The sequence below is a fragment of the Lissotriton helveticus genome, chromosome 11 (assembly GCF_964261635.1).
Source record: "Lissotriton helveticus chromosome 11, aLisHel1.1, whole genome shotgun sequence".
NCBI lineage: Eukaryota > Metazoa > Chordata > Amphibia > Caudata > Salamandridae > Lissotriton > Lissotriton helveticus.
Genome location: NC_136072.1, coordinates 510,039,954 through 510,111,240, shown reverse-complemented (window position 1 = coordinate 510,111,240; position 71,287 = coordinate 510,039,954). Strand labels below are relative to the sequence as shown.

Genomic DNA, 71,287 nt, shown 5'->3' with positions numbered 1-71,287 from the left:
TGGTCTACTACAGTCCATGAGGGTTGTGAGAGAAAACAGTCCTTCATGGGAAAGCAAGCAAGAAGGAATAAATGTCCCCTGTCTACATTTTCAACCACCACTGAGTCTCATCTTCATCATAGGATGCATCCAAACTTCCAGATAAAAAAATGCATTTGAATATTAAACATCACGAGCATTCTTTGAAATCTCGCCTCTCACGGACACAGTTCTCAGGACAGACATATCTCACAACATTCTCTCCAAGGCAGAGCTCAGACACAACCTGCAGTCTCCCTGTCCAATCAAAGACTTGTCTTGTGCCCACCTACAGCTAGGGCCATGCTCACTCAGTCAATCAAACTGCCCCTTGCTGATTGAAAGTGCAAGCAGATATCACACAACCTCTAAGCTGTGTCTGACAGTAACAACTGTTGGGGCCAGAAAGAACATGCACTAAGGCCCATCATCCTCTTAATGGTGACATCCACTTCTGCGACCCTTGTAAACTTTGTACAATCCTTTACTGCAGTGTATACAAACTATATGCTTCTGCCTATGTGCTATAATAGTAATGCATTCAACCTCTGTAAGATCCTATTCTGATTCCTATCGTAGGTAGCTAAAAAGTGTGCCAAAACTATCCTATCGGCACTACCTTCAATTTTAGCTCGGTTGCAATGTGGACATGTGCTTTACTATACAGACTTACTATGAGATGGTTTCCACCACCAAAGGTCTGGTGGTAAATAAATACCAATAAATATGGAAAAGTAGTACTGGCAACGACACAGCATCTTGTTCAACCAATCACTGGAGGAAAATGCAAAATCTGGAGGTACTGACAAGTAATATAATAAGTATTACTAGTTTTAACAACCTTCTTGTTTTACATGGCATATGAATGAGAGGGTTTCCAGGATTTGGTTTTCATAGTGTATTTGCTCTACATGAATTATAGTTTATTAACGGTGGGCAAGCCACAAAATTCACAGGGAGAGTTGAGACAAGCAGGGGTTAAGGCTAGGCCCAAAAGTGAATTTAGAAGTCGATCCATCAAAACCGAGATGCCATGTAACTCATGCAACAGCTAATGTGAAAATGTGATGACTCTTTAACATTCAAAAATAATTCATTATTTTTTGACATTTGCAAGTTTTACATTTTAATACATTAGATCACATTATTGCATTAAATGACATTTATTAAAATTCAAAATATCTAAAAATAAACTTAGAACGATTTAAAAACAGTGCCCTGATGACGTTGCTAAGAGTAAGCCAAATGACAATGACATATGCATGTGCACTATACAAATGCTCAATATTATTAATATTCATTAAATGGTTAGTTTTTGTGAGCACTGCTTGCTGTTTTGGCTTCATCAGAGCACTTTACAAAGGCGAGGGAAATTATGATTGATTCAGAGCACTTTGGGTGTGACTGGAAGAATTGTCTTGATATGTGTTATTTGGGTAATACTTGACTTCAACACTTGATCATTTAGACAATCACCATGTTAAAAATTGACGATGTAAACGCCATTAAATTGGAGTGCCACTCAAGTTTCATTGTACATAATCAGGACGGAGAGTTGCAAACCGAACACAGACATTTCACTAGTAAAAGGTGGCAAAACAGATGTAAGTGGCAGGGCCCCGAATGTTAACTATCAGTGAGAGGACTGGAAGAGCAAGCATTTAGGGCCAGATGTAGGTAGGACTTATTTACCGATTTTTAATTACCGAATTTTACCGATTCGGTAATTAAAAATCGGTAAATAAGAAGGGGGGACATGTAGGAACATCCAGATGTTCCTTTTACCGAATCGGTAAAAATCTGTATTTACCGATTCGGTAAATACCGACCGGTAATGGCCATTCATTCCTATGGGCTTTGCAGCCCATAGGAATGAATGGGCATTACCGATTCGGTATTTACCGAATCGGTAAATACAGATTTCCAAAAGGGTGCAGAGGGTGTCACTTTGACACCCTCTGGCACCCCCAAAAGAGGCTCAGGTGCCATGTGGCAGGCATACCTGCCCTAAGGGTAGGTCTGCCTGTCATATGGCACGGGTGTGCATGCACACATGTGCATGCACACCGGAATCGGTATTTTACCATCAAATATATTTGATGGTAAAATACAGATTCGGTAAGGGTTGTGGGACTCAGAAGAGTCCCACCTACATATCAAAATTATCGAATAGGTAAAAATACCGATTCGGTATTTTACAGATTTGGTAAATTTACTGATCGGTAAATTTACCGAATCTGTAAAATATGTGGCCCTACATACCATTTCGTTAATACCGGTCGGTAACGGCCGAAAATACTGATTTTCGGCCGTTACCGACTGACCTACATCCGGCCCTTAGTTATGCGGAAAATAAAGTAGTCTGAGATAGACTATTTGTACATAAGTTTCACATGTAGAGACCTAACACTTGTCAACTTAGATGGGGAATACGTTCTAAAAGTCTAATCCTTTGCCCCTGTGTGGCTGAGTGATGAGGCTGGAAGAGTATACAGAAATGAATGAAGCAATGATTACTTTCATGAGGCTCACACTCCTCGTGAAAGTGTCTCTTGGTGCCCATTACTGGGGGAAGGCTCATGCTGTGCCTTGTGGGCTGATTCAAGGTTTTGAATTTGGATCTCTCAAATACTAGGGGCCCGTGGAAGACCTCCAGTACTGGAGAAATGTGGTACTGGTACAACAAGCTCTCCTTCAGACAGGGTCAGATGGCTGGTCGCCTAATACATCTGTTATCAATCAGAAATATGCCGGGAGAATGAACCATAAAGGTTTCAATGCCAGTGTCTCAGAAATGTTGTGTCGGAGACCCTCAACCACATGTTCACAATCTGCAGCATATATAATCTCCGCTTAATGTGCTTTGGTGAATAGTATCATTATAGGGCCTGTCACTTGAGTGTCCTGTTTTCCAAGTAACATCATAACCTCCACCAAGAGGAAGTCTATCTGGATGTTGACAGTGGTAAGTGAGTTTAAATGTATCTCTTATCCTGTAGGCAAATCTTTATTGAGGGAAAAATAATAGGATTGGGATGAGATTAAAAACAAAATGGTGTGTTATTGGATGAGTCACTGATCCACAAAACCTAGTCATAAGGTTGACACATTTCGGCATGGAACAGTCCCTACGGGTCTATGGCCTTCATCAGGCAAGGTGGCACTCTTTCCATATCTGGGTATTACTTTTGATTCCTCTAGCTTATCAGCACAGTCCCCTTCTGCCAGGTGTGTGAAATATTTTCAGGCTGTATATGGCATATCTAGTTGAAGATTGGTAACAAACCGATCCTCTGTCATTTAGAAATATATACTTGTGAATGTATTTCAGTGCTGACCTATTTGGTGGACACCTGAGGATAATGCCTTAAACAGTATTTGCAGGCAGAAGAAAAATCATTTTTGTAGGCAGCAATTGAGGCTCCACCCGACGGCCTAAATATTTTTCTGCATTAGCATTGGGTTATGTAGAGGTCGCTGTTAAATATCACTCTTTTTTATTATGGCTGTCGGTTTGGAGTAATAAGTTCGCTTCATAGAACCGCTCTGTCATTGAAGACTGTCTAGCCTGTGACTGTGGGCTTCCAACACCTTGAAACCAGCACATTAAAAAGGTTGCCATCCTGCTTGGAAGGTGAGAAATATTCATTAACCTGATAGGTATAACATGAGCAGATGTCATTGGGAGCTGATGAAGTCATCTGTATGGGAAGATGCAACAATTCAAACTACACTGGACTGGAAGAATACCAGAACCTTGTTATCAATCAATGGGAAATGTCTTTGCTTACCAGACTTCATTTAGACTCCATCTGCAGCTCTTTAGGTCAATACAACCTGCCAGTAATCTTACTTTGCCCATGTGATGAATCCTATCCCCAAACACTCTTGCACTTTGTCTTCTTTTGTAAATGCTATACCCATTTTAGCAGATTCTTTTGACACCTGTACTTAAAGACAAGGTTTTTTTAAAATGCAAATGAGTTTGGTTTTATTTAAAAACACTAGACCACCAAGTGTTTGTAAAGCTATTGGGAGATATCTAAGATTATATATAAGACATCACTGATGGGGAATGGTTTGACCACTTCAGGAGGCTATATGAAGGGCCAGGGGCTCCAGATAACAGTAAGCCGTCTGCATATTGCACTCCCCCCCTGACTGCCACTGCGACCCCCATCGATCCCATAGGGCAAAGAGAGGTTGAGGTAGCCATTAACAACAAAAAGAAAAAAAATCTTTTCACGGATAGAAGGTAGTTGGCAGGGTCCTCCTGGAAAGGATCCTCTCTTGGGCGGAGGAGAATAACATCATCTCCCAATTTCAGGCAGGCTTTAGGTCATGTACAAGCACTGTTGACCAAGCATTTAGGCTGTTGCTACTCCATTGGAAGACAGTATCCATTGGCAAGGGTGGTTTGTACCTGGCCTTTATTGATCTGAAAACCGCATTCGATCTGATTCCCCGGGAGGGGATGTGGGCGGTTTTGCAGGAGATGGGGTTCCCCTTGCCCATTTTGAACTTGCTGGCCCGCATGCACGATGGAACATATGCATGTATTCGGTGGGGTTCCCAGGAGCAGAGAACTGCTAAAATCCCGGTAAACAGAGGTGTCCGCCAAGGATGCGTCCTGGCGCCAACCCTTTTTTCTCTATTTGTAAATGGGGTTGTTTCTTTTTTATCGAATATTGATGCTGATGCCCCTAGTCTGGCTGGTGTTAAAGTCCCTGCCCTGCTTTTGGCGGACGACACGTTACTGGTCTCTAAAACGCCCATGGGGCTCCAAAAGCTTTTGGATCGGTTTTCTGTTTTTTGCAACTCTAGGGGCTTGGTCATCAATACTTCGAAAACCAAGCTCCTCTATTTTAACCCTAGCAGGAAAGCCAATCGTACGCTCATACTTAATGAGGAGCCACTAGAGCGCTTCAAAACTTTTGACTATCTAGGGATCGGGATATCGGACCAACTTAATTGGAACCCACACATTGAGAAAATGGCCCTAAACCACAAACGTGTAGTGGGTGTTATTGGTAGGGAGCACAGAGCCTCATTATCAAGACCCATAGCCCCTGCACTGGAGATATATTCCGCAAAAGCTATAAATAGTGCACTCTATGGAGCGGAGCTCTGGGGTTTCAATAATGTCGACTCCCTTGTTATGGCCGAAAATAAGTTCTTTAGGGAGCTTCTGTCTTTACCTAGGGGCACCCCGAACAAACCCCTTCAATACGACCTTGGTCGCAGATCCATCAAAGATCTTATCATCTTGCAACCGCTTCTCTATTGGGCTCGCCTGTGGCGTACACCTGAGCTAGCTAGCTACGCAGACGCTTTAGGGAAGTTATGAATATGCAGGGATCGCATAAAATTGTTTGGTTAACAAAGGTAAAGAAGTGGCTAATGGCTATTGGTTTGAATGTTGTGTGGGAGACCGGTGTATCGGTTTCCAAACAGGAGGTAAAGCGAGCCTATTGGTCTTTGGTCAATGCCCAAGAATCTAGAGCTGCAAACTTGGGTAGACTCACAGATGAGTTCCGTCTCCATAAGTCAGTACAATCCTTTGAACCTTATATGGATTTTATTAGAAAACCCAAAGACAGGGCTTTATACATTCAGTTTAGATTGGGAACTTTACCGGTACGGGGACGTACCTCCAAGTGGAAACCTCCCAATCAAACATCCGCCATCTGCCCGTCTTGTAATGATGCACTTGAAACCATTCCACACCTCTTTTTTGTGTGTAGTGTCTACAATAAACCAAGATCTAAATGGTTAAAACCCGTCTGTCGGCAGCTCAAGACTAGGAGTCATGCCTTTTCCCTAAGAATCCTTCAGACAGATCCTAGCACTACACTGGTTTGTGGAGTAGCCAAATTCCTTAGCTGGGCATGGGTGATTAGACTCAAAGAGTTAAGATAAAAATTTTACAAGGCTGTTAGGTTTTTAAATCACGATCAAAGCTGTCAAATGGTTTAATGTCTTTTTTATTCCTGTTTTTTAACTATTTATTATTGGTTCTTAAAAAATATGTACTGTATTTTACTTGTGTCTTGCTTTTATGATATTTTTATATCGAAATAAAGCTTTGAATATAAGACATCACAATTTAGCCTTCGCGGGCAAGTGCTTTGATATAATGCAATCTCTCAAAAGCTTCATTCATCTTCTGCCTGTTTTGGCTGAGAAGTCAGTGATCCAGGGGTTAGTGGGCTCTCGGCTAGACTACTGTAACATCTTATATTTGGGAACTTCTCAGGCTAGGATCACAAGACTTCAGCATGTTCAAAATTTAGTAGCTCGGCTTCTGCTTAACCTCCCTAAGCATGGCACTTCAGAAACTGCACTGTCCCCTGCTGGAGAACCGTCTCTCTTTTAAAGCCCTTTGCTTCTGTTATAGGATTCATAGGAAGATTGAGGCAGCCTATCTACATGCTCTTCTCATTTCCTATTCTCCTAGGAGGTGCCTCTGGTCGTCAGAGGCACTGTTAATGCAGGTGCCCAGAGTCAGGAAAACTTGCTAGGGTGAAAGATCCTTTGGCTTTCTGGCATTTAAACTTTGGAATTCTCTACCTACACACATGAGGCATTCTTCGTCAGAATCTGAATTTCTGAAAGAAAATTCTTTACCTTCTACTGGTTGAGTTGCTTTTGACCTCTTAGTGCTGGGACACTCCATATTGGAGTGATCGAGCGGGCTACCAACCTGCGTACATCTATCACTATATATTATCTGGGCCCATATACACACTCACTCATATAGGCTAGTCACCAATTTTTATTAAGTGCTTAAAATAGATTATTTACCTTATCATTTCTCTAATCTATCACTGATCATAAAACCCTCACTTCAGTCAATGGATCAATTTAGTTGAGTATTAATTGATGATATGACTTTAGATTTGTTTACCTTTATCTTATTAAATAACCACAGACTCTGGAAAGTTGTAAATGTGTATGTAATCATAGCATATAAGCAGAACAAATTATAGTGTTAATTCCATCTTTCTGAGGAAGTAAGATCGGTTTATCCAAACGTAGTATGCTATTAAATGAGATTTCAAAATAACAAGTACCTCAGGAAAACGAGGATAGATAGAGAAGTACATTTACACAATACACAGAGATAAATTTACCTAGGATGGTGTGAAAATCAGACCCCTCTAGCCAAGAGTTATTGGGCTTCCTGGAAAGATCAGGTGACAAGGACTTCAGGACAGGATTCAGGTCATGATAGATGACCTCTTCTGGATTCGACGCCTGCGCCTCACCCCTCTCTGACACTAACTTCCTCCTCGATTCTTCCACTATCTTCTTCTAATTCTCTTTCCTCCTCCATTCTTCCGCGATCTTCTTCTAATTCTATCACCTCCTCGAGTCTTCCGCAATCTTCTTCTAATTATTTAAATTACAATTCTAAGTCTGCTTCTCCAAATATTCGATCAGCATTCAGACAGCATCCCAGTCTCGCAGCATTTGTCTTGCTGCGACTGCCTTCTAATCTAACTAACCACCTCAATTATACACTTCTAATGGCATGTACCACCCCTAAATGTTTCAAATTTATGAAACTCCTATTTCTGATTGGACAAGCTAAGGGGATGATCATCACACCATGCTAAGTTTTAATAATTTTCTTTACTACATTATTTGAAGTTCCGGCCCATTAATTTGTTCTCCCAAGCTTTATTTCCTTCTCGCATTTTAAACATTATCAACAACAATGTTTACATTTCCATTCCATTCCAAAAATCTTTATTTCGATCACAGATCATAAAAGATACATAACATTTATACACAATTAAAAACGAATTAAACACAATGTGATCCAATATAAAACATTTTAAAACAAGGGGTGCTGCGAAAACAGTATATAACTTTCAAGGAGTCTTTTTATACAAGTCTTTTGACCCATCGGCTTCGAGTGAACCACATAGAGGTTAAAAATTTCGAGAGGGCAAAGACTACAGTGGGGGAGAGGTCTGTCTTTAAAACTCTGTAAGCAGGTTGAAAAGATCTAAAACCCAAGTTCCTGAGTAGTGGGACTAACCAGTATTTCCTGCTCCTCTCATAGCCCTTGCAGAAGAAGACAACGTGAACGTCATCCTCCTTCGGATGAGCACACACTGGGCAAGTTTCTGTGGTGGAGCGGCATGACCAGGACACTGTAAATGAAGCTAAAGGGAGGCTTCCATATCTCCATTGTAAGAATAATTTCCTCGTTAATACAGGAGACATAGCGTCTAGAGTACTTTCGAGACAATAGGAGTCTTTCACTTTTAGGAACAAATGTGTCAAGGATCCCTCACGAGTGGCGCCAATAGCTTTTATGAGCATCAGTTCTTGGTATGCTCTCACAAGTGCCTTTTTTGGAATCTTTAGGCAGGTGTTTGAAGGATCCGTCCAAAGTTCCGGGTAGCCCATCTCCTCTAGCATTCCCTTCACATAAATCAACCACGGGATCCTCTTGGCATTCCGTAGCTCCAGGAATTCCTGCAGCTCCTCTCTATAGTTTATAAGATCTGGGCTACACCACAGACGCCTCCAAAATGTTAGGGATTTAAGTCCTAGCTCCTCCGTTATTGGTCGAATTCCCTAGTCTAATTTAAGGGGAAGCAATGGAGTACTCTGAGGGAGGGCAACGACCTGTCTCAGAAATTTATTTTCAGTTGACTGTAATTTAGGGAGTTGAGAGTGTCCCCACAGCTCACCCCCATATGTGACACCTGCACGGGCTTGAATTTTGTAGATATGAATGATTGGGGTTAGTGGGCGATAGGAGGATTTATTCGCCAGACGCATAGTGCCACCCGCCAACTGAGACAATTTGATGTTCACTTTAGTCTGGTGAGTCGTCCACGTTAAATGTTCATTTAAAGTAATCCCCAAGTATTCAATATTGTGCACACGTTCTAGTTGGACTGTGCCTAGCCTAGGTGGGGCTCGATTATGGGGGTTAGGATTCAAAATCATAAATTTAGTTTTCTGTGGGTTGATTTCCAATCCTCGTTCAGAGCAGAACTCTAAAAAACCGTCCAAGATGCGTTGAATCCCCATAGGGGATTTAGACAGCAGCAGGCTGTCATCTGCAAACATAATTGCTGGCACCCTGCTGCCTGTCAACTTTGGGGCATCAGTGTTGGCAATCCTGTTTAGGTGGGCAACAACCCCGTTCACAAAGAGGCAAAACAGGGTCGGTGCGAGCACACAACCCTGTCTAACCCCTCTGCGAACGGGGAACCTTTTGGTTAACTTGCCACCTTTGCCACACCTTCCGCGAGCGTAGTTGTTATAGTGTAGTCTCATCAGAATTGCCAGAATATCACCAGGGACGTTCAGCTCTTCCATAACTCTCCACAGTCTCGCTCTGGGTACCAAATCGAAGGCGGCACGTAAGTCTACAAAAATAGTATACAGAGTGCCGCCCTCGATTACCGCTGTTCTCCAGTAAAGGAGATTCAGCCTGAAAATTTGGTCTATGGTCGATACACCCTGCCTAAATCCTGCCTGATAGGGGGACAGGATGTCCATCTCTTCAATCCAGGCCTGGAGCCGATTCAGGATCAGTCTTCCGAAAAGTTTTTGGGATATATCGATAAGACTGATGGGGCGATAGTTGGCAGGAAGCAGAGGGGATCCCTTTTTGTAAATTGGGACCACCTCTGCTCCCAACCAAGTATCGGGTACCTCCATTCCCCCCAGAATGGCATTGAATATCAATGTGAAATAAGGTGCCCATATCCCTGGTTCTTGCTTGAACAAGTCCCCGGGCACCCCATCAAGTCCCGGGGCTTTTCCAGCAGCTAGGCCTTTAATGGCCTCCCTCACCTCTTTTTCAGTAAAAGGAACCCCTGTGGGGCTAGATGTCTTTGTGATACCAGCTCTATTTTGGCCCCCCCCTCCCTCCGCATACAACGCCTCGAAGTGGCTTTGCCATACCGTAGGGGCTATGTTAGGCTCTATTGCGGAGGATAAGTCCTCCGTGCCATTAGCCACTACGCGCCAAAATTTGCGGGAATCTCTGTTTGTTAGTGCTCCAACTAGATTTTCCCAGTAATCGTGGTCCCATTTCGCCCGCGCATTCTCCAGGAGGTTTTTATACTTTCTTCTCCTGGCACGGATTTCTTCCTTGCTAAGACGTCCCTTTATAGCAAGTAACAAATGGGCCTTGGCTTCCCTGCAAGCTGCGTTATACCAAGACGTCTTGGACGGGGGGCCTTTCCTTTTCCCTGAGGATGTGAACAGATCCTGCTCTAAGGTTTTGCCTCACCCCTCTCTGACACTAACTTCCTCCTCGATTCTTCCACTATCTTCTTCTAATTCTCTTTCCTCCTCCATTCTTCCGCGATCTTCTTCTAATTCTATCACCTCCTCGAGTCTTCCGCAATCTTCTTCTAATTATTTAAATTAAAATTCTAAGTCTGCTTCTCCAAATATTCGATCAGCATTCAGACAGCATCCCAGTCTCGCAGCATTTGTCTTGCTGCGACTGCCTTCTAATCTAACTAACCACCTCAATTATACACTTCTAATGGCATGTACCACCCCTAAATGTTTCAAATTTATGAAACTCCTATTTCTGATTGGACAAGCTAAGGGGATGATCATCACACCATGCTAAGTTTTAATAATTTTCTTTACTACATTATTTGAAGTTCCGGCCCATTAAGTTGTTCTCCCAAGCTTTATTTCCTTCTCGCATTTTAAACATTATCAACAACAATGTTTACATTTCACAGTTGTCCATTGATTCTTCAGGATGTTTAGCTGGTTCCCAAGGACATGTACTGAGAACGTCCATGGATGAGATTCAAGGCTTGACATCACCGTTTCTGACTTGTCATCTTTGAGCATGAGTGAGGAATCACGTGGGTGGCAGACTTTGGCATCATTCAGAGGCCCAAATATGAACTAATAGAGAGGTCAAAAGAAAAAGTATTAATTCCAAAATAAAATGATTTCACTGTATACCACCTATCTCTACTCTAATCCCATTTACTTAGAAATACTATTCATGCATTAGCATTTAGTATACAACTCTGTTTAGTTTAAGCAAAGCAGATGCTTAGCAAGTGAGTATCCAAGCGGCCATTTTAGATGCATTTGCGCAGAAGCATAAATTCCCTCCAAAGCGTAAAGACGTCATTCTGCGTAGATGCAGCTGACGCATGCGCAGTACAGTTTCCCGGGTTAGCAGCCATCTTTAATCACACTCAGTTTACTTGTTAGTAAAACACATACGCAAGCTTCGCCTTACTAAAAATATATGAAATGGAGTGCATATTAGTATTACAATACATTATTAATATTACGTTATGGGTATATATGAGAGGATTACGTTTGAGCAAGTCTCATTTATATGAGTCTTTGCTCTATCAGGAGTAGCTATGTGCTTTATAAGACTCAAACTCATTCATTCGCTTAATCCTTGCTTTTTTAATTCAGTTTTATTACCTTTTAATACATTTCTGGAATTTGTATTGTTGACCATTCACTTTTTATTTGTTTATCATAATCTAGAGCGGCAGTGTTACTGTTGTAATTTTATGATTATTTTTAATAATCAAATAAAGATTTTGGACCTGTTTTATTTGTGAATGGACAACCACTTGTTCCACCATGGGAATGAAGTAAATTATTCCATCCTCCTGATGGAGGTGGTCATTTATAATTCATCGGCAGGAACCAACGTCACAACAGTTCCTGCTAATTTATTTTGCTGTTTGCTGCATGGCTGCTTCATGCTTATGCAGCCCTGTCCCAAACAGGTTTCTTTTTTATTTCCAAAAAGAAAATCTGAAAATAAAAAATGTGGGGGCATATTACCAACAACTAGCGATAATTGTCGCTATGTTCGTTTAGCGGCGATATTTTTATCGCCGAGCTGTGGCGATTTTTATCACTTAGGAACCTTGCTATTATCAAGGTATATCTCCTAAGCGATAATAATCGGCTGAAATGCATGAATATCGCTGAAAAGCCTGCGATATTCATGCATTACCGAGCTAATGCTCTTAGCCATGTTATCCACCTACCATTGGATAACATGGCTAAGAACTGCTCAGGGGCAGGTGTTAGCTTTTGGAGATATTCGCGCTTAGCACGAATATCTCCAAAAGTTGGTAATAGGAGATAGCGATGTTAGCGACTGTTTCCAGTCGCTAACATCTTGGCACGCCCACTTTGCATGTCATTAGTGATAAATATCACTGACATGCAAAGCGGGGCCCAAGATGGTCGCTATCTCCTACTAGCTGTCGCTAACTGGTGTTAGCGACAGCTAGGTAATAGGGAGATAATTTTATCTCCGCTTTCTTGGCTTTTATAGCCAAAAAAGCGGAGATAAACCCCCTTGATAATATGCCCCGTAATGCTCCAGAGGCAGGCATTATTACCATTTTGCGTTCTCACCATTAGGGTATGCCTGGTGGTGACGGAGAGTAAAAAAACAAGTATGTGACTACCCATACTAATTGGGTGGGCAGAGGGATAGCTATTTCTCTGATGGCCCTTACTCCATCAGGCCATCAGAGAGGTTTAGCTATGGCAGTGGCGGAGTGGTCACCGTCTTTGCAAAACCTATGCTCTGCCCGCATCTAAATCTGGTAGGCGGACTATTAAGTTGGCAGTATCCGTTGCTGTTACAAGTTAGACCTCTTGTCTTTCTGGTTGCCAGTGCACACATATACTGTAAGGATCTCTTATACAATTTTCACAAGTGCAGATTTCATCACATGCTGTGGTCAAACCAATAATTAAAAGTAGCATGTTACTGTATTTCAGGTGAGTGGTTAATTGTGTGACCAATTATCCACTTACCGGGAAGATAATACCCTAATTAAAGCAGTGACATTGATTTAGGCTACAACCCGATGTCTGCATGGTTGATTTTATTTCATGACACGGAGGCCAACATTATGCAAATTTACTTTATTGCCACAGCTCAGCAGTAACAATGAATGAAGAGAATGTAGAACTTCAGGAACATTCCATTACAGAATAAAGTCTGTGAACATGCAGCCATCTTCCTTCTTTGTTGCTGCAGCTCCTCACAGAGATAAGTACCCTCATTTAATTTGTGTGTACTATTTCATGTATATATGGAAATGTATACTTGTTTTGCACAATAATGCTTGTATTTATATATATCTCACATGACTGGGTCCTATTCACCCTACCATGTGTTTATTTCTCATCCATAGATCTTTCCTATGAGCTTTTGTCTCTCCTTAACCATATCGCTTTGAAGACCTTCTTAAATTTACTTATTCTAATTCCCCTGTGAATCTCCATTTGCCTTTGAGCCGCACCAATGTATTCTAGTGAGCCCTACTGCTCACTTTTCACCTATGCATGTTTTGAAAAATTGGACGCGAGCACTAGACTTTGCCTAGCAGCACTCTGAATGAGAGCCAGGCCTGCCATTTCATCTGTGACCCTGCCTCTTTCACCCCGAGCCCTGCCACACACCGCACTGACTTTCCTGTGACTGCGGTCTTACTTTGTCTTCCCGGTGTCCTCCCGAGTACTTCCCCGGTTCCTCACACATGCCGGCAGTCTTTCTTCCCCACCGTCATGCCCGTTTTCAATCATGCATTGTGAGGAGGGGAAAATTAGGGGAATAGCCATAAGAAACAACCACACATGTAAGAAACGTGCGTGGTTGTCATAGTTTCAGCAAAGCAACACTTGGCAGTTGCTCTTACACTCAATCGACTGCAACTGTTCACACGCATTTCTTCACCGGCCTTCCCTCGAATACAATTACTAAATTAACCCTTTCAAATTAGAAAATTTAACCCTTTCCACTTATATCTCAGCCCTAAAAAAAAAGAAAAAAAAAAGAAAAGGGGACTGATAACATATTACCCCTGTGGAAAGGAAGCGGCCCTTAACTCTGCGGGGTGGCGTCCGAGCCTGAGGTCCCTGATCTCCGAGCCCGGCCATAACGTGTCCCTGTCAACAAGGACTCCTCCCCTCTCTCTCCCCCTACAAGAACCAGTGGCGACGCGCGGAGAACCGGAAGCGTTCCCCCCCTGACACCGGAAGTACCCGGAACACAGAAAAGCCGACAACCGGGAAGGGAGAGCGTTCCGAGCAGCAGACCCGTGGCAGGAGCTAGCAAGCAAAGAACCCGTGACGGAGAGCGGAGGCGAGTTGAAGAGCCGAGGCGAGGACGAGGTAGAGGACGTCTGGTCCGAAGACTGCTGGAGTCCTCAGGAGGTGGCTGGAGAGCGGCCGCAACTCGCTGGAGAGTTACCGCGGGGGACGTGAGTACGCTGTTATCTATTCTCCGTGTTCCCATTGTAGATAGTTGTAAAATAGTGTAACTAGAACCTCACCTGATAGACCACCGAGCCACTGTACATTATAGATAACCCTACCACTCGCACTGTATATTGTAGAGAGGCCATTGCACCTTCCCTTCACGATATCCCCTCCTCTTTCTTGTCCCCCCCTTCTTATCCCTCCTTACCGTCCCGCCCCCACATTTCGTTTTCCGAAACCTTCACAACCCGGTGTCGGTGACAGTACTCAAAAGGTCCTACGCTAAAGGACTAACGGCCCTGTACTTTCTCTCCTTTGTATATACCTCCGAGGGACACCGGTGCACATCCCAGGACAAGACGACCCCAGCCCAGCAGAGACCCTCACCCGACGACCCCAGCCCAGCAGAGAACCCCCTCCAGACGACGCCCACCCAGCGGAGGACATCCGGGACCTACCGAACATTGTTTGTTTTCCCTGAGACTTTCCTTCCATACCCTGCAAAGTCAATAAATCTCGCTGATCATAGCGCACTACATCCGGCCTCCCCGCCTGTTCTTCCGGTCTGCCCAAACACCTACTCCACACTTGGTGTCAGAAGTGGGATCTACCGGAGGCATGGAGGCTGCAGTCAAGAAGCTGGCGGAAAGCCAAGAGCAACTAGGGAAAATGAAGGAGCGATTCCTCAAGACGGCCGAGGACGATCGCGGACAGCTACATGACGTCCTGAAGGACCAGGGCGCCGCTGAGGATCAAGCCATAGGGCGACTCACCGATGTCATGGGACAGCAAAGACCTGTTGCCTCGCTACCCTCAGTGGTTTTGCAAAAATACGTGCCAGGTGAAGACCCTGATTTCTTCTTTACGAACTTTGAACGCCTGGCCCAGGCTGCTACCTGGCCTGCCGATCACTGGGGTCACTACCTGGGTCCTCTATTGACGGGGGAACTACAGGCAGCCTATCAACAGGCAAACATGCAGGGACAAACCCTTTATACAGACAAAAAAACCTGCATCCAGGAGCGTCTGGGGATCGATGACGAAACCTACAGGGTTCATCAACGGCAAGCACGAGAAGGACCCCAGGAGACACCCCGGGCTTTGTCGGTTCGATTACAGGACCTGGCCAATTGTTGGCTGAAGCCTGCCACGGCCTCGAAGGAGGACATCCTCTCGAAGATCTACCTGGGGCAGTTCTTGGCTTCATTCCATCCGGCTACCCTAAATTGGGTCCGACAACACGCCCGCCTGACGCTAGAGAGCGCAGTAGAGATAGCCAGCGCCAATAGCAGGGCGCAAGAATTCCACAAAATCAAGGATGAGCATCCTACCCGGGCACCACATGGCAGCCACCTCCGGGCTCAAAGGCCCCCCCTACCCAGGAAACCTGATCCAGTTCCCTTGTTGCCCTACCCGGTACCGCCTCGACCAAGCCTTCCCGGTCCTCAGTGCTATCATTGTGGAGGATACTGGCACATAGCCCGCATATGCCCGCAGAAGGAGGAACCCATGGACATTGGTTTCGCCAGGAACTATGTTTGTCTCACCGCTGAAGCAACCCCTCCGCCCTTCCGCTGCCCGGTAAGAATAGAGGGTCACCGAGTGATGGCCCTCGCCGATACTGGGTGCCGGCAGAGCGTCCTACGACCCCAGGAATTGCCAACCCCTATCGGCCCCGTGACCGGTACTGTGGCTATCAAATGTGTACACGGTGACACGAAGAGCTACCCAACAGCAAGAGTACGAGTACAACACCCCACAGATGAAGGAAGTCTACTAACAGTCGGTCTGGTGCCCAACCTACCAGAACAAGTCATCCTGGGTAGCGACTACAGTGGTCTTCCCCGCCTTCTTCATGATACCACCGACTCACTGGAGAGATGGTGGGCCGAGGCCCCGTTTTCCCAAACCCCTCCCTCGTTGGAACCACCTCCCAAACCCCTTAAATCCAAGAGGCAAAAGAAGAAGGAAAAAGGGACTATCCCATGGACTATCCCGTTCAAGTGGACATCCATCCTTGGGAAACCGACAGGGAGTTCCGCGCGGCCCAGCAAGAAGACCCTGTATTACAGGACGCTTGGGGTCGTGCCATGGGCAACGAGGACCCGCTACAAGTAGGTTCTTACTTCGTCAAAAAGAATGGTCTCCTGTACAGGAAGGGAGGGCCCCAGCAAACCCCTCAGTTGATCATTCCCAGCCCTTTTCGTGACAAGGTACTGTTTCTGGCTCATAGTCACCTACTGGGGGGTCATTTTGGTGACGAAAAAACGGGACAAACGATCCTGGAGAAATTCTATTGGCCCGGTGTGTACAGGCAGATAAAACGTTATTGCCGAGAGTGCCCTGTGTGCCAGAAGAACAGTCGGTATCGACCCCCTAGGGTGCCTATACAACCCCTCCCTCTCATCGATGTACCCTTTAGCCGAGTGGGGATGGACCTCATAGGACCTATGCTACCTTCTAGGAGTTTGTGTAGGTATGCTCTGGTTTTGGTGGACTATGCCACCCGCTTCCCGGAAGCAGTTCCCTGCGTCAAACCACCACCCAGAATATTGCAAAAGCCCTCATCTCCATTTTTTCTCGAGTAGGTTTTCCCCGTGAGATCCTAACGGATCAAGGGACCCCTTTTGTCTCCTCCCTCATGCGCCAAGTACGCTCCCACCTGGGTATTAAACAAATAAGAACCTCGGCTTACCACCCCCAAACAGACGGGTTAGTGGAACGCTATAATGCTACCCTAAAGGCCACCCTCAAGAAACTGTTAGGCCTGGATAGTAAAAAATGGGAAGAGATGCTCCCCCTTGCTCTATTTCCAATCCGGTGTAAGGTCCAAAGCAGTACTGGATACTCACCGTATGAGCTTCTGTATGGGCGAGCACCACGTACGCTGTTGGACATGGCTCGGGAGGCCTGGGAAGCCGAACCGGACCGAACCCGGCCTTTACCCGAATACGTGGACAACCTTAAGACCCACTTAGGGCAAATAAGAGAGATAGTGAGGCAGAATATGGTAACCGCCCAAACCACGCAGAAACACCAGTACGACAAAGGAACCAAGGCCCGTTCCTTTGTTGCTGGGGATCTTGTACTGCTACTCATGCCATCATCCGACCATAAACTGCTAGGGCAGTGGCAGGGCCCGTTCCCCGTCCTAAGACAAGTGACCCCTGTCACGTATGAAATCGAAACAGACTCCGCCAGAGGTCTAACCCAGATATACCATGTAAATCTCCTAAAAAAATGGGAGGGACCACGCCCTGTCCTATCCGGGACACGAACCCAGAAAATCCTCCCTTTTGAAAGCAGCATAGACCCAGACCTGCCTGAAATAAACAAACAGGACCTCAGACGGTCCTTGACCACCCTACAAGCGTGTTTTTCCTCACTACCGGGACACACAACCATTATAGAACACGCCATACACACGGAACCGGGAAAAACAGTGAGACAACGGCCCTATCGGATCCCCGAAGCACGCAGGCTCATCATCAAAGAAGAGACAGATAAGATGTTGAGGTTGGGCATTATAGAGCCGTCCATCAGCAGCTGGAATTCGCCCATCGTCCTAGTTCCCAAGCCTGATGGCTCCACGAGATTCTGTATAGATTTCAGAGAGGTGAATAAGGTCTCTAGTTTCGACACCTACTCCCTACCCCGCGTAGAGGAGATGGTGGAACGCATAGGCAAGGCCAAGTACATAAGCACCCTTGACCTGTGCAAGTGTTATTGGCAGATACCATTAAAAGAAGAAGATAAAAGAAAAACAGCGTTTTCAACCCCAGAAGGCCTGTTTCAATTTAAGGTAATGCCCTTCGGGCTCCACGGAGCCCCGGCTACGTTTCAGAGGGCCATGAACCAGGTACTACAGCCCCATTCCCAATACGCCGGGGCATACCTAGACGATATTGTCATCTATAGTGACAGTTGGGGACAGCATCTACAACATTTGCAGGCCGTCATATCGTCCCTTGGGAACCACAGGTTCACCATTAACCCCTCAAAGACTACCCTAGCTGCCCAAAGCGTGAAATATCTGGGGTACCTATTGGGTGAAGGGGTTATCCGACCCCAGGGTAACAAGATAAAGGCCATCCAGGCCATAACCTTCCCCCAAACACGCAAAGAACTTCGGGCCTTTCTCGGTCTATTGGGCTATTATAGAAGGTTCATCCCCAACTTTTCCCAAACTGCGGCCCCGTTGACCGACTTGTTGAAGAAAGCCCTAGAACCGATGAGAAACTACAGAACCCCTCTTCTCTGTTATTGCATGCATTTAATCAGCTCAAGCACTCCTTAGTTTCCGAACCTGTACTTATTAGCCCCGACTATACACAGCCATTCATCCTTCGGCTGGATGCCTCCGATCAGGGTTTGGGGGCTGTCCTATCACAGAAGGACCCGAATGGGGTCGAAAGGCCAATCCTCTACCTCAGTAGAAAGCTCTTCCCTCGTGAGATGAATTATGCAGTTGTTGAAAAAGAGGCACTGGCTATTAAGTGGGCAGTGGAAAGCCTTACATATTACCTAGAGGGACGTGAATTTGTCTTGTACACCGACCATGCCCCGCTGGAATGGATGGCCCGCAACAGGGGCCACAACGACCGAGTGCTCCGGTGGTTCCTAACCCTTCAACCCTATCGATTCAAAACGCTACACCGAAAAGGGCTGGAACAGGGTAACGCGGATTATCTCTCCCGTTATCCAACACCCACCACCCCTACAAGAAAGACAGCTAGGGAAAGGGGATGTGGAAAGGAAGCGGCCCTTACCTTTGCGGGGTGGCGTCCGAGCCTGGGTCCCTGATCTCCGAGCCCGGACATAACGCGTCCCTGTCAACCAGGACTCCTCCCCTCTCTCTCCCCCTACAGGAACCAGTGGCGACGCACGGAGAACCGGAAGCGGTCCCCCCTGACACCGGAAGTACTTCCCCGGAACACAGAAAAGCTGACAACCCGGAAGGGAGAGCGTTCTGAGCAGCAGACCCGTGGCAGGAGCCAGCAAGCAAAGAACCCGTGACGGAGAGCGGAGGCGAGTTGAAGAGCCGAGGCGAGGACGAGGAAGTGGACGTCTGGTCCGAAGACTGGTGGAGTCCTCAGGAGGTGGCTGGAGAGCGGCCGCAACTCGCTGGAGAGTTGCGGCGGGGCACGTGAGTACGCTGTTATCTATTCTCCGTGTTCCCATTGTAGATAGTTGTAAAATAGTGTAACTAGAACCTCACCTGATAGACCACCGAGCCACTGTACATTATAGATAACCCTACCACTTGCACTGTATATTGTAGAGAGGCCATTGCACCTTCCCTTCACGATATCACCCTCTTCCCCTCCTCTTTCTTGTCCTCCCCTTCTTATCCCTCCTTACCGTCCCGCCCCCACATTTCGTTTTCCGAACCTTCACAACCCGGTGTCGGTGACTACACTAAAGGACTAACGGCCCTGTACTTTCTCTCCTTTGTATATACCTCCGAGGGACACCGGTGCACATCCCAGGACAAGACGACCCCAGCCCAGCAGAGAACCTCACCCGACGACCCCAGCCCAGCAGAGAACCCCCTCCAGACGACGCCCACCCAGCGGAGAACATCCGGGACCTACCGAACATTGTTTGTTTTCCCTGAGACTTTCCTTCCATACCCTGCAAAGTCAATAAATCTCGCTGATCATAGCGCACTACATCCGGCCTCCCCGCCTGTTCTTCCGGTCCGCCCAAACCCCTACTCCACAACCCCTTATTCTGTATTTTAAAAAAAAAGAGAAGAGGTAAAGGTAAAATTACTTATCTAACTTAGTATATCAATAACACATCCCCCACAATGTCTCTCAATCCAGACTCTAACCTTGAAGGTAAGCTTGAATCTATGATCTCTAAGGCCATGGATAAAGCCATGGATTATTTTAATGAGACAATAAATAAAACATTTGAAATGCTGTCAAAGGCATGGCCCTCCACCAGTACTGCACATCTTTTGGGCGCAAATGAAGGGGCAGTTAAGGCCCCAAAGAAGAGAGCTGCATCACAACCCACTGAAAAAGGTGCTAAAAAAACCAAGAAATCGGTAAAGGCAGCTCACTCACGCTTCTCAGGCGGTGAGCAGAACGATGCCTCGGGCATCACACTAGGGCATAAAACAGGCCCTGAACTCCCTATACATATTGATAGTGATGATGTGGCGGAAATAGATAATTCGTGCTCATCAGGCTGTGATACAGATTCAGAAGACATGGGAGATGAACCTGTGGATATCATTGAAGAGGCAGACAAGACCTCAGACCCAAAAATGGGTATTACTGATCCCTTCGGGGACTATATGTACGACCCTCTTTTGATCAAACTTCCCCTCCCCCTGACTGGCTACACTCCCAACACATAGCAAACTACATCAACTTTTGGCTGAGAAGGGAGATTCCCAAGGATGTGAGATCCAGACTAAGGTCTGAATGCCCCTGCCCTTCTCTCCCAGACAATTTTGCAATGACCCCTGAACTTGACCCTAAGGTCGTTGCCTTCATCGCCAAGGGTGCCAAAGACCCTAGAAAGGGGATAGATAAGAGTCTTAAATCTTACCAGGACTGACTCCTCTACAACTTTGGACCTCTAACTAAAATATTTGACTTAGCCGAGAGAGTGTACATTGATGGAACCCCCATCTACCATAAGGAACTGCGCGAATGGGTCCAATGTGCTATCTGCTTCCTCGGCAATGCCAACACTGCCCTTTCGAATGAACGCGGAAAGGGCATTCGCCTTAAGATTTGTCCTAAACTTATCGAACTGGCAAACAAAGATGGAGGAGCCTCCATACAAGGACTCCTCTTTGGAGAAGATGTTATTATTTGTTGGTGCATTCAGCTCAATTCAGAAGTCACAACGTGACATTAATTTTCTTCCAGGACAGAATTTTTGGAAGGGCCGGGAGAATGCGGGGTCAGTTCCCCGGCCGAGGACAAGCTACCTCCAGACCTTTTCTGGGACGAGGATCAAGATATCAACAGTCGTTCTTTTTACTAGAACCAACCGTTCTTCCCTCAAAGACAAAGAAATAGGGTTAGAACATTTTGAGGTGACAGAAGAGCCAGCAGAGGTTTCTCAACAGGTAAGAATGTTGAAATACCATCCAGGTACCCCCATAAAGGTGGGAGGGAGACTAACCCTTTACTCTGGGAACTGGCCCTTGATAACTCAAGACCCATAGGTTCTCGAAACCGTGAAGGGTTACAAAATAGAATTTACGGACATTCCCTTCCAATCAAAGGCACCTCGCAAAATAATCTATTCTCAAGAACAAAGAAATCTAGTGTCTCAGGAGGTGAAGGATCTACTGGCAATAATAGAGATTTTAGAAACAGGTGTCATCAGCAATATATTCTTAGTACAGAGGAAAGACAAGGGACAGAGGCCTGTCATAAACTTAAAATGTCTAAATGAATGGATGGGTATCCTACCATCACTTCAAGATGGAGGGAATATACTTTCTTAGAGATGTCTTGAGAAAAAGGGGACTGGCTAACACGTCAAGACTTAAAGGACGCCTATTTGACCATTCCAATTTGGCCCCCACACAGGAAGTTCCTCCAATTTACTTGGGAGGGAAAATTCTGGGAATTTTGCATTCTCCCGTTCAGACTATCATTAGCCCCGTGGTGCTGCACCAAGGTTCTACGTCCAATAGTAGCATGGCTAAGGGAGAGGTGCGTAAGACTAATAATTTATCTGGACGATATTCTTATCATGGCTCAGTCCAAGGCGACAGTCTCTCACCAATCTTACTATCCACCTTCTGGAACATCTAGGCTTGTTTGAGAATGAGGGTGAGTGGTTCCATGAATAAATTGAATAGCGTGGGGGAGAGGATAGAGCCTTGTGGAATGCCAAGTGAGACTTGTTGGGGTTTGGAGAGGCATTGACTGAGCTTAATTTGTTGGGATCTGTTTTGAAGGAATTAGGAGAACCATTTGAGTACGTGCCCTCAAGACCAAAGCGAACTTTAAGGGTGTTAAGAAGGGTGGGATGGTGGACAGTATTGAATGCCGCCGAAAGGTCAAGGAGGATTAGTAGAGAAGATTCACCTCTGTCTAGAGTGCGGTGAATGTCGCCTGTAATATTGAGCATGGCCGTTTCGGTACTGCATCCCTTTCTGAAGCCCGATTGGAACATGTCAAGGAGATTGAAAGAGCCGATATGTTTATCTAGTTGGGAAAGGACACATTTTTCCAGGGCTTTTGAGAGGAAGGGAAGGTTAGAAATAGGGCGTAGGTTGTTGAGGTCATTGGGGTCGGCGGAGGAGTTTTTGAGGATGGGGGAGATTTGACCTATCTGAAGGGAGGGGAGAACACAGCCCGTGGAAAGAAAGGAGTTTATGATATTGGTCCAGAGCGGGGCAATGATGTGTTTGAGTTCTTGGACCAGGTGAGAGGTGTGAGAAGTTGGCCTGTTATATGATGTTCACTATTCTAGTGAGCACCTTGCACCAGTCCAAACAACCCTTATGGTGATGGTTGTAAAGTTAACCTTATAGACCAGCTATCCTAGGGGTAGCATGGACAAAAGCAGTCTTAGGCTAAACTCAAGAGGGCATGTGAAGCCAGCTGTTTTACCATATGCCAGCCCTCCCTGCCCCAATCCACGATCTCCCGTCTGGGGTGGTGCTAGCGCCTCCCTGTGACAGGAAACTTATTGTCCAAGCCTTCCTCGTTGGAACGACTCCCAGCAGCAGGAGGTCAGACTTGTGTCTGTGGCAGCAGCATCCATTTTGTGATACTGAGGTTTTGGTTAACTTTAACCGGGATTAATGGAAGTAACATGTCTTCTCCCTCTAGAAGGGTGGAATGCTACCCCCGTCACCAGAGTTGGCGAGGGGGTAGTATTCCAAAGCGTATGACACCTTACACGACATGTTTTGATAAAGCCAAACCAAAGTTAGCATCTGACCGCGAGGTACATAATGCACTTAAGAGTATATGGTATGGAAATATCCTGGAACAGCTATAAGGACATGGTTCCGAAAGCTGCAGAAAGGCTCAGCTCATGCTAGAGCACCATCTCACATAAAACCAAGCTCTCTGCCTTCAGGATTGTTAAGGCCTGCCAAAGGAGTGACTTATAGGCGTATATGTGTCCAGATTATAAGGTTAGACATAGGTATACTATATCTAAGCAAGGGGTGATTACACGACCTTGCCCCAGCTGAGTGATCAGTCAGTTGTGTCAGTTTGGATGGCCAGCCAGGGGTGGCAAAATATATGCTGCAGCCCCTGGTAGGCCTTGGATGCACCTATGCCCTGGGTACCTATAGTACACTGTACAGGGGCTCATAAGGTGACCCAATCCCAATTGGAGATGTACCTAAGGTACAAGGAGTCCATTTTACAGAAAGAGCAGATAGCCTGGGGCCCTGATTAGCAGGATCCCAGGCCAACTAAGTTGAAAACCAGCTAAACACAAGGCAAAAAATCTGGGGTAACCATAGTCAGGTATCCACCTTCCTACATAACCCCCCCAAACGAAAGGAGATAAGGCTATCCTTGACCAGGTAAGCCTATATTGCCCACGTGGTCATATAAGGAAGTACCTGCACTAGCATGGTTACCCCCTGTCTCATGGTCCACTAAGCAATCCCTCACCCTAGGAGTATCAGAGGGTCTCCACCATAGGGAATCTCTACCTGTGGTGTGTTTTGGCAAAGTAAAAGGCTGGTGTTGAGATGGAGTACTGAAGTGAGGCCCCACTAATGTAGGGCTTAGCTTCCTCCAATCACTATACACCATGTGTGCCTTTCTTTCCATGACTGAGTTGCACTGTGCTCTCAGGGTCAACCTCTGGCTACCTACAGCTGGAGGATGGGTCCCTTTTGTTGGCTTATTGGAGGGACAGGTCAGGTTTGGGGCCTTTGGGTCCCAGGTTTGGCTGTGCCCAGCAGTGTCCATCTGGGGGAGGTTCCTAACTAGGTGTAAGGGAGATCCCTCAGGAGTTTCTGAAATGTTCACCTTGCTAGGGCTGCTAGCTTTGGTGCCCCTAATCTGCTGATGGGGGTGTACTGGTGGACAGGGGGGCCTTTGGGGTCCACTGGCCTCCCTGTCCTCGACAGCCCTGGGCTGACTGAGGCAGGGTAGAGAGGGGCAGGTTACCTGCTCCAGACTGGGTTCCACCTTGGAAGGGTCCACTGACATCAGGGGCTCTGCCAGGCTCGGCCTGACTACCTCTGGGGCAGTTCCTTCACAAGGGGTAGGGTCAGTTCCCTGAGGAGGCTGACTCTCACCTAATGTCTGGTGGGAGGGAGACTTGTCTTCCTCCCCAATGCTCTCTGTCTGAGTGGAGTGATCCATAGTTTCAGGCTTCACAACACTAAAATCTGTCTGAGTTTGGGCTGTGGCCATCACAGCCCCACCAACCTTTTCAGGAAGGGACTCAGGGGTCGATTAGGATGGCGGACGGAAACGTGTACCGTCCGCCGCGGAAGGTGGCAAGCTACTCCGGACCTGTCCGCGGAAAATCCGCAACAGCAATTAGGATAAAACATACAAAAAACGCCGACCGCGGCGTACGGAGCACTCCAATCCCCGTCCGCGGCGGTCGGAGTACACCTGAGTCCGCGGCAGGCGGACGGAACAGTAAAAACACCGACCGCCGCGTACGCACATGACCGCGAATACATCCACCACCCCCGCTATACCTGCGCAATGTCCGTGTCCGCAATTAGGATAACTCCGCAAGTACCCCGGTAGTCACCGCCATCCACGTCCGCAGCGGAACCAATGCACCGAGAATCCGTGCACCACAGCGGAACGACAACACAAACAACATCCCTACTGTCAAACCAATGCCATACATTGGCACGGAAGTTTATCACCAAACACACGAAAAAAAACGCCCACCCACCGAAAATATCCAAACCAATCACAACACACAATGATCCACCGCCAAGCACCACACAATCCACACCTGCCAACACTCCCACCTAGCACCTGACTGCCAATAACCATTCAGACACGGTCTAGACACACACCATAAAAGAACTCCCACCCACTCCACAACTCCTCTGCATCACAGCATAGCTGCTAGCAGGACACACCACTGAACTGAGCCCAAAGAGAAATAGCATTCACACAACCCACACCCAAACACACCCACCACACAAACACCCACCACACCATTCTTACACACCACACACCTGCACCACCCCATCCACGCAAACCCACACCCCGAGCACCACACACCATGGCACCAAAAAAAAACCCCAAATTCACTGACACCGAGTTGAAGGTTATGGTCGATGAGATCATCCGTGTGGAACCCCACTTATTCGGGGCCCTAGTGCAGCAGACCAGCATAGCCAGGAGAAACAGCATGTGGGACCGGATAGTCACCAGGGTGAATGCCTCCGGGAGCGTCCCGAGGACGAAGCAGGACATCCAGAGGCGGTGGCACGATCTAAAGACCCGAGTCAAAGCCATACGAGCCAAGAACTATCTCCGGGCTAATCATACAGGCGGTGGAACCCCTCCGGAGCCCTTACCCTACACCGAGTGGGAGGAGAAGGTGATGACCATCATCCACCCTGAGAGCCTTGATGGACTTCCTGAGGGAGAAGAGGCTGGTAAGTACAAACCAAGCACCACGAGCACTACTACATGGTGTGCCTCACACAACTGTGAAGACACATCTCCCAGAGCCCAACCCATGCATGCAGTCCACATACTCACCAACGTCGAAATCACTCCAACAGGCCCCCATGTCCATAGGGATGGCGGTGGTGGTGGGTGTGAGGGGATGGAACCACAACTCCCAACAGGCCCCCATGTCCATAGGGATGGCGGTGGCGGTGGGTGTGAGGGGATGGAACCACAACTCCCAACAGGCCCCCATGTCCATAGGGATGGCGGTGGCGGTGGGTGGTGGTGGGTGTGAGGGGATGGAACCACAACTCCCAACAGGCCCCCATGTCCATAGGGATGGCGGTGGCGGTGGTGGTGGGTGTGAGGGGATGGAACCACAACTCCCAACAGGCCCCCATGTCCATAGGGATGGCGGTGGTGGTGGGTGTGAGGGGATGGAACCACAACTCCCAACAGGCCCCCATGTCCATAGGGATGGCGGTGGCGGTGGTGGTGGGTGTGAGGGGATGGAACCACAACTCCCAACAGGCCCCCATGTCCATAGGGATGGCGGTGGTGGTGGGTGTGAGGGGATGGAACCACAACTCCCAACAGGCCCCCATGTCCATAGGGATGGCGGTGGCGGTGGTGGTGGTGGGTGTGAGGGGATGGAACTACAACTCCCAACAGGCCCCCATGTCCATAGGGATGGCGGTGGTGGTGGGTGTGAGGGGATGGAACCACAACTCCCAACAGGCCCCCATGTCCATAGGGATGGCGGTGGCGGTGGTGGTGGTGGGTGTGAGGGGATGGAACTACAACTCCCAACAGGCCCCCATGTCCATAGGGATGGCGGTGGCGGTGGTGGTGGGTGGTGGTGGGTGTGAGGGGATGGAACCACAACTCCCAACAGGCCCCCATGTCCATAGGGATGGCGGTGGCGGTGGGTGGGGTGAGTACCAGTGCAGACAGAATCGGCCAAAAAAGTGAAAACAACCTGTCAAGTCCACATTACTCATCATCACATTTTGGTTTTGCAGGTCATCCACATCTGACAGCTGGAAGCAACACCCGCCCTCCAGACTCGCCAATCACAGACGTCTCAGGGGACGATTGGCCAGCCACCTCCGGGGCAGAGGATGATCCCGGCACAAGCAGCCAGCCAGGGCCATCTGGCTCCCAGGTCACCCCTGCACCAACAACTACGGCCTCTGCCATTGTGACAACACCGGCCACTGTGACCTGCACAGCCACCACCAGCACCACCTCCACCACCACCACCACTGCTACCACCACTCCTGCCACCCTGCCCAACCCAACGGCCAACGCCGTGCCAGCGCCATCCCAGCCACGCAGGGAGAGTGTGAGGCAAGGCAGAGATGCAAGGCCAGATCCGGCAGGCAGGAGCATACGTCAAAGAACACGGGAGGATACCAACACACCCAATCCAGTGCAACAGTCATTGGAGGCACTGGGCAGGGTGGAGGTGAGCTACCAACGTGGTCAGGCACAGGCAGACCGGGCCCACCAGGACTTTGTAGATAACACTGCAATGTTGGGGGCCATTGAGAGGCGGCTTGGCCAACTAGTGGACATCTTCACCAGGACAATCAGGCCACAAACACCGCCACCGCCACCGCCACCGCCACCGCCACCGCCACCTGCGGCGGATGTGGTACCCGATGCCCCTGCGCAACCAGATGACACCGTACCGGCAGTAAGACGGAGGGGCCGACCGAGGCTGGAAGTGGGCGACAGCAGTGTGGAAGCACCTGCCACACGCTCCAAGAGGAACAGAAAATGACTGTCCCAGTACCTGCGCATGCCATTCACCCTGCCAACTATCCGGTCCCACCTGCCACAGGCCTGCTGTACTAGGCAGACACCACCCTATGTGGTGTCCGCACGGACATTTCATCTGCCATAACCTTCAACTCTCACTCCCCCACCCCTTCACTCATTTGTAAATATGCACCTACACCCATGCACATTTTGTAAATAAAAGCCACTTACTCACTCAATCATGTGTTGTCTCCATGTTTATTCACATGAATGCATCAGAAACAGATGTTACTAGGTACAGGTATCCAACTGGTACAGAATCATGGCGCTGCGGGAGTGACCTAGGGAAAATAGAAACCGCAAAGACACGTCAGGAAACAAGATCACACACATCAGAACACACTGCAGTGCAACATTTAACTACCCACACGCATCACAACAGTAATGGATGAGACGACACACATCATGGAGACGTGCATTGGCCACAATTTAGCACACACACACACATGCATGCATCACATAGCAGAACACAGAGATGAAGCACACCACTATGCCACAACACCAGCACACATTCACAGGGCATACCCAAGCAGCACAAGAGGAGCACACTCACAATCAAGGGAAGTAGCGATCAATGATCTGGCGCCTCTGGTCCACACCTTCCTCCTCACCACTATCCTCATCAGTTGACATGGCTGGGTCGGGAGGGCGAGGAACTTGCAGTTCATCAGGGTCCAAGAGCAGTTCAATGTTATAGCGCACAGCCAGGTTGTGAAGCATGCAGCACGCTATCACGATCTTGCATACTTTGCCTGGTGAGTAAGGCAGGGCCCCTCCAGTCTTATCCAGGCACCGAAACCTTGACTTGAGCAGGCCAAATGTCCGTTCTACCACTCGACGTGTCCTACCATGGGCATCATTGTATCTCATTTCTCCTGGTGTAGTGGGATTGCGTAAGGGACTGAGCAGCCAAGGCCTGTTTGGGTAAGCCGAGTCGCCTGTGTTGGTGGAAGAGAGAGAGAGAGAAACATCACAACCTGCATTGTGGGGCACACCATGCCACACAGATATCACTCCTGTCACCACAGCATACTCACCAACAAGCCACGCTTGTGCTGGACGAAGATTAGCCATCAGTTGGGGGACCATGCTGCTCCGCATGATGTGGGCGTCATGTGCAGAGCCAGGGAATCTTGCACACACATGTGAGATGATGTTGTCGGCCTGGCACACCACCTGCACGTTCAGGGAATGGAAGTGTTTCCGATTCCTATACACCTGCTCACGTGCCCGTGGTGCAATGATCGCGATATGCGTGCCATCAATGGAACCCACAACGTGTGGTATACGACCCAGGGCATAGAAGCCAGCTTTGACCGCTGGCAAGTCCGCCGCCTGAGGGAAATGTATATAGTCATGCTTGTACAGCATCATGGCTGTCAGTACATCCCGGAGTACCGTGCTGAACATGGCCTGTGACATTCCCCCGGCATCTCCAACTGTGTACTGGAATGTGCCTGTTGCGAAGAAATGGAGTGCCGCCATCACCTTTTGCGTGGGTGTCATGGAACCTGGATAGGTTCTTCGCGGCTGCAGATGAGGAGACAATAGGGTCACAAGTTGCAACAATCGACGGCGATCCAGCCTGAATTTCCGGATCACCTCCTCGTCCACCATATCCTCCAGCACAGTGTATGGGCGAAGGACATTTGGAGCCCTCCTGTGTGGGAGTAGATGGAATGGAAGTCAATTAACATACAACGCACGTGTGTGCACCTCAATCACATGTCAACGCCCTCTACCAACATGTAGTATCCAGTGTATGCTTGTCATATGTGTGACTCCTCTGATTGTCAGGACAACATGGACCGACGTAGCTACAATGTGCATCCACTAGCAACATGATGTTTAGCAACATGTGCAATGCACAGTGTCTCACCTCAACATCACTGCCAACCAGACATGTGACATGACCCACATGTGTAGGCCCAACATCACATGCACACATGCAAGTACATGCACACATACTAAATTAAACACCCCCCCACCCCCCCATATCATGATGCCCCAATGGCAACACCAGGAATGGTGGGCATACGGACATCACATGCATGGGGACACAATAGGCAACACACATGTACAGTACACAACAGAACCCCCACCATAGTCATCATCTGACACATACCACTCACTCACAACTGATTCACAGGTGCCCATTCATACGGGATCTACTGTGTACATGTGAGGTACGACTGAATTGTGTAGGGTACTACCCGATGTGGACATGCACACGTGATGGACACTTGTGGCTCACCGATGGCCATGGTATGGACACACATGGGATGGAGCATGACATGTGTAGCCACGCAATCACGCACACAACCGTGAGCAGGCAGCTGCAGACAATGGTACAAGGTGCATCATCGGCTAAGATGCTAACATTGATCACGCCATGGCGGTGCACTGCATCCGCTGTTTACGTCTGGGCATACGCGGGCCGCCTTCGACATTCACACTGTCTGCACGTGCACAGACCGTCACGCCCACACACCGGCAAGTGCATGTGTAAGGTTCCGGGACGGATGGTCGATTTGCAACAATGTTGTATCACTGGCGCCTCCATGGCGGTGCACGTACACAGCGGGGGAGGTGCAGGCCTATACACCCTGTAGATGTACTCAATGGACATGCCAGTTCATGACCCCCCTTACAGTCACCTTGCATCATCCACCGTACACCGGCCGGAGCGGCCGGCCCATGAACAACCGCCGTGCCAGGCCCTGCCCAGGACCGCCGTGCCGGCCATGGCAACAACCGCCATTGCACGGACCGCCAGGGAACGGCGGTAGTGGAAGGGCCGTGCAATGGCGGTTGTTGCCATGGCCGGCACGGCGGTCCTGGGCAGGGCCTGGCACGGCGGTAGTGGAAGGGCCGTGCAATGGCGGTTGTTGCCATGGCCGGCACGGCGGTCCTGGGCAGGGCCTGGCACGGCGGTTGTTCATGGGCCGGCCGCTCCGGCCGGTGTACGGTGGATGATGCAAGGTGACTGTAAGGGGGGTCATGAACTGGCATGTCCATTGAGTACATCTACAGGGTGTATAGGCCTGCACCTCCCCCGCTGTGTACGTGCACCGCCATGGAGGCGCCAGTGATACAACATTGTTGCAACTGAAGCTTCCTTCCGTGAGGCTTGCACGTGCGGTTGCCGATGTGTGCCCGTGACGGTCCCTGCACATGCAGCCAATGGGAAGAGGGACGCTGGCCGCATACGGCCAATCGCAAGTAGAGGAAGCTGTGCACCGCAACAACAGGGCCAGTCATTGGGCCATTTCACGATCACGCTTCCAGGGCTGACCAATTGCTGGCGACGTATGCCACTGACACGTGCTGAGGGCCCTATATATGTGTGTTGGCCAAAATGAAACTTTCTACCCTGGGGACCATTGCTGCCTGTGACCATCACCTCGACCTGCTGCTGCTGCTGAGCTGACCACCGACTGCTGCCTGTGACCATCACCTCGACCTGCTGCTGCTGCTGAGCTGACCACCGACTGCTGCCTGTGACCATCACCTCGACCTGCTGCTGCTGCTGAGCTGACCACCGACTGCTGCTCTAGTGCCATACTCCGTGATCTTGCCATGTCGTCAGGCAAAGAGATCCGGTCTCGACCCTTCACCGCCGCGGAGCTTGATGTCCTCGTGGACGGTGTACTCCGCAACTATGGACGCCTCTACGGCGCACCGGGACGGGTGGTAAGTGCAGTGTGGGACATGTTGGTGTGCATGAGGGGGCCGAATGATCAGGCCTATTTCTATCTTAGCTGTGTAGTGTGGGCTAGACATATGTTCCTGATTGTGCATGGCTGCTGACAGTAACGTCTTGCCCCTATGTGTGTGACAGGCCACCTGTCCACTGACTTACACCCTTTTGTCTCCCATCATGGTAGGTCAAGCTGCACCTTCGCAAGGACCTGTGGAGGAGCATAGCAAGGGAAGTACGGGCATTGGGGGTGTGCAACAGACGACATACACACTGCCACAAACGCTGGGACGACATTTCCAGGCTGAGCAAGAATGTAGCGGAAGTAACACTGGGCCTGATTCCAAGGACGCCCCGTCTGGCCCGACGCTCCATGACCCCTCTCATGCAACGTATCATTGCAGTGACGCATCCTGAACTGGCCGAACGTCTGAGTGCCGATCGACAGCAAACTAGCGGTGAGCATACTGTCTGTGTAGGAAACCTGTGAGTGCTATGCATGTATTGGTGCACAGACACACTATTGAGTTCCGTGTTGCGTATGTATGCCTGTGATGCCTTTTTGGTCCCATTGGGCGGTACTCATTTGACATCCAGGTCCGCCATGTTGACACGCCACTTGCTTAGTAGTTGAGTGTAAAAGCACATCCCCTAGTGGTCCATGGCCCCATGGCAGAAAATGTGAGGATGACTGGTAGGGGTGGGCCATGTGCAGGATGAGGGCTCCTAAACCTTTGTCTGCTATGTGATTTGGCTATCCTGTTCCTTCTGTACGTGAGTGTGCCCATGACTCACACATCTTTTCTGTGCATTTCAGCTTTGACAGAGGACACTCAGCCACAGACGGTGGAGAGTAGCCGAGGAAATGAGTCCGGCTCAGACTTCGCACACACGCAGACTGACACGGAGGAGGCCAGCGCCGGAGAGGGGGACAGGACCGTCCCTGAGGACTCGCATGTGGAGACGCCATCGTCCTCCTCGTCGGACACTCTGGGTGAGCCTGCACTGTTGTCACAGACTGGGAGTGGGCACTCACCACCTTCTGTCGTAAGACAGCACACAGGGCCCACACTTCCGCCAACTGCACCATGTACTGTTCGTGGCCGGAGGAGTAGGGGGAGCAGAGTGGCGTTCGGTGCAGGCACCGCTGCCCCTGCCACGGTGAGCCAAAATGCACTGTGTGCTGAGGCCGTTGATCTGCTCAGACAGCTGTGTGTGGGGCAGACCAATATGACAAATGCTTTCCAGGACCATGATAGGAAGTTGGGGCAGGTGGTGGCATTCATGGAAGGGATGCATGGCGATCTTGCAGGTCTACACAGGACAGTGCAGTCATTGGCAAGCAGTGTGTCGTCTGCAATAGTACAGTCGAACGAACAGGGTGCTACTTGTGTTTCACCATCTACACCGCTGGATGTCTCAGGGGGTAGTGATTATTCTGAGCAGGACTCAAATACAGCTTATTGCACTAGAAGCAGCGTCAGACAGCACGTCAGGGCACGCAGGGCACAGACCCCATCCCCTAGATCAGCTAAATCTGTTCACGTAGACGACGTCAGATGCACTGGAGTACACACACAGGATCCACAAGTGTTGTTGGGGGACATGCCTTCCGGAGCTACACAGCCATTCAACACGAAAGGTACTCCCAAGGCAAGGGATAGTCACATGTCCATGGACTGTTCCTTGGACAAGGCCAGTCAGAAGACAAAGGCACCTACTAAGAGCAGGGAGACTCCCAAGAGCAGGCCCACAGCAGAGGTAAGGGACTCTCCCAAGGACAGTGAGAAGACTAAGGCACCTACTAAGAGCAGGGAGACTCCCAAGAGCAGGCCCACAGCAGAGGTAAGGGACACTCCCAAGGACAGTGAGAAGACTAAGGCACCTACTAAGAGCAGGGAGACTCCCAAGAGCAGGCCCACAGCAGAGGTAAGGGACTCTCCCAAGGACAGTGAGAAGACTAAGGCACCTACTAAGAGCAGGGAGACTCCCAAGAGCAGGCCCACAGCAGAGGTAAGGGACTCTCCCAAGGACAGTGAGAAGACTAAGGCACCTACTAAGAGCAGGGAGACTCCCAAGAGCAGGCCCACAGCAGAGGTAAGGGACTCTCCCAAGGACAGTGAGAAGACTAAGGCACCTACTAAGAGCAGGGAGACTCCCAAGAGCAGGCCCACAGCAGAGGTAAGGGACTCTCCCAAGGACAGGGACACACACAGACAGCAGGTGTCTGCTGGAGACAGGTGCACCACAGACGACAAGTCTGCTGGCAGGAACAGGGCGGCGAGCAGGGCACAGGCTACATCCAGAGACAACACTCCACCTAAGGATAAGGCACATCCTACGGACAAGGCATCTGGCATGGACAATGGCGCTATCAAGGACAGGCATACTTCACCCCTGGCTGCACTGAGGCTGATGTTTTCTACTAAACGTAACACTGATGTCTCCGCGGCGGAGTCCCCCCATACCTCCACTCCCATCCAGGCCAGTCAGAAGCAGAGGAGGGTGTCCCCTGTTGTTGCATCCCCCATTACACATCATTCCGAGTCCAGGCGGCAGGCACAGAGCAAACGACAAGCAGGCTCCAGCACGTCCCCCGAAACCAGATCCCCCGCAGCAGTTGCGCCACCTATGCTGGGTGGTGATTCTTTGGAGTCCCCACCACTTGGCAGTCCTGTCCTGTCCAGGGTGCACTCACACCACCCTAAGAAACGCAGACACACACCATTGACACCTGCCAACCCCGATTTGGCTCTAGGTGAGCTATCCCCAGCTCCCAGGCCCACCCTGCCTCCTGGCCCATACAGCCCTGTGGCTCATCATTTCAGTTGTCCCAGTGGCGCTGGTGCAGTTGACTCTCGTGTATCAGATGGTGGCACAGTGTCAGTTGTGCCCTCTCCTGTTGCAGATCCTGGCAGGGTATGTGGGTCTATGGCTCACGTGTCAGTTAGGAGATCTGTGGCTGTGTTGCACACTCCTGTTTCTGGTGCTGGCAGTCTGTCTGGGTCAGTGGCTCACGTGTCAGTGACTACATCTGTGGCTGTGTCTCACACTCCTGTTGCTGGTGCTGCCAGTGTGTCTGGGTCCGTGGCCCATGTGTGTGTCACTCGGGCTGTGGCTGTGTCTCACACTCCTGTTGCTGGTGCTGCCAGTGTGTCTGGGTCCGTGGCCCATGTGTGTGTCACTCGGGCTGTGGCTGTGTCTCACACTCCTGTTGCTGGTGCTGCCAGTGTGTCTGGGTCCGTGGCCCATATGTGTGTCACTCGGGCTGTGGCTGTATCTCACACTCCTGTTGCTGGTGCTGCCAGTGTGTCTGGGTCCGTGGCCCATGTGTGTGTCACTCGGGCTGTGTCTGTGTCTCACACTCCTGTTGCTGGTGCTGCCAGTGTGTCCGAGGCAGGTAGTTCACGCAGTCCCCCTGATTCTGTGATGTGAGGTGCTGTACACTTCACTCAAATGTTAGTTCACATGGTGTGTCCATTGAGAACTGCGTGGCACTCTTGTGGTCCCTGTGACGGTTTGGTAGGGACACGTAGTTGTGCTGCCTCTGATGTACCTGTTCTGTGCTGCACATTGCCCTGTTGATGCTCTGATACTGCATTCTGCCCTCTTGTTTACTGCCTCTGATGTACCTGTTCTGTGCTGCACATTGCCCTGTTGATGCTCTGATACTGCATTCTGCCCTCTCGTTTACTGCCTCTGATGTACCTGTTCTGTACTGCACATTGCCCTGTTGATGCTCTGATACTGCATTCTGCCCTCTCGTTTACTGCCTCTGATGTACCTGTTCTGTACTGCACATTGCCCTGTTGATGCTCTGATACTGCATTCTGCCCCTCTCATGTGCTGCCTCTGATGGACCTGTTCAGTGCAATGGACTGTTGATGCACTTAGCCCCTCTCATGTGCTGCCTCTGATGGACCTGTTCAGTGCAATGGACTGTTGATGCACTTAGCCCCTCTCATGTGTGCCTCTGATGGACCTGTTCTGTGCAATGGACTGTTGATGCACTTAGCCCCTCTCATGTGCTGCCTGTGATGGACCTGTTCTGTGCAATGGACTGTTGATGCACTTAGCCCCTCTCATGTGTGCCTCTGATGGACCTGTTCTGTGCAATGGACTGTTGATGCACTTAGCCCCTCTCATGTGCTGCCTCTGGACCTGTTCTGTGCAATGGACTGTTGATGCACTTAGCCCCTCTCATGTGCTGCCTGTGATGGACCTGTTCTGTGCAATGGACTGTTGATGCACTTAGCCCCTCTCATGTGCTGCCAATGATGTACCTGCACTGTACAGCACAATGCCCTGTTGATGCTCTGATACTGCATTCTGCCCTCTCATGTGCTGCCAATGATGTACCTGCTCTGTACAGCACAATGCCCTGTTGATGCTCTGATACTGCATTCTGCCCTCTCGTTGACTGCCAATGATGTACCTGCTCTGTACTGCACAATGCCCTGTTGATGCTCTGATACTGTATTCTGCCCCTCTCATGTGCTGCCAATGATGGACCTGTTCAGTGCAATGGACTGTTGATGCACTTAGCCCCTCTCATGTGCTGCCTGTGATGGACCTGTTCTGTGCAATGGACTGTTGATGCACTTAGCCCCTCTCATGTGTGCCTCTGATGGACCTGTTCTGTGCAATGGACTGTTGATGCACTTAGCCCCTCTCATGTGCTGCCTGTGATGGACCTGTTCTGTGCAATGGACTGTTGATGCACTTAGCCCCTCTCATGTGTGCCTGTGATGGACCTGTTCTGTGCAATGGACTGTTGATGCACTTAGCCCCTCTCATGTGCTGCCTGTGATGGACCTGTTCTGTGCAATGGACTGTTGATGCACTTAGCCCCTCTCATGTGCTGCCTCTGGACCTGTTCTGTGCAATGGACTGTTGATGCACTTAGCCCCTCTCATGTGCTGCCTGTGATGGACCTGTTCTGTGCAATGGACTGTTGATGCACTTAGCCCCTCTCATGTGCTGCCAATGATGTACCTGCTCTGTACAGCACAATGCCCTGTTGATGCTCTGATACTGCATTCTGCCCTCTCATGTGCTGCCAATGATGTACCTGCTCTGTACAGCACAATGCCCTGTTGATGCTCTGATACTGCATTCTGCCCTCTCATGTGCTGCCAATGATGTACCTGCTCTGTACAGCACAATGCCCTGTTGATGCTCTGATACTGCATTCTGCCCTCTCGTTGACTGCCAATGATGTACCTGCTCTGTACTGCACAATGCCCTGTTGATGCTCTGATACTGTATTCTGCCCTCTCGTTGACTGCCTCTGATGTAGCTGCTCTGTACTGCACAATGCCCTGTTGATGCTCTGATACTGCATTCTGCCCTCTCGTTGACTGCCAATGATGTAGCTGCTGTGGTGCCCACTTTGCCCATGCTCACGCATACACTGTGATTTTACCCCTATTTTGTACAATAAAGGTTGTCTATCAGGTCTCGTGGTCTGTCGTTGTCATTCCTGCTTGCGTACTACAAATGTGTATTTGTATATGCTTCTCATCAGTGGTTTCGGTAACATGACACTCCCCCTCCCTACGTCACGTCCCTTACTGGTATTCCCCTGCAGACAGCCAATGGTTTGTGCCTTACCTGCGTCGTCGTCCGTGGTGGGCCATGACTAGGACGTGGTGGATCGCGAAGAGCATCGGGAAAGCGTGTAGCGCTGGGTCCATGGTGTTGGTCAGCTTGCGGTGGGTATCTCTGCTATGTCACCTGTCTTCGCAGTGGGGATTCCGCCGTGTTCAGACAGGTTGTTTTTCCGCTGCGGTTTTATGTGTATTTTCCGCCATCTTGATTTGGAGGACGGTCTTCGACGTCAGTCCGTACGGCGTGGCCTCCGGATGTGTTCCGTCCGCCACGCTCTCGTGTGTAGTTCGGCGGCGGAGCGTGCTTTCCCGTCGCGGACGGGAATTTGACACGTTTTCCTATCCTGATATGGCGGACGGAGTATCCGCGGCAGGCGGACACGGAAAAGGCTTTTTCCGCCTACTACAGGGCCGCGGTGGCTCTTCCGTCCGCCATCCTAATGAGCCCCTTAATGTATGTTTACCTTTTACAATCTCCTGTCTCGTCATGAACCACAATACGCCTTGGACTATTACTGATTGATTTTTTATTTTCTATTTTGTCAAAGTAAAGAGATTTTTTTTAAAAAAAAATTGTTTTCAATTCAAACACATTTGTATATACAAATAATTTTTACATATATACAAAAGAAGCCCTTCATTTCCAAACTAGGATGTCACAATAAAAGAGTAGACCGGACATTCCTATCGAGATCAAACAGACTAATGTGAGAAAAACAAATAGGTAAAGCTTATTTCAACCAAATGTTTTTTTGTTTCTCAACAAATTATTTAAATTAATCAAAAGTGTTTTTTATATATATCTGTTGTCTCTTTACAGTCGATGCGTTTCAGCCAATCAATTCTGGCCTCTTCAGGACTAGGGCTATTCAAAATCCATCTTCCCTCCAAAATCAACATTCCAGCAAATGTAATCATCTGAAGTGGAAGGTCAGGCAGCTGATAGCCTAGATGTAATTTGGGGGATTTTCTCGCAATTGAGCTGTCTGGATGAATTTCCTGAGGGCTCTTTTCGTACAGAAGCCAGAACAGGATAGAGACAAGTTGTGATCGTTCACCCAAAGAAATTATGGGGAAAGGCCTCACCTCGCCTGGCACTCGCTCATGTCTAGAAGAGGCCCCGCTCTGTCCGTTGGTACCTCGGGCTTAAACTAAGCCGAGGGGGAGGGCTGTGCTAGTCTCAGTCCAATCTCAAGCAGACTCCTTCCCTAGACAGATTGACAGGGCTGTGATGGTAACAGCCCAAACCCAAACTGAGGGGCTCATTAGGATGGCGGACGGAAGAGCCACCGCGGCCCTGTAGTAGGCGGAAAAAGCCTTTTCCGTGTCCGCCTGCCGCGGATACTCCGTCCGCCATATCAGGATAGGAAAACGTGTCAAATTCCCGTCCGCGACGGGAAAGCACGCTCCGCCGCCGAACTACACACGAGAGCGTGGCGGACGGAACACATCCGGAGGCCACGCCGTACGGACTGACGTCGAAGACCGTCCTCCAAATCAAGATGGCGGAAAATACACATAAAACCGCAGCGGAAAAACAACCTGTCTGAACACGGCGGAATCCCCACTGCGAAGACAGGTGACATAGCAGAGATACCCACCGCAAGCTGACCAACACCATGGACCCAGCGCTACACGCTTTCCCGATGCTCTTCGCGATCCACCACGTCCTAGTCATGGCCCACCACGGACGACGACGCAGGTAAGGCACAAACCATTGGCTGTCTGCAGGGGAATACCAGTAAGGGACGTGACGTAGGGAGGGGGAGTGTCATGTTACCGAAACCACTGATGAGAAGCATATACAAATACACATTTGTAGTACGCAAGCAGGAATGACAACGACAGACCACGAGACCTGATAGACAACCTTTATTGTACAAAATAGGGGTAAAATCACAGTGTATGCGTGAGCATGGGCAAAGTGGGCACCACAGCAGCTACATCATTGGCAGTCAACGAGAGGGCAGAATGCAGTATCAGAGCATCAACAGGGCATTGTGCAGTACAGAGCAGCTACATCAGAGGCAGTCAACGAGAGGGCAGAATACAGTATCAGAGCATCAACAGGGCATTGTGCAGTACAGAGCAGGTACATCATTGGCAGTCAACGAGAGGGCAGAATGCAGTATCAGAGCATCAACAGGGCATTGTGCTGTACAGAGCAGGTACATCATTGGCAGCACATGAGAGGGCAGAATGCAGTATCAGAGCATCAACAGGGCATTGTGCTGTACAGAGCAGGTACATCATTGGCAGCACATGAGAGGGCAGAATGCAGTATCAGAGCATCAACAGGGCATTGTGCTGTACAGAGCAGGTACATCATTGGCAGCACATGAGAGGGGCTAAGTGCATCAACAGTCCATTGCACAGAACAGGTCCATCACAGGCAGCACATGAGAGGGGCTAAGTGCATCAACAGTCCATTGCACAGAACAGGTCCAGAGGCAGCACATGAGAGGGGCTAAGTGCATCAACAGTCCATTGCACAGAACAGGTCCATCACAGGCAGCACATGAGAGGGGCTAAGTGCATCAACAGTCCATTGCACAGAACAGGTCCATCACAGGCACACATGAGAGGGGCTAAGTGCATCAACAGTCCATTGCACAGAACAGGTCCATCACAGGCAGCACATGAGAGGGGCTAAGTGCATCAACAGTCCATTGCACAGAACAGGTCCATCAGAGGCACACATGAGAGGGGCTAAGTGCATCAACAGTCCATTGCACAGAACAGGTCCATCACAGGCAGCACATGAGAGGGGCTAAGTGCATCAACAGTCCATTGCACTGAACAGGTCCATCATTGGCAGCACATGAGAGGGGCAGAATACAGTATCAGAGCATCAACAGGGCATTGTGCAGTACAGAGCAGGTACATCATTGGCAGTCAACGAGAGGGCAGAATGCAGTATCAGAGCATCAACAGGGCATTGTGCTGTACAGAGCAGGTACATCATTGGCAGCACATGAGAGGGCAGAATGCAGTATCAGAGCATCAACAGGGCATTGTGCTGTACAGAGCAGGTACATCATTGGCAGCACATGAGAGGGGCTAAGTGCATCAACAGTCCATTGCACAGAACAGGTCCATCACAGGCAGCACATGAGAGGGGCTAAGTGCATCAACAGTCCATTGCACAGAACAGGTCCAGAGGCAGCACATGAGAGGGGCTAAGTGCATCAACAGTCCATTGCACAGAACAGGTCCATCAGAGGCACACATGAGAGGGGCTAAGTGCATCAACAGTCCATTGCACAGAACAGGTCCATCACAGGCAGCACATGAGAGGGGCTAAGTGCATCAACAGTCCATTGCACAGAACAGGTCCATCAGAGGCACACATGAGAGGGGCTAAGTGCATCAACAGTCCATTGCACTGAACAGGTCCATCAGAGGCAGCACATGAGAGGGGCTAAGTGCATCAACAGTCCATTGCACTGAACAGGTCCATCAGAGGCAGCACATGAGAGGGGCAGAATGCAGTATCAGAGCATCAACAGGGCAATGTGCAGTACAGAACAGGTACATCAGAGGCAGTAAACGAGAGGGCAGAATGCAGTATCAGAGCATCAACAGGGCAATGTGCAGTACAGAACAGGTACATCAGAGGCAGTAAACGAGAGGGCAGAATGCAGTATCAGAGCATCAACAGGGCAATGTGCAGCACAGAACAGGTACATCAGAGGCAGTAAACGAGAGGGCAGAATGCAGTATCAGAGCATCAACAGGGCAATGTGCAGCACAGAACAGGTACATCAGAGGCAGCACAACTACGTGTCCCTACCAAACCGTCACAGGGACCACAAGAGTGCCACGCAGTTCTCAATGGACACACCATGTGAACTAACATTTGAGTGAAGTGTACAGCACCTCACATCACAGAATCAGGGGGACTGCGTGAACTACCTGCCTCGGACACACTGGCAGCACCAGCAACAGGAGTGTGAGACACAGACACAGCCCGAGTGACACACACATGGGCCACGGACCCAGACACACTGGCAGCACCAGCAACAGGAGTGTGAGATACAGCCACAGCCCGAGTGACACACACATGGGCCACGGACCCAGACACACTGGCAGCACCAGCAACAGGAGTGTGAGACACAGCCACAGCCCGAGTGACACACACATGGGCCACGGACCCAGACACACTGGCAGCACCAGCAACAGGAGTGTGAGACACAGCCACAGCCCGAGTGACACACACATGGGCCACGGACCCAGACACACTGGCAGCACCAGCAACAGGAGTGTGAGACACAGCCACAGATGTAGTCACTGACACGTGAGCCACTGACCCAGACAGACTGCCAGCACCAGAAACAGGAGTGTGCAACACAGCCACAGATCTCCTAACTGACACGTGAGCCATAGACCCACATACCCTGCCAGGATCTGCAACAGGAGAGGGCACAACTGACACTGTGCCACCATCTGATACACGAGAGTCAACTGCACCAGCGCCACTGGGACAACTGAAATGATGAGCCACAGGGCTGTATGGGCCAGGAGGCAGGGTGGGCCTGGGAGCTGGGGATAGCTCACCTAGAGCCAAATCGGGGTTGGCAGGTGTCAATGGTGTGTGTCTGCGTTTCTTAGGGTGGTGTGAGTGCACCCTGGACAGGACAGGACTGCCAAGTGGTGGGGACTCCAAAGAATCACCACCCAGCATAGGTGGCGCAACTGCTGCGGGGGATCTGGTTTCGGGGGACGTGCTGGAGCCTGCTTGTCGTTTGCTCTGTGCCTGCCGCCTGGACTCGGAATGATGTGTAATGGGGGATGCAACAACAGGGGACACCCTCCTCTGCTTCTGACTGGCCTGGATGGGAGTGGAGGTATGGGGGGACTCCGCCGCGGAGACATCAGTGTTACGTTTAGTAGAAAACATCAGCCTCAGTGCAGCCAGGGGTGAAGTATGCCTGTCCTTGATAGCGCCATTGTCCATGCCAGATGCCTTGTCCGTAGGATGTGCCTTATCCTTAGGTGGAGTGTTGTCTCTGGATGTAGCCTGTGCCCTGCTCGCCGCCCTGTTCCTGCCAGCAGACTTGTCGTCTGTGGTGCACCTGTCTCCAGCAGACACCTGCTGTCTGTGTGTGTCCCTGTCCTTGGGAGAGTCCCTTACCTCTGCTGTGGGCCTGCTCTTGGGAGTCTCCCTGCTCTTAGTAGGTGCCTTAGTCTTCTCACTGTCCTTGGGAGAGTCCCTTACCTCTGCTGTGGGCCTGCTCTTGGGAGTCTCCCTGCTCTTAGTAGGTGCCTTAGTCTTCTCACTGTCCTTGGGAGAGTCCCTTACCTCTGCTGTGGGCCTGCTCTTGGGAGTCTCCCTGCTCTTAGTAGGTGCCTTAGTCTTCTCACTGTCCTTGGGAGAGTCCCTTACCTCTGCTGTGGGCCTGCTCTTGGGAGTCTCCCTGCTCTTAGTAGGTGCCTTAGTCTTCTCACTGTCCTTGGGAGTGTCCCTTACCTCTGCTGTGGGCCTGCTCTTGGGAGTCTCCCTGCTCTTAGTAGGTGCCTTAGTCTTCTCACTGTCCTTGGGAGAGTCCCTTACCTCTGCTGTGGGCCTGCTCTTGGGAGTCTCCCTGCTCTTAGTAGGTGCCTTTGTCTTCTGACTGGCCTTGTCCAAGGAACAGTCCATGGACATGTGACTATCCCTTGCCTTGGGAGTACCTTTCGTGTTGAATGGCTGTGTAGCTCCGGAAGGCATGTCCCCCAACAACACTTGTGGATCCTGTGTGTGTACTCCAGTGCATCTGACGTCGTCTACGTGAACAGATTTAGCTGATCTAGGGGATGGGGTCTGTGCCCTGCGTGCCCTGACGTGCTGTCTGACGCTGCTTCTAGTGCAATAAGCTGTATTTGAGTCCTGCTCAGAATAATCACTACCCCCTGAGACATCCAGCGGTGTAGATGGTGAAACACAAGTAGCACCCTGTTCGTTCGACTGTACTATTGCAGACGACACACTGCTTGCCAATGACTGCACTGTCCTGTGTAGACCTGCAAGATCGCCATGCATCCCTTCCATGAATGCCACCACCTGCCCCAACTTCCTATCATGGTCCTGGAAAGCATTTGTCATATTGGTCTGCCCCACACACAGCTGTCTGAGCAGATCAACGGCCTCAGCACACAGTGCATTTTGGCTCACCGTGGCAGGGGCAGCGGTGCCTGCACCGAACGCCACTCTGCTCCCCCTACTCCTCCGGCCACGAACAGTACATGGTGCAGTTGGCGGAAGTGTGGGCCCTGTGTGCTGTCTTACGACAGAAGGTGGTGAGTGCCCACTCCCAGTCTGTGACAACAGTGCAGGCTCACCCAGAGTGTCCGACGAGGAGGACGATGGCGTCTCCACATGCGAGTCCTCAGGGACGGTCCTGTCCCCCTCTCCGGCGCTGGCCTCCTCCGTGTCAGTCTGCGTGTGTGCGAAGTCTGAGCCGGACTCATTTCCTCGGCTACTCTCCACCGTCTGTGGCTGAGTGTCCTCTGTCAAAGCTGAAATGCACAGAAAAGATGTGTGAGTCATGGGCACACTCACGTACAGAAGGAACAGGATAGCCAAATCACATAGCAGACAAAGGTTTAGGAGCCCTCATCCTGCACATGGCCCACCCCTACCAGTCATCCTCACATTTTCTGCCATGGGGCCATGGACCACTAGGGGATGTGCTTTTACACTCAACTACTAAGCAAGTGGCGTGTCAACATGGCGGACCTGGATGTCAAATGAGTACCGCCCAATGGGACCAAAAAGGCATCACAGGCATACATACGCAACACGGAACTCAATAGTGTGTCTGTGCACCAATACATGCATAGCACTCACAGGTTTCCTACACAGACAGTATGCTCACCGCTAGTTTGCTGTCGATCGGCACTCAGACGTTCGGCCAGTTCAGGATGCGTCACTGCAATGATACGTTGCATGAGAGGGGTCATGGAGCGTCGGGCCAGACGGGGCGTCCTTGGAATCAGGCCCAGTGTTACTTCCGCTACATTCTTGCTCAGCCTGGAAATGTCGTCCCAGCGTTTGTGGCAGTGTGTATGTCGTCTGTTGCACACCCCCAATGCCCGTACTTCCCTTGCTATGCTCCTCCACAGGTCCTTGCGAAGGTGCAGCTTGACCTACCATGATGGGAGACAAAAGGGTGTAAGTCAGTGGACAGGTGGCCTGTCACACACATAGGGGCAAGACGTTACTGTCAGCAGCCATGCACAATCAGGAACATATGTCTAGCCCACACTACACAGCTAAGATAGAAATAGGCCTGATCATTCGGCCCCCTCATGCACACCAACATGTCCCACACTGCACTTACCACCCGTCCCGGTGCGCCGTAGAGGCGTCCATAGTTGCGGAGTACACCGTCCACGAGGACATCAAGCTCCGCGGCGGTGAAGGGTCGAGACCGGATCTCTTTGCCTGACGACATGGCAAGATCACGGAGTATGGCACTAGAGCAGCAGTCGGTGGTCAGCTCAGCAGCAGCAGCAGGTCGAGGTGATGGTCACAGGCAGCAGTCGGTGGTCAGCTCAGCAGCAGCAGCAGGTCGAGGTGATGGTCACAGGCAGCAGTCGGTGGTCAGCTCAGCAGCAGCAGCAGGTCGAGGTGATGGTCACAGGCAGCAATGGTCCCCAGGGTAGAAAGTTTCATTTTGGCCAACACACATATATAGGGCCCTCAGCACGTGTCAGTGGCATACGTCGCCAGCAATTGGTCAGCCCTGGAAGCGTGATCGTGAAATGGCCCAATGACTGGCCCTGTTGTTGCGGTGCACAGCTTCCTCTACTTGCGATTGGCCGTATGCGGCCAGCGTCCCTCTTCCCATTGGCTGCATGTGCAGGGACCGTCACGGGCACACATCGGCAACCGCACGTGCAAGCCTCACGGAAGGAAGCTTCAGTTGCAACAATGTTGTATCACTGGCGCCTCCATGGCGGTGCACGTACACAGCGGGGGAGGTGCAGGCCTATACACCCTGTAGATGTACTCAATGGACATGCCAGTTCATGACCCCCCTTACAGTCACCTTGCATCATCCACCGTACACCGGCCGGAGCGGCCGGCCCATGAACAACCGCCGTGCCAGGCCCTGCCCAGGACCGCCGTGCCGGCCATGGCAACAACCGCCATTGCACGGCCCTTCCACTACCGCCGTGCCAGGCCCTGCCCAGGACCGCCGTGCCGGCCATGGCAACAACCGCCATTGCACGGCCCTTCCACTACCGCCGTTCCCTGGCGGTCCGTGCAATGGCGGTTGTTGCCATGGCCGGCACGGCGGTCCTGGGCAGGGCCTGGCACGGCGGTTGTTCATGGGCCGGCCGCTCCGGCCGGTGTACGGTGGATGATGCAAGGTGACTGTAAGGGGGGTCATGAACTGGCATGTCCATTGAGTACATCTACAGGGTGTATAGGCCTGCACCTCCCCCGCTGTGTACGTGCACCGCCATGGAGGCGCCAGTGATACAACATTGTTGCAAATCGACCATCCGTCCCGGAACCTTACACATGCACTTGCCGGTGTGTGGGCGTGACGGTCTGTGCACGTGCAGACAGTGTGAATGTCGAAGGCGGCCCGCGTATGCCCAGACGTAAACAGCGGATGCAGTGCACCGCCATGGCGTGATCAATGTTAGCATCTTAGCCGATGATGCACCTTGTACCATTGTCTGCAGCTGCCTGCTCACGGTTGTGTGCGTGATTGCGTGGCTACACATGTCATGCTCCATCCCATGTGTGTCCATACCATGGCCATCGGTGAGCCACAAGTGTCCATCACGTGTGCATGTCCACATCGGGTAGTACCCTACACAATTCAGTCGTACCTCACATGTACACAGTAGATCCCGTATGAATGGGCACCTGTGAATCAGTTGTGAGTGAGTGGTATGTGTCAGATGATGACTATGGTGGGGGTTCTGTTGTGTACTGTACATGTGTGTTGCCTATTGTGTCCCCATGCATGTGATGTCCGTATGCCCACCATTCCTGGTGTTGCCATTGGGGCATCATGATATGGGGGGGTGGGGGGGTGTTTAATTTAGTATGTGTGCATGTACTTGCATGTGTGCATGTGATGTTGGGCCTACACATGTGGGTCATGTCACATGTCTGGTTGGCAGTGATGTTGAGGTGAGACACTGTGCATTGCACATGTTGCTAAACATCATGTTGCTAGTGGATGCACATTGTAGCTACGTCGGTCCATGTTGTCCTGACAATCAGAGGAGTCACACATATGACAAGCATACACTGGATACTACATGTTGGTAGAGGGCGTTGACATGTGATTGAGGTGCACACACGTGCGTTGTATGTTAATTGACTTCCATTCCATCTACTCCCACACAGGAGGGCTCCAAATGTCCTTCGCCCATACACTGTGCTGGAGGATATGGTGGACGAGGAGGTGATCCGGAAATTCAGGCTGGATCGCCGTCGATTGTTGCAACTTGTGACCCTATTGTCTCCTCATCTGCAGCCGCGAAGAACCTATCCAGGTTCCATGACACCCACGCAAAAGGTGATGGCGGCACTCCATTTCTTCGCAACAGGCACATTCCAGTACACAGTTGGAGATGCCGGGGGAATGTCACAGGCCATGTTCAGCACGGTACTCCGGGATGTACTGACAGCCATGATGCTGTACAAGCATGACTATATACATTTCCCTCAGGCGGCGGACTTGCCAGCGGTCAAAGCTGGCTTCTATGCCCTGGGTCGTATACCACACGTTGTGGGTTCCATTGATGGCACGCATATCGCGATCATTGCACCACGGGCACGTGAGCAGGTGTATAGGAATCGGAAACACTTCCATTCCCTGAACGTGCAGGTGGTGTGCCAGGCCGACAACATCATCTCACATGTGTGTGCAAGATTCCCTGGCTCTGCACATGACGCCCACATCATGCGGAGCAGCATGGTCCCCCAACTGATGGCTAATCTTCGTCCAGCACAAGCGTGGCTTGTTGGTGAGTATGCTGTGGTGACAGGAGTGATATCTGTGTGGCATGGTGTGCCCCACAATGCAGGTTGTGATGTTTCTCTCTCTCTCTCTTCCACCAACACAGGCGACTCGGCTTACCCAAACAGGCCTTGGCTGCTCAGTCCCTTACGCAATCCCACTACACCAGGAGAAATGAGATACAATGATGCCCATGGTAGGACACGTCGAGTGGTAGAACGGACATTTGGCCTGCTCAAGTCAAGGTTTCGGTGCCTGGATAAGACTGGAGGGGCCCTGCCTTACTCACCAGGCAAAGTATGCAAGATCGTGATAGCGTGCTGCATGCTTCACAACCTGGCTGTGCGCTATAACATTGAACTGCTCTTGGACCCTGATGAACTGCAAGTTCCTCGCCCTCCCGACCCAGCCATGTCAACTGATGAGGATAGTGGTGAGGAGGAAGGTGTGGACCAGAGGCGCCAGATCATTGATCGCTACTTCCCTTGATTGTGAGTGTGCTCCTCTTGTGCTGCTTGGGTATGCCCTGTGAATGTGTGCTGGTGTTGTGGCATAGTGGTGTGCTTCATCTCTGTGTTCTGCTATGTGATGCATGCATGTGTGTGTGTGTGCTAAATTGTGGCCAATGCACGTCTCCATGATGTGTGTCGTCTCATCCATTACTGTTGTGATGCGTGTGGGTAGTTAAATGTTGCACTGCAGTGTGTTCTGATGTGTGTGATCTTGTTTCCTGACGTGTCTTTGCGGTTTCTATTTTCCCTAGGTCACTCCCGCAGCGCCATGATTCTGTACCAGTTGGATACCTGTACCTAGTAACATCTGTTTCTGATGCATTCATGTGAATAAACATGGAGACAACACATGATTGAGTGAGTAAGTGGCTTTTATTTACAAAATGTGCATGGGTGTAGGTGCATATTTACAAATGAGTGAAGGGGTGGGGGAGTGAGAGTTGAAGGTTATGGCAGATGAAATGTCCGTGCGGACACCACATAGGGTGGTGTCTGCCTAGTACAGCAGGCCTGTGGCAGGTGGGACCGGATAGTTGGCAGGGTGAATGGCATGCGCAGGTACTGGGACAGTCATTTTCTGTTCCTCTTGGAGCGTGTGGCAGGTGCTTCCACACTGCTGTCGCCCACTTCCAGCCTCGGTCGGCCCCTCCGTCTTACTGCCGGTACGGTGTCATCTGGTTGTGCAGGGGCATCGGGTACCACATCCGCCGCAGGTGGCGGTGGCGGTGGCGGTGGCGGTGGCGGTGGCGGTGGCGGTGTTTGTGGCCTGATTGTCCTGGTGAAGATGTCCACTAGTTGGCCAAGCCGCCTCTCAATGGCCCCCAACATTGCAGTGTTATCTACAAAGTCCTGGTGGGCCCGGTCTGCCTGTGCCTGACCACGTTGGTAGCTCACCTCCACCCTGCCCAGTGCCTCCAATGACTGTTGCACTGGATTGGGTGTGTTGGTATCCTCCCGTGTTCTTTGACGTATGCTCCTGCCTGCCGGATCTGGCCTTGCATCTCTGCCTTGCCTCACACTCTCCCTGCGTGGCTGGGATGGCGCTGGCACGGCGTTGGCCGTTGGGTTGGGCAGGGTGGCAGGAGTGGTGGTAGCAGTGGTGGTGGTGGTGGAGGTGGTGCTGGTGGTGGCTGTGCAGGTCACAGTGGCCGGTGTTGTCACAATGGCAGAGGCCGTAGTTGTTGGTGCAGGGGTGACCTGGGAGCCAGATGGCCCTGGCTGGCTGCTTGTGCCGGGATCATCCTCTGCCCCGGAGGTGGCTGGCCAATCGTCCCCTGAGACGTCTGTGATTGGCGAGTCTGGAGGGCGGGTGTTGCTTCCAGCTGTCAGATGTGGATGACCTGCAAAACCAAAATGTGATGATGAGTAATGTGGACTTGACAGGTTGTTTTCACTTTTTTGGCCGATTCTGTCTGCACTGGTACTCACCCCACCCACCGCCACCGCCATCCCTATGGACATGGGGGCCTGTTGGGAGTTGTGGTTCCATCCCCTCACACCCACCACCACCCACCACCACCGCCACCGCCATCCCTATGGACATGGGGGCCTGTTGGGAGTTGTAGTTCCATCCCCTCACACCCACCACCACCACCGCCACCGCCATCCCTATGGACATGGGGGCCTGTTGGGAGTTGTGGTTCCATCCCCTCACACCCACCACCACCGCCATCCCTATGGACATGGGGGCCTGTTGGGAGTTGTAGTTCCATCCCCTCACACCCACCACCACCACCGCCACCGCCATCCCTATGGACATGGGGGCCTGTTGGGAGTTGTGGTTCCATCCCCTCACACCCACCACCACCGCCATCCCTATGGACATGGGGGCCTGTTGGGAGTTGTGGTTCCATCCCCTCACACCCACCACCACCGCCACCGCCATCCCTATGGACATGGGGGCCTGTTGGGAGTTGTGGTTCCATCCCCTCACACCCACCACCACCGCCATCCCTATGGACATGGGGGCCTGTTGGGAGTTGTGGTTCCATCCCCTCACACCCACCACCACCGCCACCGCCATCCCTATGGACATGGGGGCCTGTTGGGAGTTGTGGTTCCATCCCCTCACACCCACCACCACCCACCGCCACCGCCATCCCTATGGACATGGGGGCCTGTTGGGAGTTGTGGTTCCATCCCCTCACACCCACCGCCACCGCCATCCCTATGGACATGGGGGCCTGTTGGGAGTTGTGGTTCCATCCCCTCACACCCACCACCACCGCCATCCCTATGGACATGGGGGCCTGTTGGAGTGATTTCGACGTTGGTGAGTATGTGGACTGCATGCATGGGTTGGGCTCTGGGAGATGTGTCTTCACAGTTGTGTGAGGCACACCATGTAGTAGTGCTCGTGGTGCTTGGTTTGTACTTACCAGCCTCTTCTCCCTCAGGAAGTCCATCAAGGCTCTCAGGGTGGATGATGGTCATCACCTTCTCCTCCCACTCGGTGTAGGGTAAGGGCTCCGGAGGGGTTCCACCGCCTGTATGATTAGCCCGGAGATAGTTCTTGGCTCGTATGGCTTTGACTCGGGTCTTTAGATCGTGCCACCGCCTCTGGATGTCCTGCTTCGTCCTCGGGACGCTCCCGGAGGCATTCACCCTGGTGACTATCCGGTCCCACATGCTGTTTCTCCTGGCTATGCTGGTCTGCTGCACTAGGGCCCCGAATAAGTGGGGTTCCACACGGATGATCTCATCGACCATAACCTTCAACTCGGTGTCAGTGAATTTGGGTTTTTTTTTTGGTGCCATGGTGTGTGGTGCTCGGGGTGTGGGTTTGCGTGGATGGGGTGGTGCAGGTGTGTGGTGTGTAAGAATGGTGTGGTGGGTGTTTGTGTGGTGGGTGTGTTTGGGTGTGGGTTGTGTGAATGCTATTTCTCTTTGGGCTCAGTTCAGTGGTGTGTCCTGCTAGCAGCTATGCTGTGATGCAGAGGAGTTGTGGAGTGGGTGGGAGTTCTTTTATGGTGTGTGTCTAGACCGTGTCTGAATGGTTATTGGCAGTCAGGTGCTAGGTGGGAGTGTTGGCAGGTGTGGATTGTGTGGTGCTTGGCGGTGGATCATTGTGTGTTGTGATTGGTTTGGATATTTTCGGTGGGTGGGCGTTTTTTTTCGTGTGTTTGGTGATAAACTTCCGTGCCAATGTATGGCATTGGTTTGACAGTAGGGATGTTGTTTGTGTTGTCGTTCCGCTGTGGTGCACGGATTCTCGGTGCATTGGTTCCGCTGCGGACGTGGATGGCGGTGACTACCGGGGTACTTGCGGAGTTATCCTAATTGCGGACACGGACATTGCGCAGGTATAGCGGGGGTGGTGGATGTATTCGCGGTCATGTGCGTACGCGGCGGTCGGTGTTTTTACTGTTCCGTCCGCCTGCCGCGGACTCAGGTGTACTCCGACCGCCGCGGACGGGGATTGGAGTGCTCCGTACGCCGCGGTCGGCGTTTTTTGTATGTTTTATCCTAATTGCTGTTGCGGATTTTCCGCGGACAGGTCCGGAGTAGCTTGCCACCTTCCGCGGCGGACGGTACACGTTTCCGTCCGCCATCCTAATCGACCCCTTAGGGGTCGATTAGGATGGCGGACGGAAGAGCCACCGCGGCCCTGTAGTAGGCGGAAAAAGCCTTTTCCGTGTCCGCCTGCCGCGGATACTCCGTCCGCCATATCAGGATAGGAAAACGTGTCAAATTCCCGTCCGCGACGGGAAAGCACGCTCCGCCGCCGAACTACACACGAGAGCGTGGCGGACGGAACACATCCGGAGGCCACGCCGTACGGACTGACGTCGAAGACCGTCCTCCAAATCAAGATGGCGGAAAATACACATAAAACCGCAGCGGAAAAACAACCTGTCTGAACACGGCGGAATCCCCACTGCGAAGACAGGTGACATAGCAGAGATACCCACCGCAAGCTGACCAACACCATGGACCCAGCGCTACACGCTTTCCCGATGCTCTTCGCGATCCACCACGTCCTAGTCATGGCCCACCACGGACGACGACGCAGGTAAGGCACAAACCATTGGCTGTCTGCAGGGGAATACCAGTAAGGGACGTGACGTAGGGAGGGGGAGTGTCATGTTACCGAAACCACTGATGAGAAGCATATACAAATACACATTTGTAGTACGCAAGCAGGAATGACAACGACAGACCACGAGACCTGATAGACAACCTTTATTGTACAAAATAGGGGTAAAATCACAGTGTATGCGTGAGCATGGGCAAAGTGGGCACCACAGCAGCTACATCATTGGCAGTCAACGAGAGGGCAGAATGCAGTATCAGAGCATCAACAGGGCATTGTGCAGTACAGAGCAGCTACATCAGAGGCAGTCAACGAGAGGGCAGAATACAGTATCAGAGCATCAACAGGGCATTGTGCAGTACAGAGCAGGTACATCATTGGCAGTCAACGAGAGGGCAGAATGCAGTATCAGAGCATCAACAGGGCATTGTGCTGTACAGAGCAGGTACATCATTGGCAGCACATGAGAGGGCAGAATGCAGTATCAGAGCATCAACAGGGCATTGTGCTGTACAGAGCAGGTACATCATTGGCAGCACATGAGAGGGCAGAATGCAGTATCAGAGCATCAACAGGGCATTGTGCTGTACAGAGCAGGTACATCATTGGCAGCACATGAGAGGGGCTAAGTGCATCAACAGTCCATTGCACAGAACAGGTCCATCACAGGCAGCACATGAGAGGGGCTAAGTGCATCAACAGTCCATTGCACAGAACAGGTCCAGAGGCAGCACATGAGAGGGGCTAAGTGCATCAACAGTCCATTGCACAGAACAGGTCCATCACAGGCAGCACATGAGAGGGGCTAAGTGCATCAACAGTCCATTGCACAGAACAGGTCCATCACAGGCACACATGAGAGGGGCTAAGTGCATCAACAGTCCATTGCACAGAACAGGTCCATCACAGGCAGCACATGAGAGGGGCTAAGTGCATCAACAGTCCATTGCACAGAACAGGTCCATCAGAGGCACACATGAGAGGGGCTAAGTGCATCAACAGTCCATTGCACAGAACAGGTCCATCACAGGCAGCACATGAGAGGGGCTAAGTGCATCAACAGTCCATTGCACTGAACAGGTCCATCATTGGCAGCACATGAGAGGGGCAGAATACAGTATCAGAGCATCAACAGGGCATTGTGCAGTACAGAGCAGGTACATCATTGGCAGTCAACGAGAGGGCAGAATGCAGTATCAGAGCATCAACAGGGCATTGTGCTGTACAGAGCAGGTACATCATTGGCAGCACATGAGAGGGCAGAATGCAGTATCAGAGCATCAACAGGGCATTGTGCTGTACAGAGCAGGTACATCATTGGCAGCACATGAGAGGGGCTAAGTGCATCAACAGTCCATTGCACAGAACAGGTCCATCACAGGCAGCACATGAGAGGGGCTAAGTGCATCAACAGTCCATTGCACAGAACAGGTCCAGAGGCAGCACATGAGAGGGGCTAAGTGCATCAACAGTCCATTGCACAGAACAGGTCCATCAGAGGCACACATGAGAGGGGCTAAGTGCATCAACAGTCCATTGCACAGAACAGGTCCATCACAGGCAGCACATGAGAGGGGCTAAGTGCATCAACAGTCCATTGCACAGAACAGGTCCATCAGAGGCACACATGAGAGGGGCTAAGTGCATCAACAGTCCATTGCACTGAACAGGTCCATCAGAGGCAGCACATGAGAGGGGCTAAGTGCATCAACAGTCCATTGCACTGAACAGGTCCATCAGAGGCAGCACATGAGAGGGGCAGAATGCAGTATCAGAGCATCAACAGGGCAATGTGCAGTACAGAACAGGTACATCAGAGGCAGTAAACGAGAGGGCAGAATGCAGTATCAGAGCATCAACAGGGCAATGTGCAGTACAGAACAGGTACATCAGAGGCAGTAAACGAGAGGGCAGAATGCAGTATCAGAGCATCAACAGGGCAATGTGCAGCACAGAACAGGTACATCAGAGGCAGTAAACGAGAGGGCAGAATGCAGTATCAGAGCATCAACAGGGCAATGTGCAGCACAGAACAGGTACATCAGAGGCAGCACAACTACGTGTCCCTACCAAACCGTCACAGGGACCACAAGAGTGCCACGCAGTTCTCAATGGACACACCATGTGAACTAACATTTGAGTGAAGTGTACAGCACCTCACATCACAGAATCAGGGGGACTGCGTGAACTACCTGCCTCGGACACACTGGCAGCACCAGCAACAGGAGTGTGAGACACAGACACAGCCCGAGTGACACACACATGGGCCACGGACCCAGACACACTGGCAGCACCAGCAACAGGAGTGTGAGATACAGCCACAGCCCGAGTGACACACACATGGGCCACGGACCCAGACACACTGGCAGCACCAGCAACAGGAGTGTGAGACACAGCCACAGCCCGAGTGACACACACATGGGCCACGGACCCAGACACACTGGCAGCACCAGCAACAGGAGTGTGAGACACAGCCACAGCCCGAGTGACACACACATGGGCCACGGACCCAGACACACTGGCAGCACCAGCAACAGGAGTGTGAGACACAGCCACAGATGTAGTCACTGACACGTGAGCCACTGACCCAGACAGACTGCCAGCACCAGAAACAGGAGTGTGCAACACAGCCACAGATCTCCTAACTGACACGTGAGCCATAGACCCACATACCCTGCCAGGATCTGCAACAGGAGAGGGCACAACTGACACTGTGCCACCATCTGATACACGAGAGTCAACTGCACCAGCGCCACTGGGACAACTGAAATGATGAGCCACAGGGCTGTATGGGCCAGGAGGCAGGGTGGGCCTGGGAGCTGGGGATAGCTCACCTAGAGCCAAATCGGGGTTGGCAGGTGTCAATGGTGTGTGTGTGCGTTTCTTAGGGTGGTGTGAGTGCACCCTGGACAGGACAGGACTGCCAAGTGGTGGGGACTCCAAAGAATCACCACCCAGCATAGGTGGCGCAACTGCTGCGGGGGATCTGGTTTCGGGGGACGTGCTGGAGCCTGCTTGTCGTTTGCTCTGTGCCTGCCGCCTGGACTCGGAATGATGTGTAATGGGGGATGCAACAACAGGGGACACCCTCCTCTGCTTCTGACTGGCCTGGATGGGAGTGGAGGTATGGGGGGACTCCGCCGCGGAGACATCAGTGTTACGTTTAGTAGAAAACATCAGCCTCAGTGCAGCCAGGGGTGAAGTATGCCTGTCCTTGATAGCGCCATTGTCCATGCCAGATGCCTTGTCCGTAGGATGTGCCTTATCCTTAGGTGGAGTGTTGTCTCTGGATGTAGCCTGTGCCCTGCTCGCCGCCCTGTTCCTGCCAGCAGACTTGTCGTCTGTGGTGCACCTGTCTCCAGCAGACACCTGCTGTCTGTGTGTGTCCCTGTCCTTGGGAGAGTCCCTTACCTCTGCTGTGGGCCTGCTCTTGGGAGTCTCCCTGCTCTTAGTAGGTGCCTTAGTCTTCTCACTGTCCTTGGGAGAGTCCCTTACCTCTGCTGTGGGCCTGCTCTTGGGAGTCTCCCTGCTCTTAGTAGGTGCCTTAGTCTTCTCACTGTCCTTGGGAGAGTCCCTTACCTCTGCTGTGGGCCTGCTCTTGGGAGTCTCCCTGCTCTTAGTAGGTGCCTTAGTCTTCTCACTGTCCTTGGGAGAGTCCCTTACCTCTGCTGTGGGCCTGCTCTTGGGAGTCTCCCTGCTCTTAGTAGGTGCCTTAGTCTTCTCACTGTCCTTGGGAGTGTCCCTTACCTCTGCTGTGGGCCTGCTCTTGGGAGTCTCCCTGCTCTTAGTAGGTGCCTTAGTCTTCTCACTGTCCTTGGGAGAGTCCCTTACCTCTGCTGTGGGCCTGCTCTTGGGAGTCTCCCTGCTCTTAGTAGGTGCCTTTGTCTTCTGACTGGCCTTGTCCAAGGAACAGTCCATGGACATGTGACTATCCCTTGCCTTGGGAGTACCTTTCGTGTTGAATGGCTGTGTAGCTCCGGAAGGCATGTCCCCCAACAACACTTGTGGATCCTGTGTGTGTACTCCAGTGCATCTGACGTCGTCTACGTGAACAGATTTAGCTGATCTAGGGGATGGGGTCTGTGCCCTGCGTGCCCTGACGTGCTGTCTGACGCTGCTTCTAGTGCAATAAGCTGTATTTGAGTCCTGCTCAGAATAATCACTACCCCCTGAGACATCCAGCGGTGTAGATGGTGAAACACAAGTAGCACCCTGTTCGTTCGACTGTACTATTGCAGACGACACACTGCTTGCCAATGACTGCACTGTCCTGTGTAGACCTGCAAGATCGCCATGCATCCCTTCCATGAATGCCACCACCTGCCCCAACTTCCTATCATGGTCCTGGAAAGCATTTGTCATATTGGTCTGCCCCACACACAGCTGTCTGAGCAGATCAACGGCCTCAGCACACAGTGCATTTTGGCTCACCGTGGCAGGGGCAGCGGTGCCTGCACCGAACGCCACTCTGCTCCCCCTACTCCTCCGGCCACGAACAGTACATGGTGCAGTTGGCGGAAGTGTGGGCCCTGTGTGCTGTCTTACGACAGAAGGTGGTGAGTGCCCACTCCCAGTCTGTGACAACAGTGCAGGCTCACCCAGAGTGTCCGACGAGGAGGACGATGGCGTCTCCACATGCGAGTCCTCAGGGACGGTCCTGTCCCCCTCTCCGGCGCTGGCCTCCTCCGTGTCAGTCTGCGTGTGTGCGAAGTCTGAGCCGGACTCATTTCCTCGGCTACTCTCCACCGTCTGTGGCTGAGTGTCCTCTGTCAAAGCTGAAATGCACAGAAAAGATGTGTGAGTCATGGGCACACTCACGTACAGAAGGAACAGGATAGCCAAATCACATAGCAGACAAAGGTTTAGGAGCCCTCATCCTGCACATGGCCCACCCCTACCAGTCATCCTCACATTTTCTGCCATGGGGCCATGGACCACTAGGGGATGTGCTTTTACACTCAACTACTAAGCAAGTGGCGTGTCAACATGGCGGACCTGGATGTCAAATGAGTACCGCCCAATGGGACCAAAAAGGCATCACAGGCATACATACGCAACACGGAACTCAATAGTGTGTCTGTGCACCAATACATGCATAGCACTCACAGGTTTCCTACACAGACAGTATGCTCACCGCTAGTTTGCTGTCGATCGGCACTCAGACGTTCGGCCAGTTCAGGATGCGTCACTGCAATGATACGTTGCATGAGAGGGGTCATGGAGCGTCGGGCCAGACGGGGCGTCCTTGGAATCAGGCCCAGTGTTACTTCCGCTACATTCTTGCTCAGCCTGGAAATGTCGTCCCAGCGTTTGTGGCAGTGTGTATGTCGTCTGTTGCACACCCCCAATGCCCGTACTTCCCTTGCTATGCTCCTCCACAGGTCCTTGCGAAGGTGCAGCTTGACCTACCATGATGGGAGACAAAAGGGTGTAAGTCAGTGGACAGGTGGCCTGTCACACACATAGGGGCAAGACGTTACTGTCAGCAGCCATGCACAATCAGGAACATATGTCTAGCCCACACTACACAGCTAAGATAGAAATAGGCCTGATCATTCGGCCCCCTCATGCACACCAACATGTCCCACACTGCACTTACCACCCGTCCCGGTGCGCCGTAGAGGCGTCCATAGTTGCGGAGTACACCGTCCACGAGGACATCAAGCTCCGCGGCGGTGAAGGGTCGAGACCGGATCTCTTTGCCTGACGACATGGCAAGATCACGGAGTATGGCACTAGAGCAGCAGTCGGTGGTCAGCTCAGCAGCAGCAGCAGGTCGAGGTGATGGTCACAGGCAGCAGTCGGTGGTCAGCTCAGCAGCAGCAGCAGGTCGAGGTGATGGTCACAGGCAGCAGTCGGTGGTCAGCTCAGCAGCAGCAGCAGGTCGAGGTGATGGTCACAGGCAGCAATGGTCCCCAGGGTAGAAAGTTTCATTTTGGCCAACACACATATATAGGGCCCTCAGCACGTGTCAGTGGCATACGTCGCCAGCAATTGGTCAGCCCTGGAAGCGTGATCGTGAAATGGCCCAATGACTGGCCCTGTTGTTGCGGTGCACAGCTTCCTCTACTTGCGATTGGCCGTATGCGGCCAGCGTCCCTCTTCCCATTGGCTGCATGTGCAGGGACCGTCACGGGCACACATCGGCAACCGCACGTGCAAGCCTCACGGAAGGAAGCTTCAGTTGCAACAATGTTGTATCACTGGCGCCTCCATGGCGGTGCACGTACACAGCGGGGGAGGTGCAGGCCTATACACCCTGTAGATGTACTCAATGGACATGCCAGTTCATGACCCCCCTTACAGTCACCTTGCATCATCCACCGTACACCGGCCGGAGCGGCCGGCCCATGAACAACCGCCGTGCCAGGCCCTGCCCAGGACCGCCGTGCCGGCCATGGCAACAACCGCCATTGCACGGCCCTTCCACTACCGCCGTGCCAGGCCCTGCCCAGGACCGCCGTGCCGGCCATGGCAACAACCGCCATTGCACGGCCCTTCCACTACCGCCGTTCCCTGGCGGTCCGTGCAATGGCGGTTGTTGCCATGGCCGGCACGGCGGTCCTGGGCAGGGCCTGGCACGGCGGTTGTTCATGGGCCGGCCGCTCCGGCCGGTGTACGGTGGATGATGCAAGGTGACTGTAAGGGGGGTCATGAACTGGCATGTCCATTGAGTACATCTACAGGGTGTATAGGCCTGCACCTCCCCCGCTGTGTACGTGCACCGCCATGGAGGCGCCAGTGATACAACATTGTTGCAAATCGACCATCCGTCCCGGAACCTTACACATGCACTTGCCGGTGTGTGGGCGTGACGGTCTGTGCACGTGCAGACAGTGTGAATGTCGAAGGCGGCCCGCGTATGCCCAGACGTAAACAGCGGATGCAGTGCACCGCCATGGCGTGATCAATGTTAGCATCTTAGCCGATGATGCACCTTGTACCATTGTCTGCAGCTGCCTGCTCACGGTTGTGTGCGTGATTGCGTGGCTACACATGTCATGCTCCATCCCATGTGTGTCCATACCATGGCCATCGGTGAGCCACAAGTGTCCATCACGTGTGCATGTCCACATCGGGTAGTACCCTACACAATTCAGTCGTACCTCACATGTACACAGTAGATCCCGTATGAATGGGCACCTGTGAATCAGTTGTGAGTGAGTGGTATGTGTCAGATGATGACTATGGTGGGGGTTCTGTTGTGTACTGTACATGTGTGTTGCCTATTGTGTCCCCATGCATGTGATGTCCGTATGCCCACCATTCCTGGTGTTGCCATTGGGGCATCATGATATGGGGGGGTGGGGGGGTGTTTAATTTAGTATGTGTGCATGTACTTGCATGTGTGCATGTGATGTTGGGCCTACACATGTGGGTCATGTCACATGTCTGGTTGGCAGTGATGTTGAGGTGAGACACTGTGCATTGCACATGTTGCTAAACATCATGTTGCTAGTGGATGCACATTGTAGCTACGTCGGTCCATGTTGTCCTGACAATCAGAGGAGTCACACATATGACAAGCATACACTGGATACTACATGTTGGTAGAGGGCGTTGACATGTGATTGAGGTGCACACACGTGCGTTGTATGTTAATTGACTTCCATTCCATCTACTCCCACACAGGAGGGCTCCAAATGTCCTTCGCCCATACACTGTGCTGGAGGATATGGTGGACGAGGAGGTGATCCGGAAATTCAGGCTGGATCGCCGTCGATTGTTGCAACTTGTGACCCTATTGTCTCCTCATCTGCAGCCGCGAAGAACCTATCCAGGTTCCATGACACCCACGCAAAAGGTGATGGCGGCACTCCATTTCTTCGCAACAGGCACATTCCAGTACACAGTTGGAGATGCCGGGGGAATGTCACAGGCCATGTTCAGCACGGTACTCCGGGATGTACTGACAGCCATGATGCTGTACAAGCATGACTATATACATTTCCCTCAGGCGGCGGACTTGCCAGCGGTCAAAGCTGGCTTCTATGCCCTGGGTCGTATACCACACGTTGTGGGTTCCATTGATGGCACGCATATCGCGATCATTGCACCACGGGCACGTGAGCAGGTGTATAGGAATCGGAAACACTTCCATTCCCTGAACGTGCAGGTGGTGTGCCAGGCCGACAACATCATCTCACATGTGTGTGCAAGATTCCCTGGCTCTGCACATGACGCCCACATCATGCGGAGCAGCATGGTCCCCCAACTGATGGCTAATCTTCGTCCAGCACAAGCGTGGCTTGTTGGTGAGTATGCTGTGGTGACAGGAGTGATATCTGTGTGGCATGGTGTGCCCCACAATGCAGGTTGTGATGTTTCTCTCTCTCTCTCTTCCACCAACACAGGCGACTCGGCTTACCCAAACAGGCCTTGGCTGCTCAGTCCCTTACGCAATCCCACTACACCAGGAGAAATGAGATACAATGATGCCCATGGTAGGACACGTCGAGTGGTAGAACGGACATTTGGCCTGCTCAAGTCAAGGTTTCGGTGCCTGGATAAGACTGGAGGGGCCCTGCCTTACTCACCAGGCAAAGTATGCAAGATCGTGATAGCGTGCTGCATGCTTCACAACCTGGCTGTGCGCTATAACATTGAACTGCTCTTGGACCCTGATGAACTGCAAGTTCCTCGCCCTCCCGACCCAGCCATGTCAACTGATGAGGATAGTGGTGAGGAGGAAGGTGTGGACCAGAGGCGCCAGATCATTGATCGCTACTTCCCTTGATTGTGAGTGTGCTCCTCTTGTGCTGCTTGGGTATGCCCTGTGAATGTGTGCTGGTGTTGTGGCATAGTGGTGTGCTTCATCTCTGTGTTCTGCTATGTGATGCATGCATGTGTGTGTGTGTGCTAAATTGTGGCCAATGCACGTCTCCATGATGTGTGTCGTCTCATCCATTACTGTTGTGATGCGTGTGGGTAGTTAAATGTTGCACTGCAGTGTGTTCTGATGTGTGTGATCTTGTTTCCTGACGTGTCTTTGCGGTTTCTATTTTCCCTAGGTCACTCCCGCAGCGCCATGATTCTGTACCAGTTGGATACCTGTACCTAGTAACATCTGTTTCTGATGCATTCATGTGAATAAACATGGAGACAACACATGATTGAGTGAGTAAGTGGCTTTTATTTACAAAATGTGCATGGGTGTAGGTGCATATTTACAAATGAGTGAAGGGGTGGGGGAGTGAGAGTTGAAGGTTATGGCAGATGAAATGTCCGTGCGGACACCACATAGGGTGGTGTCTGCCTAGTACAGCAGGCCTGTGGCAGGTGGGACCGGATAGTTGGCAGGGTGAATGGCATGCGCAGGTACTGGGACAGTCATTTTCTGTTCCTCTTGGAGCGTGTGGCAGGTGCTTCCACACTGCTGTCGCCCACTTCCAGCCTCGGTCGGCCCCTCCGTCTTACTGCCGGTACGGTGTCATCTGGTTGCGCAGGGGCATCGGGTACCACATCCGCCGCAGGTGGCGGTGGCGGTGGCGGTGGCGGTGGCGGTGGCGGTGTTTGTGGCCTGATTGTCCTGGTGAAGATGTCCACTAGTTGGCCAAGCCGCCTCTCAATGGCCCCCAACATTGCAGTGTTATCTACAAAGTCCTGGTGGGCCCGGTCTGCCTGTGCCTGACCACGTTGGTAGCTCACCTCCACCCTGCCCAGTGCCTCCAATGACTGTTGCACTGGATTGGGTGTGTTGGTATCCTCCCGTGTTCTTTGACGTATGCTCCTGCCTGCCGGATCTGGCCTTGCATCTCTGCCTTGCCTCACACTCTCCCTGCGTGGCTGGGATGGCGCTGGCACGGCGTTGGCCGTTGGGTTGGGCAGGGTGGCAGGAGTGGTGGTAGCAGTGGTGGTGGTGGTGGAGGTGGTGCTGGTGGTGGCTGTGCAGGTCACAGTGGCCGGTGTTGTCACAATGGCAGAGGCCGTAGTTGTTGGTGCAGGGGTGACCTGGGAGCCAGATGGCCCTGGCTGGCTGCTTGTGCCGGGATCATCCTCTGCCCCGGAGGTGGCTGGCCAATCGTCCCCTGAGACGTCTGTGATTGGCGAGTCTGGAGGGCGGGTGTTGCTTCCAGCTGTCAGATGTGGATGACCTGCAAAACCAAAATGTGATGATGAGTAATGTGGACTTGACAGGTTGTTTTCACTTTTTTGGCCGATTCTGTCTGCACTGGTACTCACCCCACCCACCGCCACCGCCATCCCTATGGACATGGGGGCCTGTTGGGAGTTGTGGTTCCATCCCCTCACACCCACCACCACCCACCACCACCGCCACCGCCATCCCTATGGACATGGGGGCCTGTTGGGAGTTGTAGTTCCATCCCCTCACACCCACCACCACCACCGCCACCGCCATCCCTATGGACATGGGGGCCTGTTGGGAGTTGTGGTTCCATCCCCTCACACCCACCACCACCGCCATCCCTATGGACATGGGGGCCTGTTGGGAGTTGTAGTTCCATCCCCTCACACCCACCACCACCACCGCCACCGCCATCCCTATGGACATGGGGGCCTGTTGGGAGTTGTGGTTCCATCCCCTCACACCCACCACCACCGCCATCCCTATGGACATGGGGGCCTGTTGGGAGTTGTGGTTCCATCCCCTCACACCCACCACCACCGCCACCGCCATCCCTATGGACATGGGGGCCTGTTGGGAGTTGTGGTTCCATCCCCTCACACCCACCACCACCGCCATCCCTATGGACATGGGGGCCTGTTGGGAGTTGTGGTTCCATCCCCTCACACCCACCACCACCGCCACCGCCATCCCTATGGACATGGGGGCCTGTTGGGAGTTGTGGTTCCATCCCCTCACACCCACCACCACCCACCGCCACCGCCATCCCTATGGACATGGGGGCCTGTTGGGAGTTGTGGTTCCATCCCCTCACACCCACCGCCACCGCCATCCCTATGGACATGGGGGCCTGTTGGGAGTTGTGGTTCCATCCCCTCACACCCACCACCACCGCCATCCCTATGGACATGGGGGCCTGTTGGAGTGATTTCGACGTTGGTGAGTATGTGGACTGCATGCATGGGTTGGGCTCTGGGAGATGTGTCTTCACAGTTGTGTGAGGCACACCATGTAGTAGTGCTCGTGGTGCTTGGTTTGTACTTACCAGCCTCTTCTCCCTCAGGAAGTCCATCAAGGCTCTCAGGGTGGATGATGGTCATCACCTTCTCCTCCCACTCGGTGTAGGGTAAGGGCTCCGGAGGGGTTCCACCGCCTGTATGATTAGCCCGGAGATAGTTCTTGGCTCGTATGGCTTTGACTCGGGTCTTTAGATCGTGCCACCGCCTCTGGATGTCCTGCTTCGTCCTCGGGACGCTCCCGGAGGCATTCACCCTGGTGACTATCCGGTCCCACATGCTGTTTCTCCTGGCTATGCTGGTCTGCTGCACTAGGGCCCCGAATAAGTGGGGTTCCACACGGATGATCTCATCGACCATAACCTTCAACTCGGTGTCAGTGAATTTGGGGTTTTTTTTTGGTGCCATGGTGTGTGGTGCTCGGGGTGTGGGTTTGCGTGGATGGGGTGGTGCAGGTGTGTGGTGTGTAAGAATGGTGTGGTGGGTGTTTGTGTGGTGGGTGTGTTTGGGTGTGGGTTGTGTGAATGCTATTTCTCTTTGGGCTCAGTTCAGTGGTGTGTCCTGCTAGCAGCTATGCTGTGATGCAGAGGAGTTGTGGAGTGGGTGGGAGTTCTTTTATGGTGTGTGTCTAGACCGTGTCTGAATGGTTATTGGCAGTCAGGTGCTAGGTGGGAGTGTTGGCAGGTGTGGATTGTGTGGTGCTTGGCGGTGGATCATTGTGTGTTGTGATTGGTTTGGATATTTTCGGTGGGTGGGCGTTTTTTTTCGTGTGTTTGGTGATAAACTTCCGTGCCAATGTATGGCATTGGTTTGACAGTAGGGATGTTGTTTGTGTTGTCGTTCCGCTGTGGTGCACGGATTCTCGGTGCATTGGTTCCGCTGCGGACGTGGATGGCGGTGACTACCGGGGTACTTGCGGAGTTATCCTAATTGCGGACACGGACATTGCGCAGGTATAGCGGGGGTGGTGGATGTATTCGCGGTCATGTGCGTACGCGGCGGTCGGTGTTTTTACTGTTCCGTCCGCCTGCCGCGGACTCAGGTGTACTCCGACCGCCGCGGACGGGGATTGGAGTGCTCCGTACGCCGCGGTCGGCGTTTTTTGTATGTTTTATCCTAATTGCTGTTGCGGATTTTCCGCGGACAGGTCCGGAGTAGCTTGCCACCTTCCGCGGCGGACGGTACACGTTTCCGTCCGCCATCCTAATCGACCCCTAAGTGTGGCCATAGTGATATAAACACTTAGGGGCTCATTAGGATGGCGGACGGAAGAGCCACCGCGGCCCTGTAGTAGGCGGAAAAAGCCTTTTCCGTGTCCGCCTGCCGCGGATACTCCGTCCGCCATATCAGGATAGGAAAACGTGTCAAATTCCCGTCCGCGACGGGAAAGCACGCTCCGCCGCCGAACTACACACGAGAGCGTGGCGGACGGAACACATCCGGAGGCCACGCCGTACGGACTGACGTCGAAGACCGTCCTCCAAATCAAGATGGCGGAAAATACACATAAAACCGCAGCGGAAAAACAACCTGTCTGAACACGGCGGAATCCCCACTGCGAAGACAGGTGACATAGCAGAGATACCCACCGCAAGCTGACCAACACCATGGACCCAGCGCTACACGCTTTCCCGATGCTCTTCGCGATCCACCACGTCCTAGTCATGGCCCACCACGGACGACGACGCAGGTAAGGCACAAACCATTGGCTGTCTGCAGGGGAATACCAGTAAGGGACGTGACGTAGGGAGGGGGAGTGTCATGTTACCGAAACCACTGATGAGAAGCATATACAAATACACATTTGTAGTACGCAAGCAGGAATGACAACGACAGACCACGAGACCTGATAGACAACCTTTATTGTACAAAATAGGGGTAAAATCACAGTGTATGCGTGAGCATGGGCAAAGTGGGCACCACAGCAGCTACATCATTGGCAGTCAACGAGAGGGCAGAATGCAGTATCAGAGCATCAACAGGGCATTGTGCAGTACAGAGCAGCTACATCAGAGGCAGTCAACGAGAGGGCAGAATACAGTATCAGAGCATCAACAGGGCATTGTGCAGTACAGAGCAGGTACATCATTGGCAGTCAACGAGAGGGCAGAATGCAGTATCAGAGCATCAACAGGGCATTGTGCTGTACAGAGCAGGTACATCATTGGCAGCACATGAGAGGGCAGAATGCAGTATCAGAGCATCAACAGGGCATTGTGCTGTACAGAGCAGGTACATCATTGGCAGCACATGAGAGGGCAGAATGCAGTATCAGAGCATCAACAGGGCATTGTGCTGTACAGAGCAGGTACATCATTGGCAGCACATGAGAGGGGCTAAGTGCATCAACAGTCCATTGCACAGAACAGGTCCATCACAGGCAGCACATGAGAGGGGCTAAGTGCATCAACAGTCCATTGCACAGAACAGGTCCAGAGGCAGCACATGAGAGGGGCTAAGTGCATCAACAGTCCATTGCACAGAACAGGTCCATCACAGGCAGCACATGAGAGGGGCTAAGTGCATCAACAGTCCATTGCACAGAACAGGTCCATCACAGGCACACATGAGAGGGGCTAAGTGCATCAACAGTCCATTGCACAGAACAGGTCCATCACAGGCAGCACATGAGAGGGGCTAAGTGCATCAACAGTCCATTGCACAGAACAGGTCCATCAGAGGCACACATGAGAGGGGCTAAGTGCATCAACAGTCCATTGCACAGAACAGGTCCATCACAGGCAGCACATGAGAGGGGCTAAGTGCATCAACAGTCCATTGCACTGAACAGGTCCATCATTGGCAGCACATGAGAGGGGCAGAATACAGTATCAGAGCATCAACAGGGCATTGTGCAGTACAGAGCAGGTACATCATTGGCAGTCAACGAGAGGGCAGAATGCAGTATCAGAGCATCAACAGGGCATTGTGCTGTACAGAGCAGGTACATCATTGGCAGCACATGAGAGGGCAGAATGCAGTATCAGAGCATCAACAGGGCATTGTGCTGTACAGAGCAGGTACATCATTGGCAGCACATGAGAGGGGCTAAGTGCATCAACAGTCCATTGCACAGAACAGGTCCATCACAGGCAGCACATGAGAGGGGCTAAGTGCATCAACAGTCCATTGCACAGAACAGGTCCAGAGGCAGCACATGAGAGGGGCTAAGTGCATCAACAGTCCATTGCACAGAACAGGTCCATCAGAGGCACACATGAGAGGGGCTAAGTGCATCAACAGTCCATTGCACAGAACAGGTCCATCACAGGCAGCACATGAGAGGGGCTAAGTGCATCAACAGTCCATTGCACAGAACAGGTCCATCAGAGGCACACATGAGAGGGGCTAAGTGCATCAACAGTCCATTGCACTGAACAGGTCCATCAGAGGCAGCACATGAGAGGGGCTAAGTGCATCAACAGTCCATTGCACTGAACAGGTCCATCAGAGGCAGCACATGAGAGGGGCAGAATGCAGTATCAGAGCATCAACAGGGCAATGTGCAGTACAGAACAGGTACATCAGAGGCAGTAAACGAGAGGGCAGAATGCAGTATCAGAGCATCAACAGGGCAATGTGCAGTACAGAACAGGTACATCAGAGGCAGTAAACGAGAGGGCAGAATGCAGTATCAGAGCATCAACAGGGCAATGTGCAGCACAGAACAGGTACATCAGAGGCAGTAAACGAGAGGGCAGAATGCAGTATCAGAGCATCAACAGGGCAATGTGCAGCACAGAACAGGTACATCAGAGGCAGCACAACTACGTGTCCCTACCAAACCGTCACAGGGACCACAAGAGTGCCACGCAGTTCTCAATGGACACACCATGTGAACTAACATTTGAGTGAAGTGTACAGCACCTCACATCACAGAATCAGGGGGACTGCGTGAACTACCTGCCTCGGACACACTGGCAGCACCAGCAACAGGAGTGTGAGACACAGACACAGCCCGAGTGACACACACATGGGCCACGGACCCAGACACACTGGCAGCACCAGCAACAGGAGTGTGAGATACAGCCACAGCCCGAGTGACACACACATGGGCCACGGACCCAGACACACTGGCAGCACCAGCAACAGGAGTGTGAGACACAGCCACAGCCCGAGTGACACACACATGGGCCACGGACCCAGACACACTGGCAGCACCAGCAACAGGAGTGTGAGACACAGCCACAGCCCGAGTGACACACACATGGGCCACGGACCCAGACACACTGGCAGCACCAGCAACAGGAGTGTGAGACACAGCCACAGATGTAGTCACTGACACGTGAGCCACTGACCCAGACAGACTGCCAGCACCAGAAACAGGAGTGTGCAACACAGCCACAGATCTCCTAACTGACACGTGAGCCATAGACCCACATACCCTGCCAGGATCTGCAACAGGAGAGGGCACAACTGACACTGTGCCACCATCTGATACACGAGAGTCAACTGCACCAGCGCCACTGGGACAACTGAAATGATGAGCCACAGGGCTGTATGGGCCAGGAGGCAGGGTGGGCCTGGGAGCTGGGGATAGCTCACCTAGAGCCAAATCGGGGTTGGCAGGTGTCAATGGTGTGTGTCTGCGTTTCTTAGGGTGGTGTGAGTGCACCCTGGACAGGACAGGACTGCCAAGTGGTGGGGACTCCAAAGAATCACCACCCAGCATAGGTGGCGCAACTGCTGCGGGGGATCTGGTTTCGGGGGACGTGCTGGAGCCTGCTTGTCGTTTGCTCTGTGCCTGCCGCCTGGACTCGGAATGATGTGTAATGGGGGATGCAACAACAGGGGACACCCTCCTCTGCTTCTGACTGGCCTGGATGGGAGTGGAGGTATGGGGGGACTCCGCCGCGGAGACATCAGTGTTACGTTTAGTAGAAAACATCAGCCTCAGTGCAGCCAGGGGTGAAGTATGCCTGTCCTTGATAGCGCCATTGTCCATGCCAGATGCCTTGTCCGTAGGATGTGCCTTATCCTTAGGTGGAGTGTTGTCTCTGGATGTAGCCTGTGCCCTGCTCGCCGCCCTGTTCCTGCCAGCAGACTTGTCGTCTGTGGTGCACCTGTCTCCAGCAGACACCTGCTGTCTGTGTGTGTCCCTGTCCTTGGGAGAGTCCCTTACCTCTGCTGTGGGCCTGCTCTTGGGAGTCTCCCTGCTCTTAGTAGGTGCCTTAGTCTTCTCACTGTCCTTGGGAGAGTCCCTTACCTCTGCTGTGGGCCTGCTCTTGGGAGTCTCCCTGCTCTTAGTAGGTGCCTTAGTCTTCTCACTGTCCTTGGGAGAGTCCCTTACCTCTGCTGTGGGCCTGCTCTTGGGAGTCTCCCTGCTCTTAGTAGGTGCCTTAGTCTTCTCACTGTCCTTGGGAGAGTCCCTTACCTCTGCTGTGGGCCTGCTCTTGGGAGTCTCCCTGCTCTTAGTAGGTGCCTTAGTCTTCTCACTGTCCTTGGGAGTGTCCCTTACCTCTGCTGTGGGCCTGCTCTTGGGAGTCTCCCTGCTCTTAGTAGGTGCCTTAGTCTTCTCACTGTCCTTGGGAGAGTCCCTTACCTCTGCTGTGGGCCTGCTCTTGGGAGTCTCCCTGCTCTTAGTAGGTGCCTTTGTCTTCTGACTGGCCTTGTCCAAGGAACAGTCCATGGACATGTGACTATCCCTTGCCTTGGGAGTACCTTTCGTGTTGAATGGCTGTGTAGCTCCGGAAGGCATGTCCCCCAACAACACTTGTGGATCCTGTGTGTGTACTCCAGTGCATCTGACGTCGTCTACGTGAACAGATTTAGCTGATCTAGGGGATGGGGTCTGTGCCCTGCGTGCCCTGACGTGCTGTCTGACGCTGCTTCTAGTGCAATAAGCTGTATTTGAGTCCTGCTCAGAATAATCACTACCCCCTGAGACATCCAGCGGTGTAGATGGTGAAACACAAGTAGCACCCTGTTCGTTCGACTGTACTATTGCAGACGACACACTGCTTGCCAATGACTGCACTGTCCTGTGTAGACCTGCAAGATCGCCATGCATCCCTTCCATGAATGCCACCACCTGCCCCAACTTCCTATCATGGTCCTGGAAAGCATTTGTCATATTGGTCTGCCCCACACACAGCTGTCTGAGCAGATCAACGGCCTCAGCACACAGTGCATTTTGGCTCACCGTGGCAGGGGCAGCGGTGCCTGCACCGAACGCCACTCTGCTCCCCCTACTCCTCCGGCCACGAACAGTACATGGTGCAGTTGGCGGAAGTGTGGGCCCTGTGTGCTGTCTTACGACAGAAGGTGGTGAGTGCCCACTCCCAGTCTGTGACAACAGTGCAGGCTCACCCAGAGTGTCCGACGAGGAGGACGATGGCGTCTCCACATGCGAGTCCTCAGGGACGGTCCTGTCCCCCTCTCCGGCGCTGGCCTCCTCCGTGTCAGTCTGCGTGTGTGCGAAGTCTGAGCCGGACTCATTTCCTCGGCTACTCTCCACCGTCTGTGGCTGAGTGTCCTCTGTCAAAGCTGAAATGCACAGAAAAGATGTGTGAGTCATGGGCACACTCACGTACAGAAGGAACAGGATAGCCAAATCACATAGCAGACAAAGGTTTAGGAGCCCTCATCCTGCACATGGCCCACCCCTACCAGTCATCCTCACATTTTCTGCCATGGGGCCATGGACCACTAGGGGATGTGCTTTTACACTCAACTACTAAGCAAGTGGCGTGTCAACATGGCGGACCTGGATGTCAAATGAGTACCGCCCAATGGGACCAAAAAGGCATCACAGGCATACATACGCAACACGGAACTCAATAGTGTGTCTGTGCACCAATACATGCATAGCACTCACAGGTTTCCTACACAGACAGTATGCTCACCGCTAGTTTGCTGTCGATCGGCACTCAGACGTTCGGCCAGTTCAGGATGCGTCACTGCAATGATACGTTGCATGAGAGGGGTCATGGAGCGTCGGGCCAGACGGGGCGTCCTTGGAATCAGGCCCAGTGTTACTTCCGCTACATTCTTGCTCAGCCTGGAAATGTCGTCCCAGCGTTTGTGGCAGTGTGTATGTCGTCTGTTGCACACCCCCAATGCCCGTACTTCCCTTGCTATGCTCCTCCACAGGTCCTTGCGAAGGTGCAGCTTGACCTACCATGATGGGAGACAAAAGGGTGTAAGTCAGTGGACAGGTGGCCTGTCACACACATAGGGGCAAGACGTTACTGTCAGCAGCCATGCACAATCAGGAACATATGTCTAGCCCACACTACACAGCTAAGATAGAAATAGGCCTGATCATTCGGCCCCCTCATGCACACCAACATGTCCCACACTGCACTTACCACCCGTCCCGGTGCGCCGTAGAGGCGTCCATAGTTGCGGAGTACACCGTCCACGAGGACATCAAGCTCCGCGGCGGTGAAGGGTCGAGACCGGATCTCTTTGCCTGACGACATGGCAAGATCACGGAGTATGGCACTAGAGCAGCAGTCAGTGGTCAGCTCAGCAGCAGCAGCAGGTCGAGGTGATGGTCACAGGCAGCAGTCGGTGGTCAGCTCAGCAGCAGCAGCAGGTCGAGGTGATGGTCACAGGCAGCAGTCGGTGGTCAGCTCAGCAGCAGCAGCAGGTCGAGGTGATGGTCACAGGCAGCAATGGTCCCCAGGGTAGAAAGTTTCATTTTGGCCAACACACATATATAGGGCCCTCAGCACGTGTCAGTGGCATACGTCGCCAGCAATTGGTCAGCCCTGGAAGCGTGATCGTGAAATGGCCCAATGACTGGCCCTGTTGTTGCGGTGCACAGCTTCCTCTACTTGCGATTGGCCGTATGCGGCCAGCGTCCCTCTTCCCATTGGCTGCATGTGCAGGGACCGTCACGGGCACACATCGGCAACCGCACGTGCAAGCCTCACGGAAGGAAGCTTCAGTTGCAACAATGTTGTATCACTGGCGCCTCCATGGCGGTGCACGTACACAGCGGGGGAGGTGCAGGCCTATACACCCTGTAGATGTACTCAATGGACATGCCAGTTCATGACCCCCCTTACAGTCACCTTGCATCATCCACCGTACACCGGCCGGAGCGGCCGGCCCATGAACAACCGCCGTGCCAGGCCCTGCCCAGGACCGCCGTGCCGGCCATGGCAACAACCGCCATTGCACGGCCCTTCCACTACCGCCGTGCCAGGCCCTGCCCAGGACCGCCGTGCCGGCCATGGCAACAACCGCCATTGCACGGCCCTTCCACTACCGCCGTTCCCTGGCGGTCCGTGCAATGGCGGTTGTTGCCATGGCCGGCACGGCGGTCCTGGGCAGGGCCTGGCACGGCGGTTGTTCATGGGCCGGCCGCTCCGGCCGGTGTACGGTGGATGATGCAAGGTGACTGTAAGGGGGGTCATGAACTGGCATGTCCATTGAGTACATCTACAGGGTGTATAGGCCTGCACCTCCCCCGCTGTGTACGTGCACCGCCATGGAGGCGCCAGTGATACAACATTGTTGCAAATCGACCATCCGTCCCGGAACCTTACACATGCACTTGCCGGTGTGTGGGCGTGACGGTCTGTGCACGTGCAGACAGTGTGAATGTCGAAGGCGGCCCGCGTATGCCCAGACGTAAACAGCGGATGCAGTGCACCGCCATGGCGTGATCAATGTTAGCATCTTAGCCGATGA

The 71,287-nt window shown here is 52.0% G+C and overlaps 4 protein-coding genes across 4 annotated transcripts; 1 reads left to right on the top strand and 3 right to left on the bottom strand.

Annotated features, from left to right (window-relative positions):
• The first annotated feature begins 31,468 nt into the window (after nt 1-31,468).
• LOC144790835 (uncharacterized) lies at nt 31,469-37,698 on the top strand. The gene is made up of 3 exons (XM_078665506.1): nt 31,469-31,874; nt 32,234-33,177; nt 37,678-37,698. Exons 1-3 carry the CDS (start codon nt 31,790-31,792, stop codon nt 37,696-37,698), a joined length of 1,050 nt encoding a protein of 349 aa, XP_078521632.1. The 5' UTR covers nt 31,469-31,789.
• Nucleotides 37,699-37,718: 20 nt separating this feature from the next.
• Nucleotides 37,719-44,288, bottom strand: LOC144790834 (uncharacterized). The gene is made up of 3 exons (XM_078665505.1): nt 43,883-44,288; nt 42,580-43,523; nt 37,719-37,727 (listed from the first exon to the last, which is right to left on the bottom strand). Exons 1-3 carry the CDS (start codon nt 43,965-43,967, stop codon nt 37,719-37,721), a joined length of 1,038 nt encoding a protein of 345 aa, XP_078521631.1. The 5' UTR covers nt 43,968-44,288.
• Nucleotides 44,289-48,161: 3,873 nt separating this feature from the next.
• On the bottom strand, nt 48,162-57,081 carry LOC144790833 (uncharacterized). Its single transcript, XM_078665504.1, has 3 exons — nt 56,676-57,081; nt 55,373-56,316; nt 48,162-48,182 (listed from the first exon to the last, which is right to left on the bottom strand). Exons 1-3 carry the CDS (start codon nt 56,758-56,760, stop codon nt 48,162-48,164), a joined length of 1,050 nt encoding a protein of 349 aa, XP_078521630.1. The 5' UTR covers nt 56,761-57,081.
• A 3,873-nt stretch (nt 57,082-60,954) lies between these two features.
• Nucleotides 60,955-69,895, bottom strand: LOC144790832 (uncharacterized). The gene is made up of 3 exons (XM_078665503.1): nt 69,490-69,895; nt 68,187-69,130; nt 60,955-60,975 (listed from the first exon to the last, which is right to left on the bottom strand). The coding sequence occupies exons 1-3, from the start codon at nt 69,572-69,574 to the stop codon at nt 60,955-60,957; spliced, it is 1,050 nt and encodes a 349-aa protein (XP_078521629.1). The 5' UTR covers nt 69,575-69,895.
• Nucleotides 69,896-71,287: the final 1,392 nt, after the last annotated feature.

What these genes read in the sequence shown, in the direction of transcription:
- LOC144790833 (XM_078665504.1), bottom strand. Translation starts at nt 56,760, where the DNA reads ATGACCCCTCTCATGCAACGTATCATTGCAGTGACGCATCCTGAACTG. An exon ending in CGATCGACAGCAAACTAGCG is followed by an intron (nt 56,317 to 56,675) that starts GTGAGCATACTG and finishes TGTGCATTTCAG; the next exon opens with CTTTGACAGAGGACACTCAG. An exon ending in AGAGCAGGCCCACAGCAGAG is followed by an intron (nt 48,183 to 55,372) that starts GTAAGGGACTCT and finishes CTGCACAACCAG; the next exon opens with ATGACACCGTACCGGCAGTA.
- LOC144790835 (XM_078665506.1), top strand. Translation starts at nt 31,790, where the DNA reads ATGACCCCTCTCATGCAACGTATCATTGCAGTGACGCATCCTGAACTG. An exon ending in CGATCGACAGCAAACTAGCG is followed by an intron (nt 31,875 to 32,233) that starts GTGAGCATACTG and finishes TGTGCATTTCAG; the next exon opens with CTTTGACAGAGGACACTCAG. An exon ending in AGAGCAGGCCCACAGCAGAG is followed by an intron (nt 33,178 to 37,677) that starts GTAAGGGACTCT and finishes TTTCCAAACTAG; the next exon opens with GATGTCACAATAAAAGAGTA.
- LOC144790834 (XM_078665505.1), bottom strand. Translation starts at nt 43,967, where the DNA reads ATGACCCCTCTCATGCAACGTATCATTGCAGTGACGCATCCTGAACTG. An exon ending in CGATCGACAGCAAACTAGCG is followed by an intron (nt 43,524 to 43,882) that starts GTGAGCATACTG and finishes TGTGCATTTCAG; the next exon opens with CTTTGACAGAGGACACTCAG.
- LOC144790832 (XM_078665503.1), bottom strand. Translation starts at nt 69,574, where the DNA reads ATGACCCCTCTCATGCAACGTATCATTGCAGTGACGCATCCTGAACTG. An exon ending in CGATCGACAGCAAACTAGCG is followed by an intron (nt 69,131 to 69,489) that starts GTGAGCATACTG and finishes TGTGCATTTCAG; the next exon opens with CTTTGACAGAGGACACTCAG. An exon ending in AGAGCAGGCCCACAGCAGAG is followed by an intron (nt 60,976 to 68,186) that starts GTAAGGGACTCT and finishes CTGCGCAACCAG; the next exon opens with ATGACACCGTACCGGCAGTA.